At 44.5% G+C, this 70,793-nt stretch overlaps 3 protein-coding genes across 5 annotated transcripts; all 3 read right to left on the bottom strand.

Annotated features, from left to right (window-relative positions):
* Positions 1 to 11,595: 11,595 nt before the first annotated feature.
* Positions 11,596 to 23,221, bottom strand: C14H8orf33 (chromosome 14 C8orf33 homolog). Of its 3 annotated transcripts, none has more exons than XM_035130771.2 (9): positions 19,911 to 23,221; positions 18,934 to 18,994; positions 18,246 to 18,336; positions 17,441 to 17,578; positions 15,933 to 16,454; positions 15,488 to 15,624; positions 14,418 to 14,505; positions 13,151 to 13,297; positions 11,596 to 12,436 (listed from the first exon to the last, which is right to left on the bottom strand). In XM_035130771.2, the coding sequence occupies exons 2-9, from the start codon at positions 18,940 to 18,942 to the stop codon at positions 12,231 to 12,233; spliced, it is 1,338 nt and encodes a 445-aa protein (XP_034986662.1). In that variant the 5' UTR covers positions 18,943 to 18,994; positions 19,911 to 23,221; the 3' UTR covers positions 11,596 to 12,230. The 3 variants fall into 3 exon arrangements, with proteins under 3 accessions (XP_034986662.1, XP_034986664.1, XP_034986663.1); XM_035130773.2 differs by having other exon boundaries at positions 20,041 to 23,221; XM_035130772.2 differs by having other exon boundaries at positions 20,075 to 23,221.
* Positions 23,222 to 23,359: 138 nt separating this feature from the next.
* On the bottom strand, positions 23,360 to 37,545 carry AMDHD2 (amidohydrolase domain containing 2). The gene is made up of 12 exons (XM_035130775.2): positions 37,450 to 37,545; positions 35,311 to 35,417; positions 34,720 to 34,856; positions 33,646 to 33,785; positions 29,870 to 29,924; positions 28,929 to 29,141; positions 28,206 to 28,294; positions 27,621 to 27,765; positions 27,337 to 27,444; positions 26,496 to 26,564; positions 25,583 to 25,684; positions 23,360 to 24,372 (listed from the first exon to the last, which is right to left on the bottom strand). Exons 2-12 carry the CDS (start codon positions 35,394 to 35,396, stop codon positions 24,284 to 24,286), a joined length of 1,233 nt encoding a protein of 410 aa, XP_034986666.2. The 5' UTR covers positions 35,397 to 35,417; positions 37,450 to 37,545; the 3' UTR covers positions 23,360 to 24,283.
* Positions 37,546 to 45,362: 7,817 nt separating this feature from the next.
* ATP6V0C (ATPase H+ transporting V0 subunit c) lies at positions 45,363 to 64,548 on the bottom strand. Its single transcript, XM_035130777.2, has 3 exons — positions 64,115 to 64,548; positions 49,552 to 49,735; positions 45,363 to 46,249 (listed from the first exon to the last, which is right to left on the bottom strand). Exons 1-3 carry the CDS (start codon positions 64,197 to 64,199, stop codon positions 46,045 to 46,047), a joined length of 474 nt encoding a protein of 157 aa, XP_034986668.1. The 5' UTR covers positions 64,200 to 64,548; the 3' UTR covers positions 45,363 to 46,044.
* Between the last annotated feature and the right edge of the window lie 6,245 nt (positions 64,549 to 70,793).

Genomic DNA, 70,793 nt, shown 5'->3' with positions numbered 1-70,793 from the left:
GATTGGAAGGTTCGAATACGTGCGGTGGGGTGAGCTCCCGTTTCTCTTTCTCAGCTTCTGCCAACCTAGACATTTGAAAGCATACCAGTGCAAGTAGATCAATAGGTACCGCTGCAATGGGAAGGTAAACAGCATATCCATGCACTCTGACTTCCGTCATGGTGTTCTGTTGCACCAGAAGCAGTTTAGTCATGTTGGCCACATAACCCAGAAAGCTGTCTTTGGACAAACACCATCTCCCTCGGCCTGAAGCGAGATGAGCGCTGCACCCCATAGTCCAGAGATCATTTACCTTTACCTTACACCCAAATCCCTTTCCCACTAGGCTTTAAAGCCTGTCAAGGACACTGTTGACACAGAAATTAAGGTTTTATAAATGTATAAAAGTCCAATAACATCTGCATGGTGGCAATGTAGTGCAGATGTGGGGAACCTTTGACCCTCCAGACATTGTTTAACTACATCTCCCATCAGCCCCTGCCAGCATGTCCAACAGTGATGGATGATGGGATTTGTGGTTCAGCAACATCTGGAGGGCCAAAGGTTCTCCATAACTAGTGCAGAGACCTTCCACTGCTTCTGGCAGCCTTTCCCAGAGCCATCTGAGGATGTCTGGGACTGAACCTAGAACCTTCTGCATGGAAGACATGTTCTTTACCACTGAGATGTGGTGCTTCTGCAGTTTGACAACCGTTATGATGATTTGGGGACTGATCCTTTCTACCTATCCCTACCTCAGGTGCCATGTGCTGCTAGCTAGCAGGTTTAATTAACCAATCTTCAGTGATTATGCTTGTTACTTCACACATAGCAAGGCGCTAACATCTAGCGGCCAAAGAGGAAGAGAGACTTCCTGTTAGCTGTATTAAATAATCTCAGCATCTTATGAGGAAAGGCTACTTGCGGACATGTTGTAAGAGCAGGAAGTTAGTTCAAGATGAACAATCTGGACCGGAGTTATTTTAGCACACATAGCAACTCCAAGATAAAGGAAGAAAACTCCGGGAGCTAAATGGATGAGGAAGACACACTGATAGATAGTATGGTCTGGACCAGCTTGTACAAATCCCTCGAGCTCAGGCTTTGTGTAATTTATACTAGGATAGCTCAGATAAATAGGAACATAACTGGCCCCAAAGCAGCTTGTACAATAATTTGGAGTCAAGCTTACTGAGGAAGCTTTACATTTGGTTCAGGAAGGAAGTGCTGCTGGGGGGATTTCAAAGGGTTGCACAGGGAATAGCAGAGAACCTGTCTGGCCTCGTACAAAACTGCTGAATTGCAGGGCTTGTCACGCCACACGAGGATTTAAAAATAAAAAATGAAAACACCCAGCTACGCACAGAGAGAACATATTCATTGTCATGTAAATTTTTCAGCCCGAGCGCCATATTCCCTTCTGAGCAGGGGGGGGGGGGAGTGCTACTGGTAGGAGAAGCCAGAAGCAAAAATGGGTGGAGCAACAAATGTAAACTTTTACACACGCTTCCAGCCATCATCAGAGTTCAAGGATGCATTTCCAGCCAGGTGAAAACAACCAGGTGAGGGACAAGACCCGAGAAGAGAAAGTGTTTGGAGAATCCCAATGGACTTGCCCCTCACTGGAAACTACCTAGACATTTTCCAGTAACAGTTTGACGGTCACAGGGACACAGTAGGAACCTCTATGTCTAGGGAGTTTCCAGTGAACCATATTGTTGTGAGCACAGGTGAGACAGAGTTTAAGCTGCAGCTATAAGAACCACCTAGGGGGGGAAGAGGAATTTGTTCAACAAGGTCAGGGAACAGTGAGGGCCCTTAACAGCCTCAGGAGCAGCCTTTAGTGAAACACACAAGAGTAACCTAACTGTTAGGTCAAAGTTTCTGTTAGAGGAAGTGGGAAGAGCAAACAGACACCCTGTTTTCCCCCTTTCTTTGAAAGCCTCTTCCTTCTGGAGAAGGTGTGAGATTTGCTTCAAGCATCTACCAGCGCACAGTGGGAACTGAACCTGTTGGGAGAAGCAAGGAGAACATTCAGTCAGGAGTGAGAGGAATGGAGGACGCAAAGCTGCAGCTGGAGCAGAACGTAGCAGCTAAATTGCTGGTGGGGACAGATGGACAGCACCACACAACACCACTGTTGAAATACGTGTACCGGCTGCCCATATACTACTGGGACCCGTTCAAGATTCTTCTGTTGATATACAAAGCCCTGAAAAACTTGTGCCCAGGATACCTTAAAGCTGCTGAGTTTATTATCCAGGGGAGCATTATCCCCTGTGTTACACGGGGCCTCAACCCCAACTGGCTTCAACCAGGAGCCAGACATTTAGAAACAGTGGTCCTATAAGATGATAAGCAGGTCCTGCTGAATCAGGTCAATGGCCAAACTAGTCCAGACTCTCACAGTGGCCCACAAGCAAGACCTGAGCTATGGAACACTCTTCCAACAGAGACTCATCAGGCACCCTCGCTTTTGACTCCCAAGAGTCTCCTGGGGACTTTTATATGCTGGCAGACCTTTGCAGCTGTTTAATTTTTATTATTGATTAGCCGGTCACCTTAACAATCCTGCAATAAAAATAAATAACAATAAATTGTGTTTTATGTTGTAACGTGGTGCACTGCCTTGGTATGATATGATATGGAAATATAGAAACACTTTTACAAACACAAACTCTCTCTCTCTCTCTCTCTCTCTCTTTCTTAGAGGACATATTTCCTTAGAGGATCACTTGGATCACCTGAAAAGCAAGGCCCTGATTGGCCAGTTGTTAGAGGCAGTCCAATTAAGAACGCGACAGCTAGTGTCACCTCTAGGTGGGGGCTGCCTGAAGGCAGACTGAGCTCAGTGAGGCAGCGCTCTGTTCATCTTAATAAACCAGCCTCCACTAGCTAGGTCTGACTCCCTCATTACCTGCTTTTAAACAGGCATTTAATAGAGTGACGTCCCAGCAGATGCTTCATAATTAAGGCTTTTTGCTTCTGTGATTACAACAACTAGAAAAGGCTCCCTATCCTCCTATAAACCAGAATTGGGCATACAGAATGTACATGCTTGCCCAGTTGGGTCTCGATTAGCTCTGAATATATTCTGGCTTGGGGTGTCTAGGGTCTTCAGCAGGGGTCTTTCCCCTACCATGATAGATCCTTTAGCAGGTGACTGCACCTAAGACCTGCATGCCAGCCGTGTTCTTTACCAATCTGCAACATCTCCCTTGCCCCCCCGCAATGGTTGTAGTTATACACAAACCATAGTTTAGTGTGATGTGCACAAGCTGTAATGACAACTAGGTAGACTTAGCCTCCTGTATTCCCCCCTTCCTTCTTCCTGTGCCGCACCAGAGAAGGAATCGGGAAGCTTTTCCCATGTTGTCTGGACCTACAAACTGTGGTTGCACATTAAACCAACTTTAATCAATGTTTTCTAAAGTTAGCTTGTTTAAACTCACCACAATTCCCCATGTGGCAATCTGTGCTTACCAAAAACAGAAGTGAAACATTCTAAGCTTCCCCCAAAATACAGAAGTAGAAAGGGGACACACGTACCCCCAAGGACTTGATTTGGGCTTGTGTCAGCTGATTCATTCATAAATATATTTGTATACCACAATTTCATTTTTTAAAAAGAACCAAAGCAGTTTATAGCAATCTTTCATAAGCAATAAAAACCAATAAAACAGAAAACTAACTAAGAGTTGCAGAAGGTATTTAGCTTAATTGTCTGCATAAGCCTGGTGTCAAATAAAACCTTTCAGCAAATGTTTAAAGGTCAGTAAGGAAGACACCTGCTGAAGCTCAATGGGAAGAGCATTTATTAGGCTGCATCAGGAAAGAAAAAGAAAAAAAGATGGGGGTGGGTAGAAGAGGTAAAGTATATTTTTAAGTGGGGAGCTGGGTCCCCCATGTTGTTGTGTCCAAACCTGAGACACATCAGTGGCCTCAAAACTATCAGGCAATATGTAATCGCATTTCTAAAAAGTTGGTCTATGCAGCCTGGTGCAATAATAAGGGCAAGGGGAGGAATCAGATGCATTGTCAAAACTGCATATAAAATGTGTTTATTAAGATAATTTCACACTAAAATGATGGTGAATTTTCATGAATTAAACACAAATTACTGCAAAATGTGGAGAACTGAATTATGTGGGATAACAAGACTGACATGCAAATTTATACTTAATACACGAAGGGGTTAAGACCATAAAGTAAGCGGTCCTGCCAGGCTCAGCTCACCTTGGGAGGGACTAGATAATAAAGCCTTTGTTCCTCTCCCAGTCTACTCTATGAACTCAGCATGTGAAGAGGCAAAGCTGCCCCTATTGAGTTCCTATACCACTAATTTAGGAACTTTCACCATTTTGCAACTAAGCCAAGTTTTACTGCTTGTGCAACTTTTATGATTGATGAATGGAAAAGCCACTTAATAGTTTTTAAAGGCTTTTTGTGTGTGTAACAAAACAAACAGATAAACAGGGAAAGATACACCTATTGTCTCGACTTTCAATTCTTGGTCTTTTTCACAGTTTACATTTAGTGAGAGACACTTTTGTCATAGGCTTCTTGCAGTTGGGGGAAACAGAGAGGGGAAGAGAGAAAGGAGAAAGAGATTGGGGTATTGTTCTTTCGTTCTGTTGCCTACTGTTAGTGTAGGGGTTAGCGTCTGCATCACATGGGTAGGTCTTTTGCTTATGCATTTATTTTTATTGATAATGCAAGATATGGGGGGGGGTGTCCAAACTTTGTTGGTTGCATTCAGTTGATTGCAGTGTAAGCAACATAGCAAGTTGAGCAGAGGAGGACTTATAAAAGATGTGTGTATATGTGTGTTTTTATCCATGGAGTTTTCTTGGCAGGGATACTGGAGTGGCTTGCTGGTTCCTGCTTCAGGTGGATCACGTTTAGTCAAAACTCCCCACTATGACCTGTCCGTTTTAGGTGGCCCTGCACGGCATAGCTCATAGCTTCTCTGAGTTATTCAAGCCCCTTCACCACGACAAGGCAGTGATCCATGGATATGGAACAACTGGTTGGTTCAAAATTGGGAAAGGAGTAGGACAAGACTGTATACTGTCTCCCTGCTTATTTAAATTATATGCAGAATTCATCATGCGAAAGGCTGGATTGGGTGAATTCCCAATCCAGAACTAAGATTGCCAGAAGAAATATCAACAACTTAGATATGCTGATGACACAACCTTGATGGCACAAAGTGGGGAGGAATTAAAGAACCTTTTAATGAGGGTGAAAGAAGCTCAACATCAAAAACTAAGATCATGGCCACTGGTCCCATCACCTCCTGGCAAATAGAAGGCGAAGAAATAGAGGCAGCAAGAGATTTTACTTTCTTGGGCTCCATGATCACTGCAGATGGTGACAGCAGTCATGAAATTATAAGACGCCTGCTTCTTGGGAGAAAAGCAATGACAAACCTAGACAGCATCTTAAAAAGGAAAGACATCACCTTGCCGACAAAGGTCTGTATAGTTAAAGCTATGGTTTTCCAAGTAGTGATGTATGGAAGTGAGAGCTGGACCATGAAGAAAGCTGATCACTGAATAATTGTTGCTTTTGAATTATGGTGCTGGAGGAGACTCTTGAGAGTCCCATGGACTGCAAGAAGATCAAACCTATCCATTCTGAAGGAAATCAGCCCTGAGTGCTCACTGGAAGGACAGATCCTGAAGCTGAGACGCCAATACTTTGGCCACCTCATGAGAAGAGAAGAATCCTTGGAAAAGACCCTGATGTTGGGAAAGATTGAGGGTACAAGGAAAAGGGGACGACAGAGGACAAGATGGCTGGACAGTGTTCTCGAAGCTACCAACATGAGTTTGACCAAACTGCGGGAGGCAGTGGAAGACAGGAGAGCCTGGCGTGCTCTGGTCCATGGGGTACAAGCACGTCAAAATGCAAGTAGATAAATAGGAACCGCTACAGCGGGAAGGTAAACGGCGTTTCCATGTGCTGCTCTGGTTTGCCAGAAGCGGCTTTGTCATGCTGGCCACATGACCTGGAAGCTGTACGCCGGCTCCCTCGGCCAATAATGCGAGATGAGCGCGCAACCCCAGAGTCAGTCACGACTGGACCTAATGGTCAGGGGTCCCTTTACCTTTAGGCATCTTGCATTTTATATAGTGTTGCAACTCGCTTTGAGACATCGTGTGTGTAAAGTGCTGAATAAAACAAACATATAAATCTCAGCCAGCTGGTTTTGCCCTTTCCCAGCACATTCCATTCCATTCCGTTCCATTCTATTCCTCCAACCCCATCCCACCCCAATTTGCAGGGTTCTCTCCCCCCCCTAATATCTGGGCACTCAATGAACATTGAGTCAGTGATCACGGACTGGTTCTGGTTCAGGATTTCATCCCTCTTTTTTTTTTACTTCTGCAAATGTTCCTCTTGTGCAATGGGCTATGTAAGCAACGGCCCCCTCACAGCTGAAGCCTAGAAATTGAGGGGAAACATTGACTTCTGGTTCCTGTAATTCTTGGGCAAAGGATCCCATCTCTGCAAACATCCTTCCCCCCCCCCCCCTGCAAGAATGTATCATCTGACAGATGAGGTAGTCATTAGGAGTGGAAAACACTGTAAGACTTTACGGGAAAGAAAATAGGCACAAGTTTGCAAAACAAGATGCACAAATAGAAACATGGAACATGGCCAGGGGACTCCACCCAAATTAAGCAGAAAGAGCACAGATATCTGCTGGGGCATACTCAACAAGAAAGAAGGCATTTTGCTAAAATAATTGAGTTTCAACATTCTGATTCCTTGCTGTGCCTTTCCTTCAAATAAAAGAGAGAAGAAACCCTAAAAAGAACACTCTTGAAAACTCTAAATTAAACATACATTTATATTGGGCGCCAGTATGTCCAAAGTGAATTCTTAGGGGCTTAGGAATTATGGAAACAGCCCAGAAAGGATGACCAGAATTATTAGCCCCATATTGCAGATTGGGAGAGGTCCAGTAGTGACTGGGGTTGCGGAGCTCATCTCGCGTTGGCCGAGGGAGCTGGCGTACAGCTTCCAGGTCGTGTGGCCAGCATGACAAAGCCACTTCTGGTGAACCAGAGCAGCGCACGGAAACGCCGTTTACCTTCCTGCTGTAGCGGTACCTATTTATCTACTTGCACTCTGATGTGCTTTTGAACTGCTAGGTTGGCAGGAGCTGGGACCGAGCAAAGGAAGCTCACCCCGTCACAGGGATTCAAACCGCTGACCTTCTGATCGGCAAGCTCTAAGCTCTGTGGTTTAACCCACAGCGCCACATACTTGTGTGAGTTACATACTTGCATCCAAATAAAATCCATTTGGGATAAGTGTGAATTTCAAAGGATGGCTATGTTTCAGCATCTCCAGCTGGGAAATCCGTCTGCCTGAAAGAGCTGCTGCCAGTCAGTGTTAGCAATAATGAAGTAGATGGATCAATGGTCTAATTCAATACAAGATGGCTTGTACTGAATCAATCTAGCCCACCAAGTCACAATACGCTTTATCTCAAATGTAAACTAAATGCAGAGTAAGAGTAAGTGTAAATGTCAATGTGGCAGAGTGGTTAGTGCGCTAGACGGGGAGCTTGGAAGCCAGGGTTCACTCAGCCATGAAGCCTACTGGGTGACTTTAGGACAATCACCGTCTCTCAGCCCAACCTACCTCACAGGGCTGTTGTGAGGATAAAAAGTGTGCGTGTGTTAGTCAAGCCTAACATCATTTCTGGTGTAGTTAAACCAGATTTAAGAGGTAACTGATCTGTGCCAAGAGATCCTGTGATCACCCCCCCCCCACGCCCCAAGGGCCTACTGGTTGAATTCCTTGGTCCTGCTGAAACCGATACTAGGGGTATTGATTCCATACAGCCCAACTCTATGTACCCAGGGCACAGCCATTGCAGCCCAAAGGCTTCATACTCAACATAACTTCTGAGCCTTCGTACAGTACCTGAATTCTCCTCTGACTCAGTTGAGCCTAGGATTCTCTTAGCTCCTTTCCTGCTGGGTCTTTCTGATGGGCAGAAGTGTTGTGCTCATGAAGGGGTTTCCCTCCTCCATGCATCAGCATGGAACAAGATGCTGGTTAGTCGCTTCAGGGACGCTTCCATCTCCTCCTCAGAGCATTTCATGTGACTTCCAGAATGGCTAGAGTAGGATGAGGTTGAAGCAGAAGCTCTTGGCGGCTTCTTGTCTCTTTCCTGATTTCATCATCTGGCTTCTGCTTCATCAAAATAAGGACGAGGACAAGCAGAACCATACACAAATAGACGACCCAGACTTCATCCATCTCAGTTATCGGGTACCAGGAGCAGTAGATGCTTTAGATATTGCCATGGTAGACCTAAGCTAGTGCTGGGTATGGCAGATGTTTTATGTACCTCAAATGGTACCATTTTCAGGGTCCAGATGAACCAAAGCACTTATTTCAGCAAGAAGCACTACAACCCAGCCCGGAAATTAGTATTCTTGAACATTTAATTTAGAACTCTTAAAAAAACATTTCCTTCATGCTAAATGTCATTCGGGAGCAGTTGACAGCAGAAGCAAAGCTATTTTGAGCACAGGTGAAATATAACAATTACTTCGTTTCTGAACAGAGGCTTAGTTTCAGAATTAAAGATGCTTCGTATCATAAAACCAGTTTTCTCACAGTTCATTAATTTGCCAAAGTCACTTCTCTATATCTTCTTTCAAAACTCAGTCACTTTTGCTGCAGAAAAATGTTAGTGATTTTGAATACTGTCCTAGAAATTTACTGAACGTTTCGTTGTTGTTGGGAGTTTTGTAACGCAACAATTTTAAAATGAGCTCATGTTATGTGTTAGGGTTTTTTTTTGCCGCCTAAAGAACTAACATTACTCAGGTTATCTCCTAGTAATTAAACGATCACATCCAAAATGCCTGTGTTCTTTTTAGACTTTTAAATCAAGAGACAAAAACAGCCACTCAGTGTGCTTGCTCTAAAATGTCTTTTAAAATAAAATAAAATAAAATCTAAATATTAAAGAAAGAATTATTTGTAGATTCCCCTTCCCTCAGTTTGTAAATAGCACCAATAGTTATGGAACATAAAGGGGTGAATTTCTCTCTCTCAAGTAGGCAGTCTGGAAGAGTATTTGATGGTCCTGGGAGTTAGGAGTTAGTCCTCTTCTGAAGCTTTGCTCTGCATGGCTACTGAAGACAAGATTGCCCTTTCTAAACTCTCGTTGCATCCTTGCCTTCCTTTCGGATCCACCACCTAACTATCATAGACAAGGGACCAATCAACGGTCACCAGCTCCGCCCCCACCATTAACCAATCCCAGAATAGGGATCATGAATATAATTCCATTTCCTTACAGGGAAGTTGGACCAAAGGGCCAATAGTGGAACTGGTGAGCCAAAATGTGAATGGAGAAGGCTTGGGCTGACGCTCCTGTTTTCTTTATATCTTCCAGGCAAGGTCTGAGCGAAGCTGGAATTGCATGGCATCGTCCCTGCCAGAAGCTATTTTGTTACAGATGAAAATTCCAATGTTAAGAGGAACAGACAAAATTGGACTACCTAGGCACCTGTTGCCTATTCTGTCTTACACCCCTCAGCTTGCCAGCTGATCAATTCCAGCATTTTTAAATGGTTTGTTCTTAAGACAGTGTCTCCTTATGAATGGAGGGGCAAGTGGTGGCCTTGCCTGTCCCGGGTGGTGGTAGTAGGCATTGTTGGCAGAAGCAGACTTAGCCCATTCGTATCTGAATGCCTCCACCTAAAAGGAAATCTCCAGGATTTGATCGTAATACGGATCAAATCCCTCATAACAGCAGAACTCAGGGACATCAAATGAAGCTGAATGTTGGAAGACTAGGATAGACAAAAGAAATTACTTTTCCCACATAGTGCATAGTTTAAAGTTTAAACTATGTAATCTCCTTCCACAAGATGCTAGTCCTACCCAGTGTAGACCCACGGAAAATAACAGGCATGACTTAGATCCATTAATTTCAATAGGCCTACTCTGAGCCTATTAGATACAACCCATTTTAAATAAATAAAACTTGAATGCCTGAAATGAAAACAAATTACACAAGAATAATGAAGAAAAAAAGAAAGAGAAAAGAGAAGGGCAAGATCTGGAAATCCATTTATTTTGTCTCTGATTTAAGGCATCCATCTGTTCACTAGATCATTTGCTCCTGTTCTTGCCTAGGTGCAAAAGAGACTGGCTTTCTTTCTTTTTTACTTGACATATTCACACAAGTAGGCAATTTGCATTGCATAGGTGTGAGGAAGCCTCCCATGATCTCTAATGTTACAGTCAACAGCTGATGTCACCATGGGAAATGCCTGATCTCCCAACAAGGCAGCCATCTAGGCTTGACTGTACCCACAATGCTTGGCAAATTTCATCAGGCAATTTTTTTCGATATCAGCTATTCAGCATAGCTGCCAAGTTATCCCTTTTTTAAAGGGATTTTCCCTTATGCTGAATAGGCTTCCTCGCGAGAAAAGGGAAAACTTGGCAGCTATGGCTATTCAGTGCCAAGTGACCAATCTTAGCAGCTGCACAGGTTCAGGGTTTTTGCAGATATTCATTTGCGTATGTGTGAGAATTAACAATTGCCAGCAGTGATGCCTTTTCATATCAGGTGGATATGCAGGAATCAGCAGGTAATAATGATAATGCCGTGAAAATCTACTTTGTTGTGCTGATTTCTGAAGATTCGGCTGCTCTTGAAGCCAAAAGAACAAGGCAGGCTATTGTCTGTGGTCAGCTGGCAATCACATTCACTACAGCAGGGGTCAGCAAACTTTTTTAGCGGGGGGCCGGTCCACTGTCACTCAGACCTTGTGGGGGGCCGGACTATATTTTGAAAAAAAATATGAACGAATTCCTATGCCCCACAAATAACCCAGAGATGCATTTTAAATAAAAGGACACATTCTACTCATGTAAAAACATGCTGATTCCTGGACTGTCCGCGGGTCGGATTTAGAAGGCGTTGGGCCGCATTTGGTTTGGGGACCCTGCACTACAGTAACTAAGGAAACAGAAGCATTTTGCTATAAAATTAATATCTATCTCCCAAATGACATGCTATAAAAATAAATGTATTGTTAGTCACTATAAAATATATGATTTTAGCGATTAACTGCACCGTACCAGGATCCAGTGGAAACATATATGTGCTGTACAGAGCTTTGAACAGGGAAGTCACACCCACAGCATACATTTAAAGCACACAGCTTCCCCCAAAGAATCCTGGTAACTGTAGTTTATGAAGAATGCTGGAAAATGTGTCTCTGTGAGGGGTAAACTACAGTTCCCAGGATTCCTTGGGGAAAGCCATATGTTTCAAATGTGGTTTGAATACAGTCGTACCTCGGGTTACGAACACCTCGGTTTGCGAACAGTTTGGGTTACGAACTGCGCAAACCCGGAAGTGTTTTCGCCGCGCACGCGCAGAAGCAACACACACGGTCTGCGCATGCGCAAAGCGCAAAAAATCTTCGGATCGCGTTTGGTTTACGAACTATTCGGGTTACGAACTGCGATCCGGAACGGATCGCGTTCGTAACCCGAGGTATTACTGTAAATGGTGTGCATGTGACCTGTCTCACACAAAAACTCTAAATGTAAATAATGGAGGATTCAATTATTTTATTTCATAAAATTTATATACCACTTGATTGAAAAAATAACCCAAAAACGTCAAAGTGGTTTAATTACAAGGTGTAAAGTAATTCTGATGACATAGATGCACCTGCTGTATTTTTACAGTCCATCTTTGGCTAGGCATTCTTTTGCTTCCTGCTGATTACCTCTCTTCTCTACCAGCTATTTTACTAGATTTCCACCAAGATTTAAAAAGAAAAAGACACCCACTCTGTCTGCATGCACACCGTACATTTAAAGTAGATCCTAAGCACATGGCTTCCCCCAAAGAATCCTGGGAGATGTAGTTTGTTCAGAGCGCTGGAAATTGTACAACTCCCAGAATCCTTGGGTGCAAGCCATGTGCTGCGATGTTTATTAAGCTACCACTTATTTCATGGGGGCCTGCACAGATTACACCAGACCCCCCTTTCTCCTCCTCCCCTAAGGCACTTCCATTAGGCTTTCCAGGCTACTCAACAACATACCTGATTCCATTTTTTTGCAGCCTTTCTGCAAGTAAGTTTTTGGCTTGCTTGTTTCTTTGGTTTTTCAAAACGCAAACCTTGCCCAAGTTTCTAAGACCCAGGTGAAAGAAACCTGTTCAAAGTATTCAACAAACTTCCTTAGAAAAAATTGAAGCAGAATTCCTCTTGGGAAGATGTGAGTGCAAAAGAGCACGTCTCAGTAGAAGCTGTCTGCGTAGAAGACGGGATAAAGGACCCTGCAGGTCTCTGGTCCCTCCTGGCCATGACTGCGGACTTCCTGAAAACCCGGCTGCTCTTCCTGCAAGCATCTTCAGTCACTTCTGCAATACGAGCTGCTTTCGACGCTTGGAGATAGAAAAGATCACTGTTAAAAACTCTTAATTGCGTCACACACCTCAGTGAGTCTGTCCACTTTCTCATCCTGAACACTTTTGCTTGCACAGGCATCTTTTAAAAGGTGAGATCGAGCTGAAAGTAACTGATCGTGTTTGGGGAACCTGCTACCTTTTACATCTGGGACACAGCCCTCCAAATGCTCCTTCTCCCTAGAAAAAAGGGAACAGGAATAACACTGCTTTCCTCTGTTTAAGGCAGACAACTGACCACATTGGCTGTGGCTGGTGGGAGTTGCAGTCCAACAGCACCTGGAGAGCACCACATTGGCAATTTCTGGTGTAGACAATACTGAGAAAGGCCGACCAGCTTAAAGCAGCTTCTGATGTTCCCAAGCACCAGCTACAACTTTGTTGCAGTAAGAACAACTGAAACTTAGGCACACAACTCCTTTGGGCGGGACAGAATTTACAGCATCAGCATCTAGGCAAGGGTTCAACAATTATCTGCAATCTCTTGTCAATCCTTTACTCACTTATCTGGGCTTAAGTCCCACTGAATTCCAAGCAGACATGTAAAGACTGAAAGCTGGAGACTGCTCTGTGCAGTTGTATTCTGCCTACCAGCCCCAATATTAGCCCCAGTCAGAAACAGCCCCTAATATGCTATCGCTGTGGCTCAAAACTCTGTGTCCCCAAATTCTCAGCCATGCTTCGCTTCCTTACCTGCTTGCATGAGCTTCAGCTGCTTCTGTTTTTCCTCTGCAATTTTTTTCCTGTAATCGCCAAATAGGGCACGCATCAACTGGCGCTTCTTTGCCAGCACCGCCTTCTCGCTGCGCAGAGTCTTGATGGCCCTGAGTGCCTCATCCACTGAACCAAAGCAAATGACATTTTTTTATTACTACTTACTATTTCATGTGGTTTTCATAGTCGTCACAAGAGGGGGGCCTGCCACAAAATGTTACAGTGTGGACTGTGGGAGGGAGAGGGATCACACAATCAGCAGAGCATGAAACCCTTAATCTCAGGTTTATGGGCGAGATTTCTGCAGTGCAGGGAGCTGGACTACATGTTCTTTGTGGTCCCTTCCAGCTCTATGAATCTATGATGCTGAACTGTTCTAGTTCATGGTGCTGATGAGCCAGCCGCACCCTCCTCTAAGCTACAGTGGTACCTCGGTTTAAGAACAGCCCTGTTTACGAACTATTCAGTTTACAAACTCCGCAAAACCGGAAGTAGTGTCCTGGTTTGTGAACTTTACACCTTGGTTTAAGAACAGAAGCCGAATGGTGGAAGGGCACCGGTGGCAGGAGGCCTCATTAGGGAAAGCGCGCCTCGGTTTAAGAATGGTTTTGGTTTAAGAACGGACTTCCAGAATGGATTAAGTTCATAATCCGAGGTACCACTGTACTCCGTTCCATCTCCCACCCACCACCCACCCCTGGTTTTTCACCTCATCCATACACACAAACCCATCAACCAATTGGTCTTCTGAGCATGCTCAGTCTTTGTTGGGCTCTTTTTCTCTGCTAAAGATTTTTTTTATTTTTCTGTTCCCCTAAGACTGTTGGCACTTCCTTCATGTACATGGATGGTGTCATTTTTTACACATAAGAATCCACACACACATAATAAGATAAAAAGAGCCCTGCAGGATCAGATCAGTGGCCAATGTAGTCCAGTATCCTCTGCTCACAGTGACCCACAGTGACCCAAACCAGGGCTTCCCATGGGCAGACGCAGGCAATTAGTATATAGCATTATGAAATGTGCACAACACTCATCAGCAAAAGCTTTCAGAGCAGCCAAGAAATCACAAAACAGAATGAAAGCATTGAAGAAAAAAACCCCACACACAAACATTTGCAGATCAAAATAAATGAACATAGCAGAACAATGACTTCCTCCGTGGGGGGGAGGGATCCACATAGGAGAGATACTCTATTTACTCCGCCCCCCCCCCCCAGTCTTCCCCAGCAAGTGGACTCACTCTGCTTGGGAGTTGATTTCCGAGTCTTCAGGCCAAGCTCCAGCTGCTCAATGCACCAGTCCACCTCCCTCTTCATCTGTTCATCTGACTGTTGCAAGAAAAATGGGGGTGGGACACAGGAGAAAAGGGAGAGTCAATTAAGACTAGCTGGGCAAGTACCTCCTTTGCAACTGACTTCCCTCTAGGTTTCTGTCGGAGAGGCAATGGATTTCTCTTTCAAGGAGTACAAAAAAGGAGGAGTGGAGAGAGATTTGGTTTCCAGGCAGGACGTTTTAAAAGGCAAACACAATTTTTTTAAAAAAAAATAGAAATTAAAGTGACCTTAGAGATCATCAGCCCAACCCTTTGCTCAAAGCAGGAACTGTAGTGTGGGATGCAACTACAGCAACTCTGAAAGGTGGCTGCCCAGCCTCTGCTTAAATCCACCCAGCTAAGGAGGGCCCACCATCTCTTGAGGCAGCCTGTTCCACTGTCAAATGGCTCTTAACCATAGGATGTTTCTCCTATTTTTTCTCTCAACAATGGTGGCAACTTGACCTTCTATCCCCATTCAAACCGGTGTGCTGATAAATATGTTTCTAATCAGGGAGTTAAAGAAAGCTTACCCTTCTCAATTCTAAACAGGGTGACATTCTGCCCTTAAAATTTTGCTGCCACCAGGATAAAGCATGCAAATTCACCTACACATAAGTGCTTGCTTCCCCCTCTCCCTGAAAGGAAGAACGTTTATAAGAACGTTCTGAGTTTGTGTTTTCCCTCCACCCTCCCTATTCCTTCTCCTTTGTTTTAATGTCTTTCAGATAATACAGTTGAGGACAGGGACTCTCTTATTATTGCTATTAAAAGTCACTCTGGGGTGCTTTTTCCATTGAAGAGTAGAGGAATAATAATAATAATGATAATGATAATTTGTACCCTGCCCATCTGACTGGGTTACCCCTTAAGTAACAATACTTAAATAAAATAAATGACTACCATGCTGTCAACTGGAGCTACGGGTGGCAGAACTTTGGAAATATTTATACAAAAATTTAGCCGCATTCCTTCTGACGCACAAGGTGTTCACATACCTGACACATGTCAGTTTGGTCAAGTCTACCTTCTCCACAAGGTCTGGGATCTCCATTTACATTGCCACCATGTGCTCCTTTTAAAGGTGGCTGTTTCTTTTTCTTTTTCCTATTGGAAGATCCACTCAGCTTTGTTCCTAGGGGAAAAAATGAAAAATTCTTATTCGTTCACCTGTCTTTTAAATCAATTTAACTGTATGCATATGTCTTATTGGAAAGGCTCCCACAGGCAGAGAAAAAAGGGCCCTTTATTGCATGAGATTCTTACTGCAACAATGCAATAAATTCCATATTACCCTGAGCAATGGCAACAGAAGGCCTTATAAATGAAAGAACATTTGTTAAAATGAGCATCGCCTGGAACCAATTCTCTACTCACTGTAGGCGAGCAGGCATACATCTATTTCAGAAACTTGATTAAAACTTGCAGTTACAGTTTCCATACCTGCTTGGGCAGTCTCTGATTTAGAAACCTCTTGCACGGGGCCTTCATCTCTTCTACCTCCATTGCCCTTCACAGCTGATTTATTGGGTTTTGAAAAAGTCGCACTCTCTGGTGGCATGGTCTCTGTGGCATTTTGGGATGTGGAGTCTACCTCTGTGGCTGCTTCTACCACAGCTTCAGAGCCTGGATCTTCGGCAGCAGATGGAAGAGGGGGAACGTCTGGTATGACAAAGTTGAAAGCAAACTCGGGCTTCTCTGTTCCAATGTCCAGTGTCCCAGAGAGACGGCTACCAGTGGACTGCTCTCCGGAGTCAGCCACCTCATGTGCTTCTCTCGCAGTTCCACCAATTTCTTCTGAGGTTCCCTTGGAAATAACAAAGTCAAACTGAAAGCTGTTGTCTGACGGTGCAAACAATGATGTTGGTGCTGCAGAAGGGTGGTTGGCTTGCTTCCTGTACGCCACGCTGCTTGAACTGAGGGTATCTCCTGGCTGTATCTGCACAGTGTTCTCGGGCTTCACAGCTACAGGAGAAGGAACAGAAGGGTGAGTGTTTTCACTATGTCACTATGGCTTTTTCTAGGGAATTGGTCATTCGCCTGCACTTCTGGCCACATCTGACGAGAAGATGAGACACAACTAAAGGCTGGTCTGTATTTGCTGATGGAAACAACATGCAGCCTGAGGCTTTTGGCAACAGCAGCAACAAGCAGTTCCAGCCTTACAGGCAAGGGTGTGAGATTAAAATGTCTGAAATCTTGTCAAAACTACTCCAGGCCACAGCTCTCATTGGCCTTGCTTCATACCCTCCAGTGTTTTTGCGTGGCTGGGCTGCGCCCTTGAACTCTGATAAGCCTCTTGCTTGCTTGGGCATAGGATAGAGAGGGATTTCTGAGTGTGACATTAGTACTACTTAAAGGTAATTTATATTTGTTGTCCCACCTACTGACCCCACCCACCCACCACTGGCATGGGCCCCCAAAAGGTTGCCCAGAAGGAATTTCATTTCATTTCATCTTTAATTTGTGTATCACCTTTTCTATATTACTACGCACAAGGCAGTTTACAAACTGAAGAACTGAAGAACCTCTGGGTATAAAATTCAATATAATATATAAATTCAATAATACTGTAATAATAAAATAAATAAATAAGATCACACATCTTATAACAATCTGATCAAATACAAAAATATCACACTAAAAAATAACTTTAAAATAAACTTACATCAAATAAAGTAATATTCAATAATCCATTAGAATATAGTACACCATAAAATTTAATATCAGCAAATAATAATTAAACAGAAATTCGCCCTTATCAATTACAATAAATACTTTCTAAACTGTAATCGATAAAAATAACAGCTAGTCAGTGCATAAAATAACACAATACAAATTGAGAAGAATTTTAAAATTTAAAATTGTGGCCCCTCGGACCGATAAAGTTTCCCAACTCAGAGGAAGTAGCATTGCTGAGTGATGCTTGACAGCACAGCTTTCCACCTCACCTGCTTTTGCTGCCCTCTGCCTCTCCTCTGCCATCTTGAGCCGGTAGTCTCCAAAGACATGGTGCATCACCTGCCGCTTTTTCACAAGAGGAGATTTGCTCGAGCGAAGGACCCCAAGGATGCGCTGCGTCTCCTCTACTGCTCACAAGAAGTGGAAGAAAAGACAAACAACTCACAACGATAACTCTGCTTTTAACTTGATGCTCTTACAAAAGTATTTGACAGTCCACAAGTAATCTCAGTAGCCCCTACAAGTACTCTGCAAGGTAACTTCAGTAGTACTTCTCCCCTCTCTACACATGCTGTTTAACATGCACTCCCATTCCATTTTTTAAAAAAGAGAAGAAACATTGCACTACAAAGATGCTGGGTGATTATCAATATCTCTGAAGTTCAAGTCATGTGTGCTGTTGCCAATGTCGTCAAAATGGCACAAGGTATCTGAAGTCTGAATGGCTCAAGAGAGATGGTATAAGCAGGCTTGGGGAAACCCTAAGGTTTTCAGTACAGTACATAAAAACTAAACAAAAAAAATACAGAAAAAAATCCTAAGGGGTGGGGAACAAGCCAATGAGACGTAAGCATGTTCAGTGGGCATGGAATGGTGGCTGGCAGCGCAATGGAGTGGCTGGTGGGGGACCGTGACATAGTAATTTGATTTAATATTTGTATTCTGTTTTTCCAACAACAAAAGTTGAGCTCAAATGGAGCAGGTTAGCAGCCTAACAGCAGCACTCCACACCACAATGTTTTGTGGCTGATCTTACTGGTTTAGGGTTAAGCCAGTGACCTTGAGGCAACACACCTTGCTTTGGAGTTGGGTTGAGATGCAGGAGACCGGTCTCCAGTTGAGAGATGCACCATTCCAGTTCCTCCTGGTATGTTGGTTTGGGAGCCTGGATTAATGGAAAGATAACAGAGATGGCATAAGGGCTGCTACTTAAAAGGTGTTTTTGTGTGTGTGTGTGTGTGTCCGTGTGTGTCCCTCCCTCTCTTTCCACATACTGAGAAACACAGGTGTTTCTAATGCTATTTCTCTGTTAGTACCAGAATTGGATGGAACCCAGACAATTTTTCAGTGGGAAACTCTATAATATTTGGAGACTGTGCCTCCTCTCTTCCACCACAGTAAAGCACAACTCCAAGGGATTTGGGGGAATGTGGGATTTATTCCTTGTGCTTACTTATTCACACATACACAACCACTGTATTAAACCCGTTTGTTTTAAATTGCAATTTAGTGTGACTTGTGAACCAGATCTCTCTCCAGACATAGACATGTCCAAAGTCCAGAAATGTAATAAAAAATGTCATCTGAAACTGGAGGGCTGGTCTCTGTATTTTAATTGTTTTGGATGTGAAGATGCAGTTATAAAACACCTTGCAGCACTGTGACATGACTTGTACTTGCTAAAATTCCTCCTTTTTTAGCTTTTACAGGTATACAGGAGCAAAAGACCCAGGGAACAGAGAAAGGCCCACACGCTCCTTACCTCTTCCATTGGGATAGTTGGCAATGCAGGCTTGTGTACAAGTCCTTACATCATCATTCACCTAGAAGCACAAAATTACAGATCAACATTCCAGAACATTAGAAATTTACAGTTCAATCCCCCACCGAGTTCAGGGGGCTTACTCCTAGAAAGATATGTGTGTATGGTTGCAGCCCTCTGCTGAGGTAGGGACCTGCAGCTCAGTGGCAGGGCATCTGCTTTGCAAATAGAATGTCCTAGGTTCAATCCCAAGTGTCTCCAAGTAGGGCGGAGAAAGACTCTAATCTGAAATCCTGGAGAGCCACTGCCAAGCAGTGCAGGCAATATTAACCAAGATGGAATGATGGTCTGATTCAGTAGAAAGCAGCTTCCTGTGCTCCTATGACCACTGAATACAATGGGACTTACATGTGAGTAAACATGCTTTCCATGCAGATAACTCCAGGTTCAATCCACAGTATCTCCAGCTGCAAATAAGGAGCTGAGGCTGAGAAAAAGTGGCTTGCCTGAGGCTACCTACAATGACCCAGTAAGTAGCTTCCTATTTGTCCACCTAGCCCAGGTAGCAGGCTGTTGGAAAGACTGCTTAGAGACCCTAGACTCGAGCAGCTATAAGTCAGGGTAGACACTATGCTGGGCTAATTCACAAACATTCTGACTGGGCCTAAGTGAGAGTCCTTCCTAGGCAGGTGGCCTTAGGCAAGTCCCTATCTCTCAACCTCAGTCTTCAATCTGCAAAATGGGAACCATAAAAGCAGTTTCAGGGTTCTTAGTGAAGCACTGAGAACCCTACATTAATGCTAAATGTCGCTTTTTGGAGGGGTGTGCATGCACTGACATAACACTTAGAATAAAGGAAGAAGGTCCCCACAAGCACCGAGCTCACAGCCCTTTCACGCACAAACACACCCTTGCTTTATTCATTTCAGCAGCTTAATTAGGACGACACCCACCCACCGACCGCCAGAAAAACTTACTATTTGTTGTTGCTCTTGTTAAATGGTTAGCAAATTCCAGGTCACTCTATAGCAAGTAACCTAGAGTTCTACCAGTAGGTCTCCAATCTATTTTAAGATCATCTATTTTAAGATCATCTTTCTCGCTCACCAAATTCCCCCCTTCCTGTGCCAGCTTCACAGACCTGAGCAAACTGGATTCTCTTTCAAGTTGTTATGTGGATATTTCTGCAGCTCTTCACTCCTTAATTGGCTGCTCAAGCTCTGCCATGCAAATAAGCGAGGCGGACCATGTCCGGGGCCGAACCTCTTCCCCGTCACCTAACATTCTCTGCGTTCAGTTCCGCCGTGAAGTCATTCCGGCTATGCAACCGGTCTTGAAACTGAAGCGGTAGCTTTCGATTGCTGCAAATCTCTTGCTCAGGAATCGCCCACAAAGTATATCACACTTTAAGGAGGTGTTTTTAACTCCCACATTCGGGTTCATTATTCTTTTTCTTTCCTTTCCCCCCCCCCTCAGTGCTAAAAGCTTAATCTTCTACTCAATCATTTCTACTCAAGAATAATTCCGATTGAGTCCAATGGGGTTTCTTCCCAGGGTTGAAGTGGTATAGGATTGCAATCCTATCCTCCCTTTAAAAAATAAAATACTGTAATAAAAAAAAAGTTGTGGAAGAGGCGATGATAATAATCTCCCTGGGGACATTTATTAACCGCAAGCGCCCTCTGCTGGGGAAAAACAAAAGCGCAGTCACTGAACAAGCTACTGTATTTCGATCATCTTAATGATTGGTATCCTTTTATTCAACGCCGAACTGTTAACTGGTGTTAATAAAGAGGCCTCTCTCGTTCCGAAAACAGTCGGTTATGGCTATGACTAACAGCTGGACCTTTCTCATTACATAATAATTCTTTTGCCCTCTATGCCTTATCTAAAGATGCTTGTTTATGGTGCAACATTTTCCTACATTGTACACTCTTCTGTTTTGTTTTTCTTTTGCAGTTTTGTGTCTTTGACTTCTAATATTGATTTGTAAAATTCCAGAGAGAGAGAGAGAGAGAGAGAATATCCACTTACAAGCAGCGTTTTAAAAATACTGATCAAGGGACTGCATGATGGTTGCAACAGACCCATTAGCATTTCACAGAAAATGAAAACAAGAACACACTTACACATTTCTAACACTCCTGTTCTCACACCAAGGATCACAAGCTGAACCTCCCCTCCAAATATTTCACACACCACTAGAGGCTTTTCTGTTTTTCCTTTTTAAAAAAAGTACTTTCACACTTTCTGTAATTAAATAACTAAGAATCAATGTAACCACAGTTCAGTTAGGGGCAGAAAAATGGCAAGCAATTAGCATTTGTTCTTTTGCAGAGAGAGTTCTGTAGGGTTTCTTTAAAAAACACAAAAACACACACACCAAACTAGCTCTATCTTGGGACCTGGTAAATTGTCAGACTCAAGATGCATCCCCATTAAAATTGGTTTTATTATATTTGGATGTGTCGTATGTGTATTTATTTTTTTAGAACAAAAGTAGCAGAAGACACCAAATGGAACCTGGTGTGATGACATATTGGAAGCAGTGACCCAAAGCGTGGGAATAGGATATTTAGTACCTAAACTGAACTACCAGATGTGAGAGATCAATATAAAGGGAAACTACTCTTTAAAAATAAAAGAGAAACGTTTTCCTTTGGCAGGTAAAAGTCCAGTACAGATGACTAGATCACTATGAATGACTGTGCACAGAACCCTTTTAAACTGTAATGATGATTACATACTTCCTGGTTGAATCGCAGCTAATAGATGAGCAAAGGAGCTATGTGCAAACTGCATAGGAAGAAAAGGCTCATACATACCACAGCTTAATAAACCAAGATATAATTGTCCAGATTCACCCAGAGTCCCAGTCTATGAAAGCTGATACTCATCAGTACAAGTTTAACTTCACTATACAGTACTAATGATTTGTGAAGTTGGTGGGTCGACTGGCCCCTTTAATTGCATATGCATGTATATTCTTGGGTACCATCAGCATATAATAATCTGTAACCCCTGTAGAAGCTGGGTTGAACTTATTCTAAGTCTACTGAATATTTTTACATTGCTCCAGGCTCTTGCACCTTAGTTACTATTTCAGAGTTTAAGCTCTAACTGAATTGCCAAAGACTTAACTTTTTGCATTTCATTGGCATTTAATGTCGACATCTGTAGATTTTCCCCTTTATACTTGTGTATGCAGATATACCAGAAGTAGCTATCCTGGCATGTTGTGGCCAGTCTCTCAAACACAGTGTTACTGCTGCTTTTAAATGCTCTCACCCCAGACTTAAGAGATTTAGACTGCAATTCTATACACACCAACCTGGCAGTAAGCCCTACTGGACACAGGGAGCACTCACTTCTGAGCAGACACACATAGGATTGCACTGTTAACTTCCAGAGACCCCAAGGAGATGCCAAAAACATGGGAAACCCACATCCTCATTTGAGTTTGGAAGTGGGCTACCATTTGTTTATTTATTTAGAATTTAAAGATTTAGAAAACTATTTAGAAAATATGCATATGCCAGCATAACCGACCGCGGCCATTTGTTCTGTGTTTCGGCTGCTTACAGTGCCAAGTCTCTAGCAGGGGCTAGGCCTTTGATTCTTAACACCAACTTCCGACATTTCAAGGACAAGAGGTCAAACAAACAACAAATGAGCAACATGTAGCTGTGGTACCAGGGCTCTTGTGAATCCATAGCTCACAAATCTGGAATGTGGCACCTAGTTCAGAATTCAGGTTTTTGAGAATATCAGCCTTCTAACCTCTAAAAAAAAATTCACACCCCCACACAGACAATCCAGGCTTTTAGTACCTGTCAGGCCACTGCAGGAGGAGACAGCTGGGTACACTTGCCCCAGGCCTTGGATGGCTATGCCAGCAGGGGGCCCTGCCAGGCACTGTCTGCTTTTTCAGTTTATAATTTTAATCTACCAAGGTTCTGCCCTGGGCCACAGACAAGCTCTGCACAGGCCTGATCCCTGTGATTTGGACAGGTGTTCAGGAAACAGTCTCAGAAGCAGGAGGCAGAATACAAGGCCAAGCACAAAGTTTCCACATAGCTTCCTCTCTTCCCTCATTATTCCAGGAAACAGAATGTATTGTGCACAGGAAACTGGTATACATATGTGCAAGATTATGTCAGGCTTCAGAATAGGGCTGGATGGTGTTTATGCAGAATCTGACTTGCAGGGTTCTTTCCTTATTGGAACATTGCAGGTCCATATAAGAGCAGTGCAAAGCCAACTAGAAAGGGCAAGGGATGAGGTGGGTTCTTTTGTGAGGATGGCTTGATGGCTGGGGAGCTAGACACAGTGAGAGGGCAAATAACAGCAACCTAAGGAACACCTCAGACATGGGCGAAAGCACATGGTAGGGTCTCAACCTCCTAGAATTGGAATAACATGCATGAGATGTCTCAGCTGGCTTTAATCTGTGGCAAGGAAGATGACAGTAAAAGAAAAGGCACCATTCCAGCATTGCAAGGGGTAGGGGTGGGTTTATGGCTGAAGGCCACAACGGAGGCACCGTGGGAGGGAAATGGCCAGAGCTCCCCTGTGGCACCTAGTGCAGAATTCAGCATTTTTAAAATCTCAGGGGCAAGTGTCTAGTTTCTGTTGTTTCAGACGTGCTTGAAAAGTTATTCAGATAAAAACAGCTTCATAAGTTGATTTGCGCAATCTGTTCAGCCATGTGCAATGCTTTTCCCCAGGCCTTTGCATTCACACAAGAGAATGGGAGAAGCAAGCATCTGAAGGCAGCCGGACAAGACAACCACCTCCAAGTTTCTGGGGCCAGGTGAGGAAATAAACAGCTCCATCCACAGCTCCTTGGAAACACGTGACTTGTCATGCAGGATGCAATTTGTGAACAGGAGAAAGGACTGCCACAGCTGGAACTTGTTTGAATAAGACTTCTTTTTTCCCAGAGTCACAGGAAGCAGAGATGGCTGGTGTTAGCTGGGACTGGTGGGATGGTCAGAAGATGGAGCCAGAGCCATTGACGAGGGGAGCCACAGCCAATGAGAGGTGGAGCCAACTTATTTGAGATTTGTCCCCCATCCACCTGCTGAGGTGCACAAGGGCAAAACTTAAGACCAAAGCGGAAGAAGCTGCCAGCCAGGGCCACCCCTGGCTTGGTTTTAAGTAAGAAGACAGGCAGGTGAGAACTGGCTGACTGAGGGCCAACTGAGGATGGTGGGGCCCTAATGGACCAGCCTCCACTGCACAGGAACAAGAGAAACAGGGGCATTTGGGGAAAAAATGCTCCGTCTTGGATAGAATCCACTCTCTGCCACTGATCTGAAGTGCTGCTGTCATAGTCTCAGCTCTAGATTTAGATGGCAAAGCTGTCCTGCCTCCAGACCTGCTGGCCTGCAATGTAGGTTGCCCGAACATGGAGGTTGTCATCCAGCAACAAAAAATCTGTATGGAATATAAATTTATGTCACTCAACAGAGGAAGTGGGATACAGTGGGCCATTGGCAGCTGGCACCTGCTGGGGTTGATGGGGTCGAAGATAGGTGTGACAGTAGGTGGAACCAGAGCCAATGACAGGCTGAGCCACAGCTAGGGTTGCCAGACTCAGTAGAGGACAGGACTTCTGTGCCTTTAATTGCCCTGCTCTCTTTTGAGTCTGGTAACCTTAAAGAGAAAACAGCAGACCCTTTGCTTGGAAATTAAACAAAGGGTCTGCTGGTTTCTCTTTAAGGTTTCCAGACTCAAAAGAGAGCAGGGCAATTAAAGGCACAGAAGTCCTGTCCTCTATTGAGTCTGGCAACCCTAGCCACAGCCAATGACAGGTGGAGTCAACTCCCTCTAGTGTTATAACCTTTCCTCCTCCCTGCTGAGTTCTAGAAAGGCAACACTGAGACTAAGGTGGGGGAAACTGACAGGCAGTGCCACCCACCTGGAACAGATGTAAGTTAGAAGGCAGGAAGTTGGGTGGCAGTCTGAAAGTTGGTGAGGCAGTGCCCCATTTCCTCTAATGGACCAGCCACCAAGCACTCCAACAATGCTCAGGGCATATTTGGCACAATGCCTGTTGAAACAGGCACATGAAAAAGAAATGTCCAGTTGAGACTGATGTGAGGGCAGGGATGGGGAAACTGTCGCCCTTCCAATGCTGGTGGACAAAGGTCATGGGAGATGAGATTCCAGCAACATCTGCAGGGTCACAGGTTCTCCATCCCTGATACACGATAATCCCTAAAGGAGTAGAAAACAGGCAAAGGTGGCTTATATCAGGCCATATTATTGCCTACTGGCAGTAATTCTCCAGGGTTTCAGGGGAATGTCTTCCCCATTACATGCTACCTTCTCTGTCCTCAAACTAGAGATTGCTAGGGAATGAATCTGGGTGCTTCATGAAGAATGGGTTCTATTGCAGAGCTATGCTTCCTCCCCTTCCCAAAGTCATAGCTGCACGAAGCACAGCTTCAACTGTCCACTAGGATTCCAGTGAAACTGTCCTCCCTCCCTAGAACTTCACACCCTACTCCAGTTGTTGTGCTCTCCCTGATGAGGGGGAAAACAGACCCTCTCCTCAGTTTGAGGATTTCCCAGCAGAAGACACACACAGGAGGGGCTTAGGGGTGGGAGGTTTGGAACTCGCTCTCCCAATGACAGCCAATACCTGCATCAGTGTCATAATCCAAGGTGCCCTTTCTGTCCTCGATTTTCAAGAGCTGAGCAGGGTGTAGAGAAGCAGCTTCCAGTGCCGTCTCTACAGAGCAACCTGAAAAAGAGAGAAGAGCTATCACTATGATTTTATTTATTTGCTTAAGCAATTTACATATTGCTTAACTACAATAGTCTTTAAGCTGGTTAAAGACAAAGACAGAATACAGCAACAACAACAAAAAAATCAATTAAAACGGTGAAATCGAACTTCAATGAAAATACGTGCAGGAATAAAGAAGCCTTCAGTAGGTGCTAGAAGCTCAACAGGGAGGGAGCCTGTTTGACCTCAAGTGGAAGGGAGTTCCATAAAATTGGGCATGCAATACTAAATGCACTAAATGGACACAAGTTGTGATCCAAGCCACAAAGGACCACTAACAGTAACTCCCCTGAAGACCTCAGTGATCTGGTGGGGATATAAGCGATCCTGAGGTGTCCTGGAGCCTTGTAAATTGTTAACAGGACCTTGAGCCTGACCTGGAAGCCTACGAGCAGCCAAGGCAAACATTTTAGCACCAGCAATAGTCTGTCCCCATCAACAATCTAGCTGCAGCGTTTTCCTCTAGCTGGAGACTCCAGACCAAACTGAATGGTAACCCCACATAGAGCGCATTGCAATAACTGAGTCTTGAGGTTACCAATGCATGGATCACTGTGGCCAGAACATGTTTAAAAGCATAGGCCCCAATACCGAACCTTGGGGGACTCCACTTTCTACATTTCTCCATTCAAAGAACTGTCCATTCCTTCCTGCTCTTTACTTCCTGCTACTTAATCAATTCCTGATTCACAGGAGGACCATTTTGCCCAAGAACGTATGGACAGCCACGGGTTCCCCCTTCTCATCCTACACAGAACAGCCTTACCAGTGGCATCCTTGAAATGTCGAACACATGTGTCCATGGTTGCAACGCTGCCACTCAGCGTTTTAGTCCCTGTGAAGAGGGCAGGGGTGAGAGAACGAAAGAACAAAGTTAAATGGAAAGCTGCTCACACAAGCCAATATGCGAGTCCAGTTTCCTGACTCTTGAGTAGACTAGCAAAGAATTGAGCTGTTAGGATTGAGTCTGCAGCACTTCAACACAACTTCATTCATTCTTCTCTATAAGGTGCATTTTTCTTTTTCCCTTCTGGTCATTAACCTGAGCAACAGCTTTGGAAAATGCCTTAAGTTTAGCCAGTATAATTAAGAGTGCACCATCACTAGGTTGTAGGAAAGGACTAAGTGTGCAATGACTTATCCTGGTATCACACACACATGCTGAGAGATTCACTTTGCACTGGTCCATGGCTTGTGACAGTAGCAGTCAGGATCAAGCATGGAGCCCAGTATAGGCTGCACACAATGTAGCAAGACAGGAAGCTGCCTTTATTGTGAGCCAGACCGCTGGTCCATCTAGCTCAGTATTGTCTTCACTGACAGGCAGCTGTTCTTCAGGGTTTTGGACAGAGTTCTTTCCCAGCCTGGAGGTGCCAGAGATTGAACCTGGGACCTTCTGCATCCAAGGGAGATGCTCTGCCATTGAGCAATGGTTTTGCGCAGCCAACATCATAGTGATGCTGTGCAGGAAGGAGTTTGTTCCTGGTATCTGCAAGGTTTGGGCCTTCAAGAGCTTAATGGTTCAAAAGTCAGGCCACGCAATCCAACCCTGAACGAGAAAGTCGTCCAGGGTCCCGTCCTCCCTACCTGGATTCTTGGGCACTCACCTGCAATGTAGGAGTTCAGCCCATCCATCTCCACCACCTGTTGGCCCAAGGTGTGCCTGCCTGGGGCAAGCCCCATACCTGCGATGGCATCTGTCACCAGTACCAGACCTAAAGGGACACAATTGGCTCACGTTAACTCCAGTCTCGTCATAAAGATGAGCAAAGAACACAGGAACTGCCAAGCCACTGGTTCTTTTAGCTCAACAATAGGGTATCTCTGGCCATCCATATGCTGCTGGACTCATATCCACTACTCAGGGGGTTTCCTGCCCAACAGGACAAACCTTTAGGGTCAGCCCGGTGAGCGATCCGCAGGGCAGCAGGATTCGTGTGGATGCCGTCTGATATCATGCCATAGAACACTTTCTGACCTGGGGGGATCTTGTCGCTTGTGAGGAGCCCCACAATCCCAGGATCTCGATGGTGGAACTGCAGTTGACAAAACCAGGATGAGCATCAGAATGGTGCCCCATGGAGTGTTGTCAAACAAACTGCTAAAGAAAGGAGATTGGCAGGCAGAGGGAATCTGAGGGGGTCGCACCAATATTACAACATATTGGTGGGAACCCTTCATTCAAGGCTCTCCTCCAGGTCCTCTTCCACTCCTGACTCAAGTGCGGGGTTAGGGGTGGACCAGATACAGGGTCTTCTCAGTCATGGCACCAGTTAAAATTTGTTGACCTCCACCCCCACCCTGCATTCAGAAGCCATCATTCCCATATTTTTAGATGTAGCTTCACAACCAGAAAGGCCAAAAACTTGCTTTCCAGTAAAGTAAAAAATGTGCAGAGATTCTTAAGATACCTGCCAGACTGAGAGGGGGCTGGATCAAGGGGCCTGATGGACTGGAGGTAATCGATGCTACTCACAGGTAACATGGCATTGAAAAGGTGAGTGATGAAGGTGGCCCCATGCTGAACAGCCTCCTCGGCATGAGATAGGTTAGCGATGGAGTGACCTAGAATCAAGAAGAACCAGGTGTAAAATGTTGCTACCCAGCAAGTTTCCTTGGGCCTGTGAGTTCACCTGTTGTTAGAGGAACGCTTTTGAGCAATATTAGATTGGGGACTGGCACCCCAAGGCACAAATTCAACAAAGACCCATCCACCCCTAAGCCCACATTTCAGCACATATTCCCAGTATGTGCACTGGGTATATAATCCTTAAGGGAGACCTGGTAGGTCAGTGATAAGAGTCACTTGCTTTGCATAACAGAAGGTCCCATGTTCAATTCATGGCATCGCCAGGTAGGGCTGGGAATATCTCCTATCTGAGACCCTGGAGAGGCAGTGCCTGTCAAGTGTAATCAGCTAGAGGGACCAACGTCTGATTCAACAGAAGGCAACTTCCTATACTAATATTTAGTGGCCATTCCAGCTGTTGGAAATATAATGCGTTTCTCCATTTCTAAAATATGAACACTCTGGCTCCGCTTCCAGGAACCCCCACACCAAATGCATCCTTCGATCAATAATAGAATCCACAACATTATTTCAACTGTTCCAAAACATGTGTGGACCTAGGTTTGTTCCCTGCCTGCCAGATCCCAAACCTCAACCTTTAAGTTCTCGTGCAGAGGAGGCAATATTTACCTAGTGACACACAGATGCCACACTTGGTGAGCTCCTTGATCACTTCACTGCTCCTCTTCATCTCAGGTGCTAGGGTGACAATACGGACGCTGTCCAGGCTCCCATAGGTGTCTAGCAATTCCTGGAAGGCTCCCGTCTCAAAGGTGCGAAGGCAGTGCTCTGGGTGTGCCCCCCTCTTTTCCATGCTGATGAATGGACCCTCCAGATGAACCCCTGTCCCATTGCAGAAGAGATGGGTGAGCTCTAGAGCAGAGCGGGGAACCTGAAGCCCTGCAGATGTTGCTGGACAACAACTCCCATCTTCTCTGACCATTGGTCCAAGTGGGCTGAGGCTGATGGGAGCTGGAGCCCAACATCTAGAGGGCCACAGGCTCCCCATCCCTGTTATTGGATGAGGACATCAATGTCCTCTTCTGCAAGTCCCACCCTGCACCAAGGCAGACCTACAGAGCCAATCAACTCTGTGAGTCTTCGTCTTCTTCCTCTTCATCCCCCTCTCTCTAAGCTCCATCCAGCACCAACAAGAAACACAGTTCCAGGACACATTCCATCAAAGAAAAAGCACTGGAGGAGGAGGAGAGGCCAGTGAGGGGTGAGATCTGGGGGCAGAGGCCGTGGCCTGGGAAGGGTGTCCCAAGGGCCAGACAGAGAGGCCTATAAGTCACATTTGGCTTGTGGGACTGAAATTCCCCACCTCTTTAATGGTGGACTAGGCTTGGAGAGACCTGAGTTCAAATCTCTACTCAGCCATAAATCTCACGGGGTCTCTTTGGGCCACTCACTGTCTCTCAGCCAAACATACCTCACAGGTTTGCTGTGAGGGTAAAGTGACAGGGGAAGGAGCCGTGTATCCAGCCTTGAGCTCCTTGGAAGAAAGGTGAGATATAAAGGTAACGAATACGGCAGATGTTGTCCTGTGGGAGAGCAGGCGTAACACTCACCTAGGACACCAGCTCCATGAAGTCCTCCGTTTTTGACGCAGATCTGAGGCAGCACCTGGAGTCGTCAGAAACATCACAGCTAACCATTGGTGTAAATGTATGAACAGAAAGCCTTTGCCTGCTGACTTCACTTTGCATAATTAACTTGTTCAAACCATGATGCGAGGCCAGCTGGCAAGATTCCCACTTTGCAGATGGGATACAGTCAAGCCATCTCATTGAGTATGTGGCCAAGGTGACAACTGAACTCAGGACTAAAGTCATCCGACGTCACTACATTCAGTGCTGAATTGGCTAACGTGTGCGGCCTCATAGCTGCAATCGTTCACTTGCCCTGAACCCACATGAGTACAAACAATAAAAGAGCACCCCAACTATCTTGCCTTAAGAGTCAACTTTGGCTGTTTGGAGTGGGGGCTCAGACCAGCGACCCTTCCTCAGCGATGGGGCATCTGTGGCCCTCCAGATGTTGCTGGACTCAATAACTCACATTAGCCCCAGTCAACATGGCCAGTGAAATGGACTACCTTGGAAGGTGCTGGACTATTTCAATGGAGGTTTGGAAGCAGAGGTTGGACGGCTATCACCAAGGATTCTTTAACTGTGATTCCTGCATTGCAGGGGGTTTGACTAGATGACCATTGGGTTTCCTTCCAAATCTACAATTCGGTGAGCAACTGGAGGGCTGCGGGTTCCCTATCCCTCTTCTAGAGTTGCAGTGTGGAGTGCTCATGTTTAAGGTTTGAGCCAACTTGTCATGTCATGTCCTGTTCCAGGATACTCCATACCTTCCAGTCCACCCTTTCTGGTTTTCTGGTCTTGCAAATGTGGGTGAGGTGCAATTTTGGCTAAATAAAGAACTGTACTTGGGGAATGAGCTTGCTATTAGCATAGAGCAGCCTTCCCCAACCTGGTGCCCTCTACAACTCCCATCACCCTTGCTGGCTGGGGCAGATGGGATTTAGAGTTCCAAACACCTGAAGGGTACCAGGCTTAAGACAAGGAATATTGCAGGGAAGTTTAAAAACTGTTACTCGTTTTTGTGAAGAGGTTAAAAGGCATGTGTAACATTTACAGCAGAGGTAGGGAACCTGTGGTTCTCCAGATGTTGCTGGACTCCAACTCCCATCATCCATGACCACTGGCCATGCTGGCTGAGGCTGATGGGAGTTGGAGTTTCCTGGAAAGAGGGACTAAGAATTTCTGGAGAGGTTTAGCAGTAAGGCCCATTTCCCAGGAACTCTGGGAATTGTACCTTGGTGAGGGTGATGGCAGCCTCCTAACAACTCAGCACCCTTAACAAACTACAGTTCCCAGGATTCTTTGGGGGAAGACATGGCTCTTTAGAGTGGTATCAGAGTGCAGATGGGGCCCTAGACAGAGAGGCACTTCAGGATAAACCTCCTTCTGGGCCCAGTTCCCTGGTCGCCTTATGGACCCATGAAACCAACAAGGCCTCAGCCCCACGAGACAGAGAGATATCACAGTCTTAGAAAAATGGGCCTCAGCCCTGTTTCGTTACATAAACTGCTGATGAGGTATCCTTTCATTGACTTGGTGAAGACAATCAAAGTGGACATGGGTTCTGAACGTGATCCGTGCAGGAGGCACGTTCGCAACCCGCAGTGTTCGCAAGCTGCATGTGCGGGTCACGATTTGGCGCTTCTGTGCATGCGCAAAGTGCAATTTAGCGTTTCTGCACATGCGCGAGCGCCGAAACCTGGAAGTAACCCGTTCTGGTACTTCTGGGTTCAGCGCGGTGCGCAACCCGAAAATGCGCAACCTGAAGCGTCTGTAACCCAATGTATGACTGTATGTCTTTCACCCCCCCCCCATTGACACATGGAAGCTTGTGGAGAGACACTTCCATTTGACTGCCGTTCTTGCAATGTCTAAAACTATAACCATCACCCCTGTTTTTCTTTCTTTTCTCTACTCCCTGGTCCTGAATGGGGTAACTGTGCCCCTGAAGGACCAGGTGCGCAGTCTGGGAGTCATTTTGGACTCACAGCTGTCCATGGAGGCGCAGGCCAATTCTGGGTCCAGGGTAGCTGTTTATCAGTTCTATCTGGTACGCAGGCTGAGACCCTACCTGCTGGCGGACTATCTTGCCAGAGTGGTGCATGCTCTGGTTATCTCCCGCTTGGACTACTGCAATGTGCTCTGTGTGGGGCTACCTTTGAAAGTGACCTGGAAACTACAACTAATCCAGAATGCGGCAGCTAGACTGGTGACTGGGAGCGGCCGCCGAGACCACATAACACCGGTCTTGAAAGATCTACATTGGCTCCCAGTACGTTTCCGAGCACAGTTCAAAATGTTGGTGCTGACCTTTAAAGCCCTAAATGGCCTTGGTCCAGTATACCTGAAGGAGCGTCTCCACCCCCATTGTTCAGCCCAGACACTGAGGTCCAGGAGCCGAGGGCCTTCTGGCGGTTCCCTCGTTGTGAGAAGCCAAGTTGCAGGGAACCAGGCAGAGGGCCTTCTCGGTGGCGGCGCCCGCCCTGTGGAACGCCCTCCCATTTGATGTCAAAGAGAAAAACAGCTACCAGATTTTTGGAAGACATCTGAAGGCAGCCCTGTTTAGGGAGGCTTTTCATGTTTAATAGATTATTTTATTTCATTTTTCTGTTGGAAGCCGCCCAGAGTGGCTGGGGAAACCCAGCCAGATGGGCGGGGTATAAATAAATATTATTATTACAACTATTAAGTTCCGTATTTCCAGTGTGGGTATGCGTTGTTTGATAGGAAGCATAAAAATATATATATATATATATAGGTCCATGAAAACAGCACCATATCAACAGTCTAAAGGTTGGCAACTAGTAATCTCAGTTTAGAGTCCAACCATTTACTTCCTCGTTTGGGGAATGCTGCAGACAGACAAGGACACATGAGCTGAAGAGGTACTCCACCTTAGCCAGGAGGAGTTGTTGCTCAGTGACTGAACAAAAAGACCACATTCACACTGTACATTTAAAGCACTACAATACCACTTTAAACAGTTGCTACCATTTCAGGGGGTGGAACTGTCTGTCCCAGAGGCATGCAGGAGGACCTCCTCAGGTAGGTCTGGGAATGTCCCCTGCTAAAGCTCTGGAGACTTGCTGCCAGTTAATGTAGACAAGCAATGAGCTTGACAAATCAGTGGCATGACTCAGGAAAAGGCAGGTTCTCCTTTCTGTCAGTGTTTTGCTGGTAGAATTCAGTAGGGAAGAGGATGGGGACAAAAGTGGAATAAGTTGGCTCTGCCTGTCATTGGCTCTGGCGCCACCTACTGTTGGGCTCCCTGTCTTCTGCCCTACCAGTCTCATCGGGAACCAGCCACCTCGGTTACCAGGCGACAGGCAAGACTTCTCCCAAGATGCCAGAGAACTCTAATGCTACTGGGATTCATTTGACAAAACTGTGCCTGCTTTAAGGAGAAAGAACAGAAATGGACAAGAGTCTGGGGTGTGTGCATCTAGATGGAAATAGGCACACAAGGCAGCTCAACTATCAGAGGCTCATCCAGGCCTTCACAATTTGTGAAATAACATGAACAACACAGCTTTGTATTGTGGTATGTCAGACTCTTGTGGGCCTCACTCTGCTGCTCTGTTTTTAGAATCCCAGGCAAACAGCAAAGATGGGAGATTTATCACACTTCTGTAGGCTGCCACACATAGTTGGCTGTGTTCGACTCACAGGTTGTTCAAGGCGTGTAAAAGCTGCTTAGAGCAACATTAGATCTCATGAGTAAGGAAGGGTATTCATAGGGCCCTATTCTTCCTTACCTTGTGATATACAGATGATGGTGAGGACACCAGAGTCGGGCAAAAAGAGGTCACTCCGTGAGACAATATTTTCTGGGCAACCAGTGAGATTCCTGCTCCTACATCATCTGTGGCCAGAGAGAAATCCACTCCAAAGCCTCCTGTGTGAAGGAAAGAACAGATAAGTTGCCACTGGCTATGCTATGAAAACTAGGTTAGCCATCCCTAACCATGTGCCCTTTAGATGGGCGGGGCATGAATAAATAAATAAATGATGATGATGATGATGATGGTGATGTAGTTGATGCAGACTCCCATCTCCCTACCCTAGCTAGTTTGGCCAATGGTCAGGAAAGATGGAGTTGTAGCCCTTAACATCTGGAGGGCACCAGGTTGGAGATGGCTGATCTAGGGTGTCTCTGGAAGCAGAAGATGTACAGGAGTAACATAACACTGGTTGAGTGGAGGGATCCTGCTTTCCAGCTCCCTTGAACTGTACAAATGCCTCTTGCTTACCTGGATGTACAAATATAGACCTAGAAATCTCTGGCTTTTGTGTGGCTGAACTACTTGCCAACTGTACAAATGTAAGATTCAAATATGTTGTCTCACCTACCAATGTCATGTGGATCCTGACGGCTGAAAAAAGCTACCCACCCCTGATCTAAACATAGTATAAAATTGCTCAGTTGGTAGAGCATGACTCTTAATCTCAGGGTCATGGGTTCGAGCTCCATATGGGGCAAAAGATTCCTGCATTGCAGGGGGCTAGACTAGATGACTGCCGTGGTCCCTTCCAACTCTACAATTCTTTCATTCTATGATGACTGTGGGCTTCCTAAGGGATAATTGTTGCTCATATATATGTAAAAACTTAGAACCCACAAAATGATGAATAATTTTGTTTTCTTCCAACTTGCCTCTCTTATCTAACTCGTCTATGCTTTTTCTGCAAGTCACATTTTCACGGCAAAGCTTTTAAAAGATTCAAGCATGGACTACACAAGCAGAATCTACGAGGCAGCAATTTCTGCACTGCTTAAACCATCCTAATCCTCGGTGTTTTCATGTACTAGAATTATTCCAGTACCTTACCATTGATCTGCACATCAATGAAGCCAGGTGCCAGGATGCTTCCCTTGCAGTCCACCTGGACATCTGCAGGTTTCTTTTCATCAAAGAACAGCTTCTCTGGGTTTAGGATCTTTCCTTCTCTCACCCACAAGTCCTCTCTGAAAACAGAAGCAACCAGTAACCTAGAATTCAGCCAGACCTGGTAGAAAGCCATGCGTCTGCAAGTACATTTGATAAAAAGCAGCAGATTTCACTGGAACTTTGTCTACAAATGCTAGTTAGCTGAAGAAATTAGCATTGTCTTTACAAAGATATTTGATCAGGAACAAACACTGGTACATGTAAACATACAAGGCTGGTTGAGATGTAAGTATAAACCATAGTTTAGTGTTACAAAAAACAAGCCTAGCCTCCACTGAGGCTCACATGCACATCCTCCCACTCTGACATGGCCACAAAGAAGAGTTCAGAAGATTTTGATTCCATTTTTTATTAGCCTCAGTTTGCCATGTCACTGGATCCAGGACATACTGTGATTACTCTTAACTATGGCTACACACCTTAAGGCCATCGCAGACAACAAGAAGCAAAGCATCTCCCCCACAGACTCACCTTTGCAGCTCATGATTCTTCAAAATCCAGCAGTTAGTAAACTGGAAGACTGGAGCACCTGAGGTGGCTTTGTCAGGTGGCATCATTCAGGCATTCAGGGAATGTGCCTGGTAATGAGAACGGAAGCAAAATACAGAGAGAATTGGGGGGGGGGGAGTTCTGCAAGGAAGAAGCAGCCATTCCATCTGGTTGCCTGAATTGTTTCCTTCCCTGCCAATCACCATAAGAAATGTAACCTAAAAAACCAAAGACTGGGTTTGCTTCTCCCCCTTCCTCTCTCCATCTCCTTTTCCCCATGTTTTGTCATTATCCTTTAAATTGTAAACTTGAGGGCAAGGGGCCTATATTGGTGTTGTTGTTGTTGTTGTTGTTGTTGTTGTTGTTGTTGTTGTTATTTTATTGATCTAGAAGTGGGGCCAAAAAAGGGGCTTAAATTTTGAAAATGTAGGTGCAATGCCTGGTAAAGTCAGCAGTTAGATGGCCTGCTCCCTTGGACTTCTCTGTGGCAGAAACAGAACCATACAAAAGCTCCAACATTTTTATTTATATGATTGACAGAGTTCTGCTTTTCTTGCTGCAACATTTTGCATTCTATTTTTTAAAAAAGAACAGAATGGTTAAGGCACATCACAGAGGTCAGAGGCAACCCTCTTTAAAAACACAACTGTGCATGTGCAGAGTGCATTTCCTTCATTAATGGGCAACTAGAATCCACCACCATACATTAGGCCTGGCAGGGGTAGCCAATGTGATGCTGAATGCCTACATACTTTCGCGAATCAACAGTAATTGTCTTCCCTGCAGTAAGAATAATAGGGTAAGAACCATGGGCGTACCCAGGATCAAAACTAGGGGGGGGCAAGGGGAGGGGCCAAGGCACGGAAGGGGAGGGGCCACAAAGTGGGCGGGAACGGCGAACTCGCGCTCCGCCGGGCTGTGCCCCTCCCTAGAAGCAGGGCTGGTGGGCGGAGGCGGAGCCCAGCCCGGCGGAGCGCGAGTTCAGCGTTCCCGCCCGCCGCGCTGCGCTCTCTGGTTCCCCCCCGCGCTTGGCCTTGCCAGAGGGCGCGCCGGGGAGCTGGAGGGAGTGTGCGGCACGGCGCAGCGGGAATGGCGAACTCGCGCTCCGCCGGGCTGTGCTCCGCCTCTGCCCACCAGCCCTGCTTCTAGAGTAGGGCAGCTGCCCTAACTTGCCCCGTGGTGGGTACGCCCTTGGTAAGAACCACCCTCACTGCTGCCTCTGCTCATAAGAGAAGCCCTGCTGAATCAGGCCAGTGACCCATCTAGTCCAGCATCCTAGTCTCACAGTAGCCAACCACATGCCCATAAGCAGCTCACAAACAGGACCTTATGCACAACAGAAATCTCTCCTCCTGCAGTTTCCAGCAGCCTGGTGCTAAAAATATTTTAATCACCAAGATGTACAGCGTCTGCCAGTCTGTTTCTAGGCACAATTCAAAGTGCCAGTTTAAATCTTTGGTTGCACCTAATTTTATTTTTAAAAGCTAACTAAAAAGGAAAGGAAAAAAGTAGTACACAAATAAGTTCAGCTTCACTATTTTATATTATTTCTTAAACTCTCAAGCCTCTTTCTAAGTTTGTAAAAACACAAGATATATAGGAATATGTGATACGGTATACTTATATTACAATAATGTAAATAAATTATATAGATGTACATTCTCCTGAAAGTTATTGTTCTAAAACATAGAAAAAATAACAATTCTAGTTGTGCTCCATTCATTGCACTTTGTACTTTATACCGCCTGCGGAATATTCTAACATTTAAAGGAAGGTTGTAAATCATATCTAAATCGCTACAATGCAGGGCAATGAAATCTGGCATGTCAGCCTCCTCCGCCTTCGCTTCTATTTTCAAGACAGGTAGCAAATCGGCCCCCATGGAGAGGATCAGCCCAGCATCTCAGTTCGGAAACTGAGGGGCGTGATGTCATCTGTCACTCAATGCGGGGGGGGGGGGGCAAGTTGCCCAAGAAAGAGCAGTCCCGCCTATATTTGCATAAATTAGCATGCACCTTCTCATTGGCTAGCATTTCTGCTCCAGGAAAAGAAGAGGTGTTCCGAGTAGCTGCTGAACCCCCGTGGTTTCCCTCGGAAAGAAGCGCAGAGCATTGGCCTTACCGGCTCCCAACACATAAGCCGTCTCTCGGGTCGCCCAACTTCTGCCTTAACGGTCTCCTCCAACGCGGATCCCGCTCACGTGACAAGTCTTTCCTCGTCAGCTGATAGGAAAGACGGGGGGAATGGGCTCCCTACGGGCACGTGAGCGGCACAGACGAGCCGCCATGATGGGAAGGGAAAGGAAAGGAAGGAAAGGAAAGGAAGGGGTCAGTGCCGGCAGCAGCCCTTACCTCCATCTTGAGATGGTCAGAATAGCAGCTGATTAGGAATGGCTGAGCGTGCAATTCTATGGAGACGGGGAATTAGGTGGTAGATTTGTTTATTTGATTTAGATGTTTTATTTAAGAAATTTATTGTTTTATTTATTTTTATTTATTTAAACATTTTATCTTACTTTTATTTATTTGAACAAGTTGTTGTTGTTGTTGTTGTTGTTGTTGTAATTATTATTGTTATTGTTACTGTACCGCTTAACTACAATCTAATCCAAGGGGTGTACAAGAAATACAATATTTATTTATTTTAAATGTAAAAATCGGTTAAACTATGAAATCTGACTGCAGTTAAGATGCCTGCTGGGCAGACTGAGGTTGGTGGGACAGTGCCCCATTTGCCCTAATGGGCTAGCCTCCAGGACATTTGCTAGAACTGTTTGTTTTGCTTTCTAGCCGCCTATTCTTTCTTGTTCTCTTCGGCCCCTGAGGCAGCAAGAACATGCCAAACAGCAGCTAAGAAATGGGCATGACAGACAATAAGAGAAAATTCCTGCCCAACGGACTATTGGATTTTTGCCCGCTGACTTTCAACGTCGCAATTAGACAGGACTTTCTGCCCCCCCCCCTTTTGCATACTGCTGGCAGTTTCCTTTTTTTCTGAAGGGTGACAATGGTGCTGAAGTAAAGCCCAACCAGCGACCAGGATCCAGCCACATATCTGCTTGCTTATTGGACAAGAACGTCTTTAGAAAAAAAAAACACCAGTTCTTCTCTGCCCTGCCCCCTCACCATCATTGCTCTTGTAGAGATACTGCATGTTAGTACATAAGATCCATGATATGTGTGTATGAGAGAGAGATGGAAATGAGGCAGAGGTAAGGTAGTAAAAATGAAATGGCATTTATAAGTGCTCAAATACTTCACATATGTTGTTGTTGTTGTTGTTGTTGTTGATGTTGTTGTTGTTGTTGTTAATATAGTTATACCACAACTTTTAAGATATGAGTGAAGCTATACCACCAGTCAGTAGAGCATGAGACTCTTAATTTCAGGCTTGTGGGCTTGAGTCCCATGTTGGGCGAAAGATTCCTGCCTTGCAGGGGGTTGGACTAGAATGATCCTTGTGGTCCTTTCCAACGCTACAATTCTATGATTCCTCAGCCACACACCCTTCTCACCAGGTCAACACCCCACCCCGCTGGCCTTGCTTTGCCCCTCTCCTTGAATGTTTTTGCCTGGCTGGGATGTAGCCTGAATTCTGATAATGAATGCCTCTTGATTGCTTGGAAGGAGGTGAGAGAGGATGTGGGTGCATAAATTAGCATTTGTTGCTCCACCTACTTTTGCTCATGGCCCCACCCACTACTGGCATGTGGTCCTCAAGAGGCTGCAGAGAAAGGAATGTGGCCTTCAAGCTGAAGAAGATTCTTGAAGCCTGCAATACTAATAATTAATTCAGCAGCACAAAAATCGGGAGTTAAATGTGGATTTTGGAGAGGGTGCTAGCATGCACAGAATACATAACTTTAGTAACACCCTGCTCAAATCTTCAGGACCATGTGCCCATTTCAGTGTCAAGGATCTTCTGGCTGATACCATCAAACTAATTGCTCATCTATTGCAGATTTCAGGGCATTGTGGGGGGGGGATATATATATATATATACAACACGAATGTATGAAACAATGATGCTTGCAGGAAGACATACCGTAGTTGCAAAACTGTATCAATGTGATGGAAATCTGAGGTGGCTCTGAAAACCAGTCATCCGCCTATGTTGTTGGTAGCTGAGAGGTGTTTCTTATCCCCTGCCGAAAGGTTTCCTGACAACAGGTCTGGCATATTAATAAAGGCTTCTGAGATCTTAGTGGCAAGGCAGGAGGACATGAGCTAAGGGCTGAGTCACTCATGCTGGAAGGCACCGCAAAATAAGTAGACTCTTCCTCCTTGCCACCACTGTTCCTGCTAAGATGGCAGACGCTGAATAATGATCACACACCCTAAAGGCTCTTCAGCCAGATTTTGCTTTATGACCCAGTGCCTGGTTTTGCCTCACAGATCTGTAGAGTTGGAAGGGACTCCTAAGGGTCATGTAGCCCAAACCCCTGCAATGCAAAGACTTGGTAGAATAGAGCTTGTTCATATTTGCACAAAGTGCTCTTGAAATCTACTTTGACATTTCTCTTTTCACTTTATAAAGAATCCTGGGAATTGTAGTCCCTTAAGGGTGCAGTTAAGGCCTGAGACAGAAGTGGAGAAGCCCTCTCTCTGCCACCTCCTTTTAGTTCTCTTTCTGAAAGCCCATCTCCCCTCCTTGCCAACAGAATAAAAATGAGGCTGAGGGCCCCCCTCAAGCAGATGTCTGAGTTCTACCATGGTGTTTCACATCCACACCATACATTTAAAGCCTTTCGCCAAAGAATCCTGGGAACTGTAGTTTGTTAAGGGTGCTGGGACTCACAGCTCTGTCGTTGGTAAACTACAGTTCCCAGGGTTCCTTGGAGTGGGGTGTATGAATGTGCTTAAATGTATGGTGTGTACACAGCTATGATGCCAGGTAATGATGGTCATACGCCACCATTAGTGCTGATGCAGACTCTGTTCCTGTAAATCAGTGAGAAGGTGCTCCATTGGTAGTACTGTACCGAGGCATGACTATAGAGCACCACACAAGGAGGTATTGGCTCAATCTTCACAAGGTAGTGTTGTACATGCATAAAACACCTTCCAACTGGGTTGACCCATATTTGGTTGGAACACACGCTCCATGTGCACTGGGGACGAACGAGTCAATAGTCATTGTAGTTAAAATGAAACTGCCATGGACAGCAGCAGTTTACCTCTGAATGCTAGATGCCAGGGTGAAGCAATTGGGGATAGCCATCACCTGTATGGCTTGCTTGTGAGGCAGAAAATTAGATTAGGTGGACCGTGGGGCAGTCCGAGGGAAAGTCCAACTTTCCCTTCTGGTCACCCTTCTGAGGGCCACATGATAGTGGTGGGTGGGGCCAAATGCAAAAGTGAGCAGAGCAAAGGATGTAGATTTCCCCTTTGTACAGTAGGTTGAACGCTTGCAAACCCTTCTCCATCCAGACAAGCAGGAGATACTATCAGCACCCAGGGACACATTCCAGCCAGGCAAAAACACTCAGGGTGCAAAGCAAAGTCAATGAGAGGCATGGTGTGGCGTGGGAGGAGTGGGTGTTGCCAGAGTAGAGTTTCAAGGGCCAGATACAGAGACCCCAAGGGCCACATTTGGCACCCCAAAGTTTCAGTTTCCCCACCCATGAGATAAGACTTTGATCTGATCTGCCACGGCAATCCGCTGTTATGCCTGCCTTCCTCGGTCCTGGCCCAGCTAGGAGAGCAGAGGGAAAAGGGCTGACCAGGAGGCCATGTAAAACAATCCCTCGAGCTGAATTCAAGCTGCGAAGCACCAGTTGTATCACTTGGCAACAGGCACATGATCTATGGTACATGTAGGGGTTTGTTGGTGTGCGTTTTGAGCCTCTGTCCTTTTCTCAGGCCTCTCTGTAGATTAGATTGTTCTTGGAGCATCAGCTTCCAGGGGGAAAATTTAGGAGCCTGAGTTAGCTACTGTTTTGATCCACAGAAACCAGATCAGATGCAGAAAACAAAACACAGGATAGGACAGAGAGCAGAAGCAAAAGACTGTGTGTGGTGTCTGTTCAGAAAATGGATGGATTTTGCTAGTGCTTGGTTTGGTAGCATTGTGGTGGAGTGGTTAGTGTCGAACTAGGTCCTGGAAGAGCTAATCTTCACTTGGCCATGAAGCTCACCGAATGACCTTAGGCCAGTCGCTGCCTCTCAGCATAATCTACCTTGCAGGGTTGTTGCAGGGCTTAAATGAGGAGAGGGAGGGCCACATAAGCCACCTTGAGTTCATTGGAGGAAAAAATGAGATCCAAATACAATAAATAAAATAGAAATAAACAATAATGTTTATTGGGCAGGGGTTCCCAAACTGTGATGGTCCTTGAATTTCATTCAGGTGGTCCGTGGCATGTCGTCATTTAAGTTTTTAGTTGTGATTTTACTGTTTATTTTATTCCTTATTTTGTATTTCATTGAGTTCCATGGAATGCAAATTGTAATACAATAAAAGAGAACATAAGAAATAAAAGAAGCAATAAAATACATTTAAAAACTACTGTACACAGCATCTAACACAGCATACTCCAATTGTTACAAAAGACAGAAAAAGGAGTCTGCCAGCAACTTACAAATGATCCACAAGGAAAAAAGTTTGGTAACCATTGATCAGGAGGTTCAAAGGAATTAAGAGTACTGAATTTGAGTGATTTTTACACAAGGTCTCAAAAAAAACCCAGCAACTAAAAATAAAGTTTGCACTGTAGACTGTACAGTAAAAAAATCTCAAGTCTGGAGCCTGTCATCCACACAAAAACTTTGATCCAAGCCATGGATCCTCATGGTTTTTACACAAGAAGACCAGCCACAAATCACAGATCCCATTTGTGGACACAGTCAGGTGCTGGTGGTTTTGATGCTAAGATTATGAGGATCCAGAAGGATCTGGGGTGGGAAGCGTGACCTGGAGCAGTGTTTCTCAACCTTTTTTGGGCCACGGCACACTTGTTCCGTGAAAAAAATCACGAGGCACACCACCATTTAAAAAGTTTAAAAATTTAACTCTGTGCCGCCCTATATTATAATTATGACTGTAAGAAACACTTGCCAAATATTGCTTTCCGGCGGGTTAGTGTTGTTTATTGGCGGCTGCCAGGCACGTGACAATGCAAATCGCCCTTCTCGTCGCCGCACGTCGCGGCACACCAGCCAGCGTCTCGCGCCACACTAGTGTGCCACGGAACAGTGGTTGAGAAACGCTGACCTGGAGGATCGGAGAGAGAAGGGAACAAGTGTCAATGTTCCAAAAGCTTGGCGACCCCTTGTCTACACTGATGGGCAGCTGCTCCACAGGGGGTTTATATTGAGGTCTCTCCCACTACCTGAAGATGTCAAGAAACTGAATCTAGGATCATCTGCATGCAGAGAGCAATGCACTCTACTCCCCAATAAATCCAACCTTTATTTGAAAAGGAATCCAGTATTTTCAGATTTTTTTTGGCAGGCTCAATAAATAAAGCTTACAACCAGGTTGCTACACATGTAGGTCACAACAGCTATAGCAGAAAATACACTTTAGTGTTCCATTCAGAGAGAGTTGTTTGGGGAACCGCTGGCTCTCAAGATGTTGCTGTACTATGACTCCCAATAATGACTCCCTATAATTGGCACATTTAAAACACTATCATACTGCGTTAAACGGTCATGGCTTCCCCCCAAAGAATCCCCTGAGAGCTGTAGTTTGCTAAGGGTGCTGAGCGTTGTTAGGAGACCCCTGTTCCCCTCGCAGAGCTGCAATTGCCAGAATTTCTTTCAAAGTGGGATTATTAAACCACACTGGGAACTGTAGTTCTGTGGAGGGAATAGACAGCTTGGCATTCTTAAATTCCTTTAATCCCTACTACTCATAGATCCTTTTGTGGGAAACCATGGTGATATTGCTTTAAATTTATGGTGTGAACATGACCATAGACAATGCTGGCTGGGATTGATGGGCATTGGGAGTCCAGCAACATCTTAAGCCCCCCTACCCAGCTATTAGTACTACGAGATCCTCCTTTCAGAAAAATGAATTGACAGGACCTGTAATTATCTACACTTCTAATTAATTCTTCGCTAGGAACCTATGTCAGTACAGGCTTGCTTTTCCCTCCCCAGGGCTTTTCGGGGGGGGTAGCTAAAAGATGAAGCATAGTCAACAGAAAGAGAATTTACCTACGCAATCAGCATTTGACTTAAGGCCTCTTCCAGGGACCGAGGTGGCCTATTAATGGATATTATCCATCACTACTGCTGCTGCTTCTTCTCCCTCTCCCTTCTGTCAGCTTCTCCCTCCCCCTCTCTGTTCCTCTGCAGGGCTGACTCACTCTGCAGCGCAGAGCTTCAATGTAAAATCAGAACAAGGCGATCCGTTCCATTTCACAAGAGCTTATCTGCAGACCCAAACCATTTTTTCCTTAATTAGATGCTGCATTTCATGTCCCACCCCACCCCCCTGACACCCACCACCACTGCAAGGAGACCCATACAAGTATTGCCTTGGCAAGGTGGGGGGGCGATGCTCTCCAATCCAATCTGTGAAGCTCGTAAAGGGTCTGAGGAGGGCTGAATGAGTCACGAAGAAGTTCTCAATGGCCCAAATCACTAGAGACTGCCTGCTGATGTAATTGCAGGGATGCCTCAACCTACTTCATCCTTACTAGGATGCACAAACACGGCTTGGGGGCGGGGGGAGAACCAACCTTATTCTGGGCTCCTGTGTTTCACTTCTCTGTATTTCTGCACATGGTCCCTTCTGTGGTTTTTGTCTCCTCTGCACTCAATAAGACATCAGAATCTCAGAACATTTAGACTTGGGTAATGGTGCATAGGTGGATCGTTCACTTTAAAAAATACATAGGACCCCCCTCCCCACACACATATTTGTGAAGGGTGCATGCTTTGTACATTCCTTTGCAGGTTGTATTTTTCAATTACGCTGCTCATTTAAAGAGACTAGTGGTACATCATGCTCCTTTCACTTTGGTATCTCCACCCACCTGTAACTTAGGCCCCAAACATCTGAAAGTGTCTGCTTCCCTACAGACCTTCCTGAGGGTTAAGATCAGTAAAGGAGACCCTCTTTGTAGTTCCACACCACTCTCAGAGGTTTAGGTGACGGCAGCCCAGGAGAGAGAATTCTCTGGGGCAGCCCCTAAATTGTGGAATTCCTACCCATAGAGGTGCGCCTGGCTTTTTCACTATACAGCTTTTGGGGAATGCTGGAGATGCACCTTTTTACCCTCACCTTTGACATCCAAGATGTGTGTTTTTCAGAGCCCACCTGTCTTTAATTGTGAATTTTAAATTGTTGTAAACCACCTTGGGGCCTGCTGGCGAATGGATGCTTAACAGCAACAACAGGCACATCTGGGAAGGAAAAGCTGCCACATGTTTACTCTGAAGCATTCAATTCAGCTGAGCCAACTCCTAAATTTGCATGCACAGGATTGCAATCTCATCGTCTCTTTTGAAGAGGGGAAATGGAAATAACGATGGACTAAGGCAGAGGTTTTAAAACTGTGGTTGCCCACCTGGTGCCCAGAAATCTCCACATGGTTGCAACTGAACCCACAGCAGTAGTAAAATGTGCCTGGGAAACTTCAACCACTGGATCCAAGTCCAAAGTTTTTGGATATTTTGTAGTCAAAGACAGTCCTGAAACTCATATATGACAGTGAGGAATAGAGGGCAGGGCTCCATCTGATCAGGAAGCCTGTTTTTCCACAGTCCAATTGGGTGGAGTCCTGCTTATGCATGCCACAGACATGCCTTTGAGCAAGCTGCTGCCCATGTGCCAACTGCTGTGCAGAGAAGAGACCCATAGTACAAAGCGGATTGTGCCTAGCACCAAAAAAGCAAACAGGAACAAGTACAGCTATACTCCCCAAAAATATGCACAAGGAACTAGGGTGCCAATGGAAAATCAAGACTAGTTTATTGACGTCCAGGCGCTTTTTAAGGTGTCCTTGCATTTACACAGAGGGTTAGGCGGAGCCAGTGTTTCAAAAGCCTGCATTTCAGACAAACCACACAGAGACACACCTCTTTACAATGATGTAGTGGAGGAAATTTTATTATCTGGAAACGTATAACTGCGAAACCCAACACTGGGTGCACAACTTTGATGCCGGAGCATACAGATTTTTTTATTTTTATTTTTACTACTGGGAACACAGGAGTGCCTGACATTTTGCTGTTATTTGTATAAACACAAACAGTCTCACACTCCAATACCAGGACACGACAGCAATCTTTTGAGATTCAAATTACATCCAAGGATTTCTCTGCACTTACAATTAACCCCACAGTGTATTAATCTACCTATATATGAGATTAATATATATAAGCATGGGAAATTGAAAACTCTTGCTCCATATGTATGAACATGTCAAGTCTTATAAATAAAACATCCAGTGAAGAGAAAAAAGTTACCATTTCTAGTTCATATTTATACATAAAGTACTCTAATGGCAGAATGGATGGAAAATTGCACATGAGCTTCCCCCAAGCCTTGCCTAGAGGGCTTGAGGCAGCTCATCCTGTTTAATATTGAAGTACACACAAGACAGACGAGTCACTAACATACATTGCGCATTTACAAGAGATCAACTACCAAACTGATGACAACTGTACACATTGTGGAGAGACCATTTTCATTCTGGAGATTAGTTTGTTTTTTCAACTTTTTTCTTAAACACATCATACTCTGATTTTTTGATATATTTTTTTACTTTGTGGAAAGGATAAGGGCAACAATGAGGCCATAGAGACCCAAGACTTCAGCAAAGATCAAGATCAGGATCATGCCCACAAATAACCTAGGCTGTTGTGCCGTCCCCCGTACGCCTGCGTCACCCACAATGCCGATGGCGAAGCCAGCAGCCAGTCCACTGAGGCCTACGCTCAGACCAGCACCCAGCTGAAGGAAGCTCCTGCGGGTGAAGAACAAGGGAGACAAACGTTTAGCAGCGAAAACAAAACAAAACCAACCACATTGAGACAGCCCAGTACTGTTCTTATAGGAATGGCAGGACAAACGCATTCAGAAATTTCCGGGAAAGCCTTTTCGGCCCAATCAGCATTCCTAGACTATGCAAGCATTCTGCCTTGATAAGATTCTGCCCAAGTTATGGCTGCTGTGCAGTGATAAGCAGTTTTTCCTGCTATTCTAGCTCAGTTAAGAGCAGACGTTGGCAACGTGCGGCCCATGAAGACCATGTTACCGGCCCATGAGCCACCCACTTGGCGAGTCCCCTGCTTGCTGCGTTAAACCAGCACACTGCAGTGCAGGGACTCATTGAGCGATGCTGGAAATCACGTCTGCGCACGCGCAGATACCAGAAATCACTTCTGCACATGCCCAGATGCCGTAAATCGCTTCTGTGCAGGCACGATTTCCAGCATCTGGGCATGCACAGAAGCAATTTCTGGCACCGCAGACATTCGCAGACGCGATTTCTGGAGTTGTGCTGCACCGGTCCAGCCCACAGAAAATCTCCACAGGAGTGATTCGGCCCATGGCCGATAAGCCTTGCTGACCCCTGTTTAAGAGCTTTGTTAAGAAGTCAGCTTCAAGTAACCATGTCTAACAGGACTGGGAAGACCACCTTCATGCTTAGTATTAGTTAACAATTAAACTGTGGGGATATGAGATTTTAAATGGTTTTAATTGGCATCCTGTCTTATCAAACTAATTTCCACTCAGAGTAAACCTAACGAAAATGGGCATGATTTAATTAGGCGCATTAATTCCACTGCATCTACTCTTGAGTAGGAACTTGGCTGGATACAACCCTTTGTTTTTTTAATTGCAATGTTTTGCTGCTCTGTTGTTTGTTGTCCTGGATGCCTTTGGGGGGGAACAGCAAGATATAAATTTAATAAATAATATAAAAGGGGGATTTTGAGCTATTCACAGTTGCCAAACAGACCAATTTTAGTTGCAGGAAGTTCCCATTTCCTGCCCCTTTGAAAAGCAAAGGACAAGGTAGCCCACAATTAGCTATATAGTGGTACCTTGGTTTAAGAACAGTCCTGTTGACAAACAATTCGATTTATGAACTCCGCAAAACTGGAAGTAGTGTCCCAGTTTGCGAACTTTACCTTGGTCTAAGAACAGAATCTGAATGGTGGAAGGGCACTGGCGGTGGGAGGCCTTATTAGGGAAAGCACACCTCGGTTTAACAGCAGTTTCGGTTTAAGAACAGACTTCTGGAACGGATTAAGTTCATAAACCAAGGTACCACTGTATAGACTCTGGAGACTGCTCTGTGGCTACTTTTTCACTACAGCCATACCTCGGTATAAGTACGTCTCGGTTTGAGTACTTTCAGTTTAAGTACTCCGCGGACCCGTCTGGAATGGATTAATCCACTTTCCATTACTTTCAATGGGAAAGTTTGCTTCAGGTTAAGTACGCTTCAGGTTAAGGACGGATTTCCAGAACCAACTACACTCATACTTCGGGTTAAGTACACTTCAGTTTAAGTACTCCATGGACCCGTCTGGAACAGATTAATCCACTTTCCATTACTTTCAATGGGAAAATTTGCTTCCAGAACCAATTGTGTACCTAAACCAAGGTACCACTGTACTTTCAGGAGTTCCTAACAAAAGCAATCTTGTTGCAGTTCAATCTTGTTGCCACAAGCTTTGCTTTAAAGTCTGGATGTTATGCTAGAGAAACAAGTCCCTTGGAATAGCCTGCATCTGAGTCGGCAGATCTTCAACAGTGACAACCAAAAGCCCAAGAAAGAAAACCCTGGAGGAAAAGTAAATAGCCCAAAGTGGATAGATATGGCATAAGTAACAAAATTAGTGCAAATATTTGTGTTTGTTTCATTCATACAACTCTGCTTTGTTAGCAATAAAGTTCTCCATTCATAACGGTTCTTGGCAAGTTATTAACAACTTTCTTTGGATGGATTTTTAACTAGACATCCAGATAGCCATCAGCTACTACATGCAAGTTCTTACATGATCTCATCAGTTCCTATTAATATTAGTTCTATTGTTCTAGTAATGAGCCACAGTTAAAACAGAAACTATAGTAGCCAAAATGCACTCATAGTTGATTATTTCCTTACAGGGCAGATATGCCCAGTAGGAGTCACAGGCTTGTTACAACTTCTCATGAAAGTTTAACACAGATTGGGTTTCAGCTCATTCTAGGTACATAATGCAAGTATCCGTGCCTGTTTAAGTCTAGTGTAGCAGCAAGAGATTGGTTTACAGACATGTTTCAAATTAAGCATCACTGAATAATTCAGTGCTTCACTACTGCACCACATGTCAGAATTATTACATCTTAAAGTATTTTGCCTTATCCAGTTTGAAGACTTGGAGGGCCCCTCCAAGCTTTCAAACCGCACATAGCCCAGTTGGTTCAAGTGAGCAGTCAGTTCTGCAGATCAAGGGAGGGGGCCTCGTACTATTGTTTCAACAACAGCCTTAACATGCTGTATGAAAAGCTAAAATTGAAAGAGTTTGCAGTATTATTACATGAGGGCTTGATGTTCAGAAAAAATCCCCCCCCCCGCCCCAGCATGTGCTGAAAATAATACCTTTTATCCCGGTCATTACCAGAAGGCATTTGACAGTTGAATCCAGCTGGTTGAACACCTTTCTATCACAATGCTAGAACTTAAGTCTTAAAGCAGAGGGACTCTACTAAATAATGATGGGCCACTGTAAGCACAGAGCCCAGTGTTCCCTTGAGCTTGCAATTTCGACTGTACTTATACAAAGTTGTGCCAGACTCAATCTGAACAAGATGGATTGATTTTGAAGCTATGCTTCTCTATGTTGAGTATAACCTACAAGGACATACCTGGAAATAGCTGGGGCCTTTAGCAAATTGGACCCCACAGTTGCTGACGTCTCTCCTATTTAACCTACATCTGCTGTGTTATTAACTTGGTTTTTAAAAGCTATGAGTAGCACGTATTAATGCAAGTGCTGCCAAACATTACATGGCAACCATTTTCCAAATGGCGCTATCATTAGTCAAGCATGGCAACATAACCAATAAGGGTTATCATTTGCATATAGAACATTCTTGCTTTTTTGCACCTTAGATTTAAAGGAACTGAAAAGCGTATTCTCTTATGGATGTACTCCCACATGCTACACAGCCACTGAAAAACCTGCAGCTGACATGCCAACTGGCCATTTCAGTGATTTTTTAAAATTTCAGCATAGCTCACAATGCAGAGGACTCAAAAAGAAAACTTACTTGTACAGTGGCATTGCAGGTATGATGGAATTGGCAATAAGGACTGCCACTACCAAGCCGTAGATTGCTATAATACCCGCCATGACAACAGGAATGATTGACTTCATTATCAGCTCTGGTCGCATAACAGACATGGCTGCAATGCCTGTGCCGCTCTTTGCTGTGCCATAGGCAGCTCCCAACGCTGGAAGGAAGAAGAGAAAAGCCAGATGTGAGTCTTGCCAAGCTTACTGTACCCTTTTAATACAAAAGAACGAGGGACATTTTTGGCACAGAAATCAGCACTGTGTAAAATTATCTTGGACTTTGGTTAACATGCAAAATTATAATATGAATAAAATACAAAATCACACTATGGGTATGAATGTCATACATACATAGAACACAGTACTATTTTACAAATATTTGCAATTTACAAATTACAAGAATTTCTAAACTTCTGACCATGTAGTCCATCAGCTGCTTTTTAACAGTAATTATTGTGTGTCCTGAGCAGCAATGTAGCTTCACAAGTTACAAGTTAGGCTTGTGTACAATGTGCCAAGCAAGCCAGGTTTCAGAGAGACCACAATACTATATTATCCACACACTGTGACTAAGATATTTGTTTCTAATTTAGGGGCCACCGCCAGTAGATTCGAAGTAGAAATGGTAGACAAAGCATAGTGTCAAGAATTATTGTGCAAACAGCAACAAGACTATATAAGTTTTAGCTACCGCACAGGTAGCTGACTACAATCTAGGGCAGGCATCCCCAAACTGCGGCCCTCCAGATGTTTTGGCCTACAACTCCCATGATCCCTAGCAAAGAGGACCAGTGGTCAGGGATGATGGGAATTGTAGTCCAAAACATCTGGAGGGCTGAAGTTTGGGGATTCCTGACCAACATTCTTGATGCAGCACTGGAAGCAAAGAATAGCAGCATCTAATTGTTTTACAACATGGCCTCAGCTTTCGTGTCCCCCACCAACTTATGTAAATGCAGCCTGTTATTTTCAGGTGGCCGTCTGTAGCCATTTGACACACCTTTCTCCAGAAAATACAAAGCCCCCCCCCATTCAGCCCTAAGCCCTATTTTAAGGTAGAAAGTTGAACAGTATCCTAGATAAAAGGATGACAAGTTTCACTCGAGACATATGCTGGTGGCCAAAGCATTAAATGGCTTCAGGACTTTTTAGATAGACTGTCACTTTACAGTAGTGTTTTGCCCCTCTTCCTGAGCCCATGGATCCAGGATGCTCAATTACATTAATATGTGCCAAAATGGCTTCATCACTAGAGCTGGCTGATTTAGTCTTGCATCACCAATGGAGCCTCTGATCCATGTACCACAAATGCAACTAAATCTAGTACACCACTTTAAGCTGATCTAATGTAGCTTATCTGTGCTTCTGATGTACAGAAACTATCTACTTCAAAGGAAGATCATAAAGGATCTAAAATAAAGACAGTAACATGTTATGGCAGTTGTAGTTTTTGCACTGCCAGATTGCAGTAAGGCTACAGTATTCTTCCAGAGTCTCATCCCAGGAATGCAGAAATTTTAAAGTCCAGTCTTAATTGCAATGCTTTGCTTTTAAGTAGTTTTGACCTGCGTAAATATAATGGAGCAAAGTTCTCAAACCTGAAACCTGTAGTAAGGTTGCAAGATATCAGCTTGTTTATTGGCTGTAAATTAAGCCTTAATTAAGCCATCAGCATGTTTACATGACACTTTCCTGGGGTAGTGCAGCACTTGGCTCTTCCCTACCATAAACTCTCCTTTGGAAAAGTGGAGTTGGAAACAGTTAAGTGTCAGCGGTGTTTGTGCCAGCCTTATGTTACAGAGCGCCTGTTCAGACACTTTCATGTGCATAGAAAACCAGCTAGGGAATGTTTCAGTTCTCTTTTTACTCACTAAAAAAAAGGCATGGTGACCACCTGAACACAACTGCTTTTATAGGGTTTCCTCCAGGGTCCATTTTTACCACTTAATAGGTGGCCGAAATCCAAAACAATCATGTACTATTATGGGCTTGATACTAGGAATCTAAAATGTATTATTGGGATTCAGGTGGTAGCTTCAGCAGAAGTCTAATGGATGATTTCAAATTTTATCCAAGTGTCATCTATGCACCACCTTTGTTCACTTCTCAAATTGTGAATACTGTGACCACCTAATCACTATGAACACTTCCCATCTCACTGAAGGACAAACAAGCTTCTGGACATTAAATTGGAACAGCTAGTTTAAGTACCAGATGGTTGGTGAGCAAGTAAGTGATCTGTAATTGAGCATCAATAGAAGTGAAATGACATGAAGATCTTTATTGGGGCAGTGAAGCGATTCCCCTACCCCCAAGAAGTGTATTTTTGCGCAGATACTGCTTTTGGGGGGGGGGAGATTGCTGGTTACCTCTTACATAAGCAATACATCATGCATCTTTCAAAATAGTAATATTGTTTTAAATACAGTGGCACCTCCGGTTGCAACCGGATGACCGCTTCTGTGCATTTGCGCGGGACAGTTTAGTGCTTCTGCGCATGCAACAAAAGCCGGAAAAATACTTCCAGGTTTCCCACATTCACACCCTGAAGTTTACGTATCCAGAGGGATATGTAAATGGAGGTACGGCTGTATTTAACAAATTTTGGCAAGGATCCAGGGGGCTAATTTAGGCAAGCTTACGTATGCTTGATAATATTTATCCCCACCCCCACCCTTTGAACAGAATACTTTTTCCATTATCAAACTGACTTTTCAAACCTCTGTTTTACAAGCAGTTGGTAGGTACTGGAGATTGCTGCTTGGGAAATAAATCCCTTAATAGTGATAGCCATTTGCATCCTGGAATGCAAACAAACATTTAAACAGGTAGCATTTAACCCTCAATACCAGATGTTGGGGACACACAACAGGGGAGTGTTGGCTCTGTGATCTGCTTGTCATTTCCCAGAGTTATTTGATTAGCTATAGAGAGGACAAACCCTTGATTTGATCTAGCAAGGCTCATTTGACAGATATAAAAAATACTGAAACCATCCTTACCAGTGTCATCAAGCAATCAGTATGCATTCATTTAATTTGAAGTGATAAGCTTGCTTTAGGTTGGTCTACCCCAGGCACCCCGAAACTGTGGCCCTCCAGATGTTTTGGCCTACAACTCCCATGATCCCTAGCTAGCAGGACCAGTGGTCAGGGAAGATGGGAATTGTAGTCCAAAACATCTGGAGGGCCGAAGTTTGGGGGTGCCTGGTCTACCCTATGATAATGAGTTACAGCAACAGTTTGTTAGATTAGAATGTCTCTTGAATTCATTGCTATATAAGCATTTGACATATTTGATTTTGATTGATTATTTATATTTCTATGCCACTTTTCATTCAAATGAATCCCATGGTGGCTTACAAATAACATGATAGAACACAACAGAACATCAGAAATACAGAATAAATCATGTGGAATAATTAACATATCATCAGTGAAATGATTACAATCCATAACAGTTAACAAAACAAGAAAAGATCACCACAATTAAAGCAAAAGTCCTATTATATGATTAACAGATCAATACAGCATTTATAATCTATAAAACAATATTAACATTAACAAATAGCAGCCAAAAAAGAAATTACCGTGAGCACTGCTAAGTTCACATACACACTCTCCATACACCCATGACTCAAACTTTCACTCTGTTCTGCTCATTAAAATAAGTATACATATAATGCCCATGGCAGCAACTCCTTCCTGAAGGTTCCTCGGGCCCCCGGAGGTGTAGCAGCACAGTTGAAACCAACCACCCCAGATGGCAAAAAGTTCCCCTCTCTCTTCTCTCTGGATACAGCTCTTATGAAGACTCATAGGGCAAAGCAGGTAGAAAAAACCATTACCTGCTGGCCGACACAGTCTCTCGCCCCTCACTACTGTCATAGTTAGGATCATACTATTACAATCATATTAGGCTACAAACATCAGGTTCAGAAGATTTTTAAAAAAAATCCTATGGTGCATGTTGTTCAAAAGTTCTGCTATGTTCTTCCCTACTTCTGTTATATAGGGGATGAAGCAAGTCAGCCTTGTTGTTTCCCCCCTCAATTGCCCCAACCCATCATTTATTGTGATGTTAACTGGACTACAGTGTCCTAATCAAAAGTACAAAAAGGCTGCCCACAGCATGCATCAAATTAGCCATTACTCTAATAAATCCAGATTCTGCAGCTCATACCGGTAAGTAGCAATGGAAGCAGTGTTAGAAACTGGGATAAAAAAAAAACTAGGAGCCAAATGGCTTCTGGGACCTGGGTTGTGGGCACCAAAACAGAATGTCTAGTCGCCATTTGGTTGGGTCGTCATGAACTAATACGAAAAGCTCGTAAGTGACACATTGTTAATATCACATTTTAGCAGAAATTGTTAATATATGTTTAATTTGGTTTACAATAAAAATATTGATACATACCATACTTTTTTAAAACACTCTACTCTTTATTGTTAAATTCCTTAACGTATTGTCTATCTTTAATACTGTATATACTTCAAGGCTTCAAAGCACATACATTTGAGTAATCCTGAGTGTCAGCCATGCGCAAAAAATGGCACCCAGACTTTGAGGTGCTTGAAAATGAAGACATGTGCCTGGCGCCCTGCTAATTTCGAACCCTGAATGGAAGTACTTAATCCTCCTACATCCAGGTAAATGTCAGCCAAGAGTTTTGCAAAAGATAATGACTAGTCTTATGGACTCATTACCATCTTCTAAATCTGTACTTGCTGAACAGTTGTGCTAGAGAAGCTAGAAGTCATGATTAATAGCTCTATGGACACTGGAGTACTGTGTCCAGTTCTGGGCACCACAGTTCAAGGAGGATACTGACAAGCTGGAACATGTCCAGAAGAGAGCAACCAAAATGGTCAACGGCCTGGAAACAATGCCTTATGAGGAATGGCTTAGGGAGCTGGGTATGTTTAGCCTGAAGAAGAGAAGGTTAAGAGGTGATATGATAGCCATGTCGAAATATATTAAAGGATGCCATATAGAGGAGGGAGAAAGGTTGTTTTCTGCTGTTCCAGAGAAGCGGACACGGAGCAATGGATTCAAACTACAAGAAAGAAGATTCCACCTAAACATTAGGAAGAACTTCCTGACAGTAAGAGCTGTTTGGCAGTGGAATTTGCTGCCAAGGAGTGTGGTGGAGTCTCCTTCTTTGGAGGTCTTTAAGCTGAGGCTTGACAGGCATATGTCAGGAATGCTTTGATGGTGTTTCCTGCTTGGCAGGGGGTTGGACTGGATGGCCCTTGTGGTCTCTTCCAACTCTATGATCCTAGGTTTTTTAGTTTTTGATGTTGAGAAGTTTTTTGGTTTTTTTGTGGTGGTGGTGGTGGGGGCTGTAGTTGAGGTTGGCAAAAATTGCTCCATCCCTTACACAGAGGAGCCAAGTTCAGGGTCCAAGTTAACTTGTTCAGGAAAGGAACCTTGAAAAGGGTGGCTAAGGCCAAGGAAATTCCACTTTTCTGATATCCAATAATCCTGTTGGAAGATGCACTGCTATAAAAACAGAGAAATGCAGCTGGCAGAATTTAGCTAGGCACAGTAACAGCTGAACAACTCTGTCCTAAATAACTCTTTGCTTATCTGAAACTGAAGAAAAAATTGTGCAAGTAGACACAGTGAATCTTACACAGGTTGTAGAATCCACCTTTTCATGTCAGAGGCTTGCATTTTTATCATACAGTGCATACCATGATCATGAGAATTCAGAATGCTTGCCCAGTGTCTTTGCTGCAAGGAGTTGCTAAAGCTTTGTTGCTGAAGTATGTGAAGTTGTGGTTTTATGCTGGAGGCTTCCAAACAATACTTAATTTAGTTATTCTAGTAGCCACTGCTCTGAGAATTTATTTAATGACATGCTGTTAAGCCATGCACAGCTTTCATGCAGAAATATTGATTGTGGTGGAATATTGCATGGATGCCAGGAAGTTTGTGATCTATAGAAGGATTAAAGAATTAAGACACAGCCTTGTTAATTTAGTCACAAAATCAGGAGCTACTTTCAGAACCTCTAACTTGCTTGAGAAGGAAGATACTTTAGTCAAGTGTTTTCAGTTGCAGTCTCAGCTTAAAAGCCAAAGTCCCACTGCAACAGAATCTTCATTTTAATCAAGATTTATTAGCAGAATCTAGAAAGTGCTGACAAGATAAAGGCAAATGATCTACCAGTAGTCACTTCATTCTCCTTGATTCAACAGTAAGCCAGCCTTTGGTCAAGAGTCCACATGATAACAGATTTAGGAGATAGTATGTTCTTCGTGTTCAAGCAGAGCATATCCTTGCCACAATAGTTAGGAGGACTGCGCTAATACTGTGCAAATCTGAATGAGGGAAAACCTTCTTGCACCTTAGACTGAAAAACTGTCAAAAATCTTTCAGAGCTCTAAAATGAGAAATGGGCAGAAACAGCTTTAACTGGGACATATGGACAAGCCATGTGAAAATATTTACGGTAAGTGGCCTGCTCAGGTCTAAGGAAGGTTGGTAATATACAAATACAAGTCTTCATTAATTTTTACTGGAGTACAAAATCCAGTTACATTTTACTAGTTCAACCCTAGTACAGATTTCTAAATTAGAGGCCAAGCCACTTGCTATTTGGAAATGTATTTATATTATAGCAGCTTTCTAGCAAACCTAATATTTTTTTATTGCTCTAGTCTAGTTAGAAAAAAGCTTGCAATTATAGGAAGAAACCCTGCTTTCTAGCATGAATTCACATGCTGGAAGAAAATCCATCAAGGTAGCAAGCAGGTCTAAATTTCTGCACGTTAAAGAGAACACTTCCATACAAATGAAGACATAGCAACACTATAAAGGATGTAGGCATATCATACACTTCATAACATATATGCTCACCCTTCAACTTAACAGCATCTGTTGTGGGTTTTGCAGCTGGCATTTCCTAGCATTACAAAGTTGAGTTTTATTTGCCTGTACACTTAATTGCTGTTGGAAAAACCTCAGCAGGATTTTGTAGGATAAAGACATGCTAACATAGCAGTCAACCTCCTCCCTCCGCCCCACTTGCCCCACCACAGTCAACTGCTATTCTGCCTATAGGACTGAGAACCTGTTTCTAGAGACTTGACTTAGTAAGATGTGTCTCCATGGCCACAAATTTACTTACTTACAGATTTAAGGTAATTTTTTCTTAATTCTGCCAGAATGTGAAGTACTAGCACACCGTGACTTGTGCCCCACCCAACATGTAAAGCACTTTGCAACTTCCTCTTGCTAACAAATCTTGGTTGCTCAATTCTTCTTTCCATGATGTCTGACTCCTCAGTGGTTTCTTACAGCAACTTGCCATTCACAAACATTCAAAGAATGAGTTTTCCCATCCTTGGACTCTTCCTGTTTTCTCTCCCTGCCTCCAACTCCCAGTTGGGTGTTAAACAGTTCTTGCACATGGGAATTCAGATAAAAGCTTTAAAGATCTTGGCTCTATCAGTTCTTATTTAGGCAAAAATGTATTACTCAAATCTTCATTCAAATTGTGAGCAACAGTAAGCCAAGAGATCCCATTTTTGCTAGGCAAGTTTGGAGATCACTAACAGACAGAGAGGAGAGGAGAGGAGGCCTTCAATTAACTATAGTGTGAATGATGGACCTATGCCTGAAAGACCATATGGTGTTCTTTTTGGAGAGTGGGGGAGAGGGCTTCAAACATGTTTTGTGCAGTGCTTTAAAGCTAGAAGCTGAAATATCACTTAACTGGCTGGCTTTCTGGGGTTGCAGATCTGCTGTCAACAACAGTCAATACATCTCTAGCTTCTCTTAACACTCACTTCAAGTGGTATCTGAAGAAGTGTGCATGCACACGAAAGCTCATACCAAAATAAAAACTTAGTTGGTCTTTAAGGTGCTACTGAAGGAATTTTTTTATTTTACTTCAAGTGGTGGTAACAGACAGTTCCTTGTCTGTGGATCATGAAGATCCAAGTTAGTATTCGACAGATGTTTGCAAAGTTTGGGAGAAAATTGCAATGTGTTTCAAAAAGATTTTCCACCATCTTAACTGGCACAAAGATCCTCAATGGGAGGCAGGGCAAGCTATCACTTCCAAGCTTATATGAACATTTAATGTCGAGATCAGAAAAGCCAATGTGTTTTGGACTGGTTCAGCACACCTTACTTGGTATTCACACCAACAAACCCTACCGGTAATTGATTTTTTTAAAATAAAACGTTATGAGTAGGCCTCTTAGTTGCGTGGAAGCCTAGCGAAAGCTAACACCAGCACTCTGTAGGGCTTCCAGAGGCCAAAGCCAGACATCCATTCTCCTTCACACTTTCCACCCATTTTACAAGTTACAATCAGGATCTGCAAATATTCTACAGTTTACAATACTTAAAATTTTGAGGATCACAAGAACACCACCTCATCATCAATAGAAACTAGCTATTATGCAACTATGTCAGCCAGGGCTGAAAACAAAGCTTTTACTCATTTCTGTGGAAAGGAGACTTGTAGACCAACATAATATTGGATGATGGATTAATTGAAGAAACGTAGAATGAAACACTTGACAAAGTGACCGTCACATTAGGACAATGATCACAGCAATCTATGTTCATTTGTCTGTCTCAGCTTTGGAAAAAATGCAACTACATCTTACTGACATGCTCATCTACTGCAGAACTCTGTAAGTTTATTGAAGTGCAGCTTGACATGACCAGATTATAACATACTGTATGGTGTTAATGGTTGCTTATAGTTCCTAGCAGATTCCTCCTATGTCATCTTCAACCAGGCCTTTGGCTGCTTAATATTCTACATGTGTGGGGGTTTTGGGGTGTGTGTGTGTATTATTTTGTTGTTTGTTTTAACTATTTGTGTTTTTACCTTGTATGTTTACTCTGTGAACTGCCATGAGATCTTGCAATGAAGGGCAGTATATAAATCTATTAAGTAATAAAATAATAATAATAATTTAGATATGGCGTGCAGTCTCATGTGTTTGTTTCTGGTGTACTAGAATACTGTATGAGATATTAACAGTTTATGGCCAACCCGAACATCTGGCAATACCCAACTTTTGTAAGCTAGTCCTTGCTAACTGTAATGCTATTTTAAAGCTTTGTAACAATCTGCTTTTGGTAACAGCACTCTGTGAAGTTTAGTCAATCTTGTTGGTCAGGAAATTACAAAAGAAGAATCCATTTTAACAGCTGCTGCCTTTTTAAAGCAGCCCAGAAAGCTCTTGTCACACATATAAGTTTTGCTTTCATTATACTTCTCCACCATTCTGGGATCCACCCAGCTAAAGAGCAATTTAGAGATTTAAAAAAATAAAAGCTGTGCAGCTAGCCATATTGGGAGCAGAAATGTGCTCCCCAGCCAGGCAATTCCAGGTTTCACCTTTCTAAACTGGATGCACATTACTGTACAAGGAAGATTCTATCAAGTAGGAAGTTAACATGGAAATTATTGTCACCCATTTCCTTCTGCCATAGAGTCTAACTATGTTACATGGAAATATTAGATAATCACATCATTCAGAGGCATCTGATAATCCAATGAAGCAGGGAAAACCCACAAGCCTTGTGATTAGAGATCAGTCACCAAATAAGTACTGTATCACAAAATATGGTTGTATGCTTGAAGGTCATGATGGCACTGGAAGCAGAAAGGTAGCACCATCACAAGGTTAGCCAGCAATGACCAGAATGAGTTTTATAAGCTGTTTACTATCATCAGAAATTAGTGTGTACAGGACCAAGATATGGGTGTTTATACAACATGGTTTCTGCCTCAAGCTGGGTAGCACAAAACAAGGCCTGAACTTAGTAGTAGTAGACTGGTCTTGCACAGCTCATGAGGAACTAAGACATAGTGTCTTATTTAAGGTGTGCCAGGGCAGTGTTCAATGACAAACCAACAGGTACTAAGCCATTCATCTTAAGACACTTCATATCCAAGTCTCTGGAATGGAAGCCTTTGACAAGTTAGCTTCTTGCTTCTCTGAAGATTAGCATTCAGTGCCATTTGCAGTTCACCAATAGACTGCTAGTTAAGTTGTCTGGGTATTTAACAGAACATCCACCAAGAACTATGCATGGTTGTCCAACATACTGTAGTTTTAATCATGAATATCTTTCCAAAAATTGATTCAATCTGCAAGTTCTATCAAACCACTTTTCAATATATGAACACACCCATCTATCTGGCAGAGGTTTTCTCAACAGTGCTCTTAACACAGCAGGACAAAAACGTCCAGGTGTTTAGCCAACTACCAGATCCGATCTAGAACAAGTCTGTCAAAGCAACTGTTCACACCTTATTGCTATTTTGTTGAGAGGTCTAGCCCAATGCAGGGAACAATACTCAATAGCAATCTCAACTTGGGGTGCTACTGACAATATGAACTTGCAATGCAAGTTTTCAATTTGCTGCTTTAAGAGACTACAGTTGGGACACTATTTTGAAATATCATGCATTCAGACTACTAAACTAGCCATCTGCCAACCCCTTTCACTATATAAATGCTTCTTACATTTAGCTATCACAAGGAACATCTGCATGTCAGATGAGGAATCTACCTCAAGGGATTCTGGGGCAGCTCGGTCTGTTGGGCCCATTCAAAAGATAGCTTTATACAGGAACAGCAAACTGCTGAGAGGAAAACAGTATACAAGCCATCTTTCCCAAGACAACTTTGGTTGTTACTGGCCTTCTCAGTCACTGATCCTGGCAACACAATTTGGAAACCCCACCACAACCAGTTTCCACTGGAACAGAACCCATCCAGTTCCCCACGCTCTTCCAGAATAGATTAGAGGCAGTTGTATGTAGCTGTATTCTGCAGGGAAATGTTACTTGGCTAGAATGTGCCCTTGAACTCTGATCATGCATCTTGCATGTCTGGATAAATGACAGGGGAAAGCAGAGGCGTCAATTCCTAGAGGCCAAGATCCCTCCCCATAAAATATTTGAGGAAGCCCCCCACCCCCAGTTGATGGACACTGCCACTGTGATAGAATATGAGGGGCTGGGCTTACCTCCCCTCCCCAATATTTTTATTCAACTTGTCACCCCTGGGGTGTGTGTGTGTGTGTGTGTGTAGAAATTAGCCTATTGCACAAAGTCACGAAGTAAGTCATATTAAGTTCAGCAATCTTCTTGTGTACAGTGGGAACTTATTAAACCACAGAGCCTAGGGCTTGCTGATCAGAAGGTTGGCGGTTCGAATCCCCGCAATGGGGTGAGCTCCTGTTTATCAGTCCCAGCTCCTGCCCACCTAGCAGTTCGAAAGCACGTCAAAGTGCAAGTAGATTAATAGGTACCGCTCCGGTGGGGAAGGTAAACAGCATTTTCGTACGCTGCTCTGGTTCGCCCAGAAGTGGCTTAGTCATGCTGGCCACATGACCTGGAAGCTGTCTGCGGACAAACACCAGCTCCCTCTGCCTTTAGAATGAGATGAGCACCGCAACCCCGGAGTTGTCGGCGACTGGACCGAATGGTCAGGGGTACCTTTACCTTTCCTTTTGCCCATATGCTCATTTCATTTGATTTCAGTAAAATAATTCCTGAAGACAAAATCAGTGGCTAAGCTTGGTCAGAAAATACTAGTGTGCTAGGTAAGAAACAGCAATTGTCTTAACGAGAGCCATGATAGTATAGTGGTTAGAATGACTAACTAGTTCTGGTTCAAGTCTCCACTCAACCATAAAGCTTCAACCTTGGGCTAGTCACTATGTCAGTGTAACCTACCTCTCTGGGTTGTAAAAAGGGGAAAGAATAAAGAACAGCCTAGAGTTCCTTGGAGGAAGAGCTATGCATCTTTTTTTTAAACAACAACAATGCTGCAGTGGATACTCTAGAACAGGCTTCCTCAAACTCGGTCCTCCAGATGTTTTTGGCCTACAACTCCCATGATCCCTAGCTAGCAGGACCAGTGGTCAGGGATGATGGGAATTGTAGTCTCAAAACATCTGGAGGACCGAGGTTGAGGAAGCCTGCTCTAGAACTATTTAGGTGTGCAATAGCTCAGTGGAGCTTTATATGGAAGGAGATTCTCCTGGAGGCTAACTAGATGGATGATTATTTTCAAGTTATGCTCAACTTTAATGGAACTTACTTCCAATTGCTACCTAAACAGCACAAGGAATTATAGTTGGCTAGATAGAGCCATGCTGGTAGTTTGATGCAATTTGTACATGGGCGTCAAGATTAACGCCCCCCTTAAGCTTAAAAGTAGCAGCAATAGTTTAGCAAGATGCATATTTTACATGGCTACAGATAACAGCAGCAGCAATGCTTGTTAGATTATCCTTGCATATTTACGGAAAGCTGCAAAGTTTAGTGTGTCTGCATTTTTCAATTAGTAACAATACGTTGAAATTCCTCTTCCAAAAACATTTACATTTGTAGGTGCTTTATATAGTGGAATTAAAGGCAATCTGACATAGCTCATTTTGTTTAGTGGTCAATCAAGCAATTAAAGACTTCTGTGGACTTTTGGACAAGTGCTATGGACAGGTTTTGAGAGAAAGAAGTGAAAGGGAAGGAGCTGCAACTGAGAGCCTAGAGCAGTTTTGTTGGCACAGCTGGCTAGCACTCTTATTAATCAAGAAGCTATTAATTCAGGACTCTGATTATTTAACCACCACTTCCCATCCAATACAGATTCTTTCAGTATGACCATGCTCAAAATTTAGGTAGCCCTTGCAGAGTGTTATTTGCATTTCACAAGCCCTCTCCGCTTAAACAGAATGGTGTGTCAGTTTAATAAAATGACTTTCAGTTGATAAGCCAACATACAGATTCAAGAATGACACCTCCAGGAAAGTCTTGTGTAGAGATAGGAAAAGACCTGGTTGGAGCTAACACAACTACTCAGTTCCAGAGCAACCCCAATGCCTTAATACGACTTCAGAGGGCAGGCCAAGCTGCATGCTACATCTCAGCAAGGATAAGCCAGATTTTGCAACCAGCAGACAGCAAGTTAATCCAAGCGCTGCACATCCATCTGACTGCCTTGTGGGAGTGCTTGCTTGGTACAAGATGGAAGATGTTTCAGCCTCACTAGCCTGGATGAACTGACTGCATGGAATCAAGACTGCATGGAATCACCTAGGTTTAGGTTAATTCATCACTCCGGATGGCATGTAGTGAAGCAGAGGAGGCTGCAACCCCCCCCTCCCTGCAGTCACATGGCCAGCCAGGGGCTCCTCTAGCAGCTGATACTCTTCCCCTATGACGTCACCCTCATTGCCCCTTTGCATCTCTGCTTTCCGAAACAGCAGTAGTCTCCTTTTCTCTTTCTTTGCCTCTGCTCCCCTTCCTGCCAATACCCCATGAGCCAGCTGGTAGGAGTAGGGCGACAGAAGGCAGAGAGAACTGAAAACCTTCAAAAAGGGAAAGAATTAAGAAGAAAAAGGTAGACACTGAAGCAACGGAAGTGAGAGGCAGAGCACGTCCAGCTGGGCTGGGATTTCGCCCCCGCATTGCCCTCTCTCCCCTATCACTTGGGCAGGGACATTCCTGCAACCATAGAATGGCAAGACAAGGAGGGGCAGACTGCCTAAGCCAAGCCCTGGAACTGGGGCAGGCTGGAGCAAGGAAGGACACCTGCCGTCTCTTGTATTGAAGACCAGGATACAATATAGAGCTGGCAGATTAAACATCTAAACTAAATACATGTTGCCCCTCCCAGGTTGTAAGCAAAGGGAACCCCAGTTAATTTTAAATGAAAGCTTTAAAAAAGAAACGAAAAATCCAATAATCAGCAGCATGCCTGCAGGCACTCTTCATACCCAAGCAGAGAAAGGACTCAAGGAACCACATCCCTCATTGCCCCCTCCCAATAATTCCTTCCTTTCCCCAACCACCCCACAAGCTTTCTGCAGGGGGGTTGCCAACCCTGGGAAGCAGGGGGAGGGGAGACACTAGATCATTCCCTCTCCAAGTAGGGCAGGGAAAAGGGGAAACACCTTGGCAGGGGGAAAGAGATAACGCCAGACTTGCTGCCTCCCCGTGCCCACGCCTTTCTTGCCTCTCCCAAGTCCAAAAGCAGGATAAGGAAGACGGTTTCGTGGAGAATTGCACAACACGAGCAGGAAGGTGCTGGGAGAAATGGGATGGAAGCCCCCCATTCCCCCTAAGGCATAGGAGGGGGTGGGGAAGAAATGAGACACGCATATATATATATAAACAGGCAGCCAGCAGACGTCCTCATGGAGACACGAAAGAGCCTCGGGGTTTGGCCAAGGCAAAGCTCCCCCCCCTTTCAATACTGTATAATGATCCCACTTGTCCCCCTCCCCGCTTGCGGCAGGATCTCCTCCCAGGATGTGCAAAAGAGGTGAGTGGGTGGGTTGGAACCAAGTCACCCAACTGCTGCAGAGCCACCCTGGCTGAGTGGAGCGCCTTCCCCCCGCCGCGATCAGGATGACACCCAGCCCAGTTACGCAAGGCCACACAGTAGCAGCAGCAGCAGCCTCCTCACATGACGTCCTTCCTCAACAAAACCCCCACCGCCAAGCCCCACCCGTGTGTCCTCGTCGGAAATGCCCCATAGCCTCACCGCTGAAGATCATGGCAGCCGAGGCACCCATGACGGCGAAGAAGCAGGAATATTCGGGAGGAGCGGTGGTGGCTGTGGACGACATGGCTGCTGAGATGCACCGAGCCGGCGGGGGGAGGGAGAGTTTTAAAAAATAAGAAGCAGCAGCAAAAGGGGGATGGAGGAGGGAGGCTACGTCGGTGCCAAGCTGAGCCGGGCGAAGGGCTGGCGGCTCCTTAAGTCCTCTAGCGCCACTGCTTAGTCCTCTAGCGCCAAGCGGTATTCAAACGTCCTGACAGGCGGCGGAGGCTGCTGCAAATACGGTGGGCCTCGTTGGTTAGCGTCGGCAGCGGTGCTCTACCGGCTCCGTCCCTCCTCCTCGTCCTGCAGCTGCTTGCTCCGCCACTGCGCTCGCGGCTCGCTCTAAATACCCAGCCACCGCAGGACAAAATGGCGGCTGCCCGAGGGTCACGTGGGCCCGAGATGGGCACCTCCTCCTCCTCCTCCCCCCCTGCTCTTGGAATGTGCCAAGGGAGAGAGGGAGGGGGAAAGGGGAGGGTTTTTCATAGGGTACCACCTCCTGCTCCTCCTTCGCGGTCATTTCGCTGATCTGTGATCATGAGGACGGTTTTTATTTTGCTTTTTAGGGTTCGTGAAAGGGAATGTCAGACAGGGTCTTGGGGTGTCTCTTTCCCCCGACCCCCCCCCCGCCGAAGAAAATGGCTAGGATGGTTCCGTCCCCTCAGGATTTCTCGGCTCACTCTCTTCGTGGAGGGGCGGGGTTCATTTGTTCCCCCTCCCGTCAGGTGAGCGTGATTCAGCGCTGATTAACATAAAGGGCGGGGGCAGCGCGACAAGCCCAGCCCTCTTTTCTCGCTAGGCTATTGATGGGCCTACCTGCCTGATAGAGGTAGCTTCCTCGATCCTCAAATAATAATAACCTGGTTGTGGGTTTTCCTCACCAGAAATGATACCACAATCTTCCAATGGGTGCAAATTTTGCCTTTTTACAGAAATTTCTGCACTTCTCTGTCCTCCGGATGCATCAGTCTTCAAGGACTCATTCCAACCAGGCAAAACCCATCCAGAGTATAAATCAAGGCTGGTGAGGGGGGTGGCCTGGGGAGAGTTCAGGGCGGGGGCCAGAGAGGGAAGACTTAAGGGCCACATTTGGCACCTGGGCCTGAGGTGATAGGGCCTTAGGAACCTGCCTTGTTCCAATCAGGCTATTGGTCCATCTATCTTCGTATTCACTGCCAACAGCTCTCCAGGATTTCAGGCAGGGCTGAGGGGTTTGCCCATTTTATATGGAATTGTCTGGTTTTTAACCTGGGATCTTCTGCAGGCAAAGCAGATGCTGTACCACTGAGCTACAGCCTTTCCACCTGCTTCATCAAATACAGTACACAGAATGAACAGAGAAGCTCTTCAAAATAAGCAATAATTTCAAATAAAACATTGTGGTATACTACACTGCAAACATTCCCTCCCATCCTCCGCTCTTCCAATACTCTGCAAGTATTACACTGTAAGGAATATGTTCTGTAATGCTGCAATCCTTTATGGAGGATTAAGTCCTCATAAAATCAGTGGGACTTACCTTTGAATAGACATGCATTGGATTGCACTTAAAGGTATCTGTGTCCTGCTTTACAGAGGTTGTTGTTTAGTCGTTTAGTCATGTCCGACTCATCGTGACCCCATGGACCAGAGCACGCCAGGCACTCTTGTCTTCCACTACTGCCTCCCGCAGTTTGGTCAGACTCCTGTTCGTAGCTTCGAGAACACTGTCCAACCATCTCATTCTCTGTCGTCCCCTTCTCCTTTTGCCCTCCATCTTTCCCAACATCAGGGTCTTTTCCAGGGAGTCTTCTCTTCTCATGAGGTGGCCAAAGTATTGGAGCCTCAGCTTCAGGATCTGTCCTTCCAGTGAGCACTCAGGGCTGATTTCATTCAGAATGGATAGGTTTGATCTTCTTGCAATCCATGGGATTCTCAAGAGTCTCCTCTAGCACCATAATTCAACAATCCTCTATTTAGAGGGCTGTCCAGTCCATGTCTGGTATAAAGATAAAATGGTCATAAGAAGAGAGAGAGGGAGCCTTAAAGTTGTCCTTCAGCAGTGAGCATCTGGGTGGCAGACTGTGTGGGCACACAGATCACTTAGTCACTCTCTTCTTCAGAATGGTTAGTGAGAAGTATACCTATTTAAGTTACAGTAACTTCAAAATCTGCTTATGTACATGTAAATTATGCAAATGTTAAGTAAATGTGCCCCCTTTTTGGTGCTGCATTGCCTATTTTGGTGATGAGTTGGAAACCCTAATGAACCACTTTACGCTGCAGTCATAAACATGCTTACTAGAGAATTGGATTCATCAAACTTAGTGACACTGGAAAAGGTGGTAGCATCTCAACTCCAGACAGTCATGAATGATACTTCTTTACTTGGATCCATTTCTGTCCAGTTTCTGACCTGGTTATGAGGCTAAAACTGTCTTGGTCATCCGGTGAATGACCTGTGCAGAGGCAGCCTTTTCAGTGGTGGCTCTTCCAGGGCTTTTTTACAGCTGGAACTCACTGGAACTGAGTTCCAGCACCTCTTTGTAGCGTAACAGTTGCTCAACAACTTAGGGTTGTCCGTTAAAAAATAAGGGGGCGGGAGTTCCTGCACCTCTCTTTCTAGAAAAAAAAGCACTGGACTCTTTACCTATGATCATCCTCACTGGAAATCTTTGTCAAGTTCCATCTCTGGATGCTTTTCGACATGAGCTAAGGTTCTGCCTCTTCTGCTGAGCCTTTCTTGGTGGTGGTGGTTGTTAAAATGTTGGCCTCCCTATATTTTAAAAAAATGTTTAAGCCTCCCTAGTTTGATCTCTCATGCTGTTCTGATGTTTATCTGGTGTCAAGTTTTAATTTGTATATTCTGTTTTGATAGTCTTTTTTTCTGTTGCCGGAATCCGTTTTGTGAGGACGTGGTTCTAAAAGGTGGAATACAAATGTTTAATATAAATAACAACACTGAGCGAAACTCAGGAATGATTTACAAAGGGATTACGTTATTGTGACGTGCTTGACTTCTGTGTAAGGCACCTTTTAATGTGTGAAGTCCATAATGCACAGCCATGTCCGCATAACCTCTTAACAGTACTTATTTATACATGCGTTCTAGTTTCACCTTGTTGATATCTGCAGCAGGTGAGCCTCTTTCGTGTCCCAGCTGTACCTGGTTAAATAGTGCTGCACCTTTTCCCTTACAATGTGTACCTGTTGCTAGTGTAGACTGAAGTACCTCATATGCTTTATGTACTGTTTTTCTAGGGAGCTGCAGGATGTCATTATTCTGAAAGTGCATGCTAAATTACTCCTTCAAGTATGAGTTCCATATAGATTGCAATACTGTAGTTATTGACCACATTATTCATTAAATTATCTAAAAACTTGCCCTGAGCCCACAGGATAGAAGGTTTTTTTCAATTCAATCAGTACAAAAAGCACCCATATTTTTAGAGCTTAGATTAATGGATCAGTCTGTCTGCATCAAGGGTGGAGATTTTGTGGCCCTCCAGATCTTGCTGGACTACAACTCCCAACATCCCTATTGTTCATGTTCACTGCGGCTGATGGGAGCTGGAGTTCAACAGCAGTTGGAGGCTCACAGGTTCCCCATCCCTGTTCTAGATACATCTGTCACTCTAGAACCTGAAAACAGGTTTTTGGAGTGAATGTTGTGTGACAAGAACACACACACATGTATTTGTGTGTGTGTATTTGTATTTCCTATATATTAATAGCAAACTTCTAGCAGAAGCCCCACTACACTGACAGAGGGCCAGTTATGCTGCCTCCTTGGCAAGATACAAGCAGGCAGAGAACACAATAAGCCTAAACAACACTTTAGTACTCACTAAGATGCTGAACCTGTGGCTGGGCTGTACCGCTTCATATTGTTGGTAAGGGCTTAGGCGCTTCTATGTATTTATAAACAGGGTTTTGTTTTGTTTTTTTTAAAGCAAAAAGCCCAACATCCCTCCTCTGCAGTGTTCTTTCCGTACAAGGAAAGCCCCTCCTGGCACTTTCTATCAGTTGCAGAAGTGGCGAGTGCAAAAACACCATGGTTGCAAAATGAATGTTAATGGACATTGTTGCTTAATATCTTTCGCAATGACCCCCAGTTCATGCTGCGACTTCAGTTTGCTCACATGGGGAGGCCTGATACCCTGGTGCGCAGATTTATTCTGGCTGCAAGACAGAAGCAGTCTGCAAACTAGGGGCTGTGGTACTTCATTATTATCGTATTGCTTGATCATATGCTGGCATTGAGCCGTTTTGCAGAGGCAGGACAATCCTGCCAATAGAGCCAGGGATCTTTCTTTGCACTGGAGCAGAATACTTCCTCGGACAGCTGTTGGAAGTCCCAGCATTCCAGGATAACCTCCTCTGCTGACCTGCTATGATACTCCTTCCCTCAAAGAATTCTAGGAGAGGCTTCCTGAACCTTGGCCCTCCAGATGTTTTTGGCCTACAACTCCCATGATCCCTTGCTAGCAGGACCAGTGGTCAGGGATGCTGGGAATTGTAGTCTCAAAACATATGGAGGGCTGAGGTTGAGGAAGCCTGTTCTAGCAGCTGCATTTTATTAAGGGTGCTGTGAGTTATTAGGAGACCCCTATTACTCTCACAGAACCACAAATTTCAGAGTTCTCTTTGAAGAAGGATTAGTTGTTTAACGACACTGGGGATTATAGCTTTGTGAGGGGAGTAGGAATCGCTTAACAATTCTCAGCACTTTTAACAAACTATGGTTCCCAAGATTCTTTGCAGGAAACCATGGCTTTTAAAGCAGTATCAACGTGTCTTAAATGCATAGTATAGATGTGGCCTTAGCTGGCCAGTTCCAGTGGGAACTAGCCACTGTTGGGGGTCAGGCAATGAAAAATAGAGCTGTGTGCCATGTGGCCTGCTCCGTGTCCTCTCAGCAAGCTTCCTGTGCCATTGCCAGTGTTCAAATAAGATTCAACTGCCAATCCCAATGGCTTCTATCTGTGGCGTGGAAAGGTGGACACCAGCTTGGTCTTCCTCTGGCAGCAAAAATAACTTGATCTGGCTCTTATGGGGGTCATGTGAGAAGTAAGTACTGTATAATTTAGTTAATGTATTTTGCATAAAGCCCTTCTTCTTTTTCTAAAACCAAGTAAGTAAATAAATCCGAGGACAGTTAACATAACAGTGCAAAACCAAAATATAACAATATAGTAAAACCCAAAGTCAATAAAACAGTCGAGCAAAGTGGAAATTCCTCTCAACAAATAGTTTTATTAAGTTTCCATTTACATGTGTTCAACTGTTCACACTTTATGCAATCTGTACTTTTCTGTATAAAACTATGGTTTGTTTGTTTTTACTGAAAAGCTATGTTTAAAATCGGGGGTCGTCTTATACATGGGTAGTGCCTAGGGGGGACATCTGATTGGTTGATGCAGTGAGCCGGAGATGGTATGCAGTGTGTTATTGGTGTCTGCAGTAGGCAATAGGCTGCTTCTGCTGGTGAGGGGACAGACGTTAGGAGACTCTTGCGACACGCTTGAGTGTTAGAGTTGGCCCGACGGGTGAGTGATTTTCGGCAATCCCCCCCTTAAAAATGCTCAACAACTCTGGGCAATCTCCCCCATTATCTGAATGTTAGTCCCCCAAAATAGGGGGCATCTTATACATGGGGGGTGTTATAAACGGAAAAGTACAGTACTTAAAATGCTTCTACACAAAAGTGGAAAAATTCTATCAAAACAAATTGTTCTAAAATATGAAACCATTCCCAGGTGATCATTCTGAAAAAAGCTAGACGTATCTGAAGAAGTGTGTATGCACACGAAAACTCATACCAAAATAAAAACTTAGTTGGTCTTTAAGGTGCTGCTGGAAGGAATTTTTTTATTTTGTTTTGACTACGTCAGACCAACACGGCTACCTACCTGTAACTAGACATTAGTTCACTATAAGGACTTCCTCTAGCTGCTGTTTTCCAGACCAGTCCTAGCTGCAAGAGCAGACTTGGGTCTTTCAAATTTCAGCAGCTCTCTGTGCGAGGCCAAAATTCAATGTACCCCCCTGCCTTTGGTTCTGCTCAATTTACTATGTCATAGTTACAATGTCTACAGCACCCCCTAGGCTCAGTGCCCAGTGCGGTGAAACTGGTAAAAGGTAAAGGGACCTCTGACCATTAGGTCCAGTCATGACCGACTCTGGGGTTGCGGCGCTCATCTCGTGTTATTGGCCGAGGGAGCCAGCTTACAGCTTCCAGGTCATGTGGCCAGCATGACTAAGCCGCTTCTGGTGAACCAGAGCAGCTCACGGAAATGCTGTTTACCTTCCTGCTGTAGTGGTACCTATTTATCTACTTGCACTTTGACGTGCTTTCGAACTGCTAGGTTGGCAGGAGCTGGGACCGAGCAACGGGAGCTCACCCCATTGCGGGGATTCGAACCGCCGACTTTCTGATTGGCAAGCCCTAGGCTCTGTGGTTTAACCCACAGCACCTCTCACAGAACTACAATATATATTAATGCAAATAAAATATATAATAAATCAAAATAAAATAGCATCAGAACACAGCAACAACTACAGCTCCTGTAAAAAGGATTTGAGTATCACCAGGCGCAGTGCACTGGAGATGGCAGAATTCTTCCATTCTACCTTGGTT

The sequence above is a fragment of the Zootoca vivipara genome, chromosome 14, assembly GCF_963506605.1.
Source record: "Zootoca vivipara chromosome 14, rZooViv1.1, whole genome shotgun sequence".
Lineage (NCBI taxonomy): Eukaryota > Metazoa > Chordata > Lepidosauria > Squamata > Lacertidae > Zootoca > Zootoca vivipara.
The sequence above is the reverse complement of the archived record's forward strand: the minus strand, read 5'-3'. Positions and strand labels throughout refer to the sequence as shown.

What these genes read in the sequence shown, in the direction of transcription:
- C14H8orf33 (XM_035130771.2), bottom strand. An exon ending in CAACCCAACTCCAAAGCAAG is followed by an intron (nt 17,579 to 18,245) that starts GTGTGTTGCCTC and finishes TCTTGTGAGCAG; the next exon opens with TAGAGGAGACGCAGCGCATC. An exon ending in GCTGAAGCTCATGCAAGCAG is followed by an intron (nt 12,437 to 13,150) that starts GTAAGGAAGCGA and finishes TCTATCTCCAAG; the next exon opens with CGTCGAAAGCAGCTCGTATT.
- AMDHD2 (XM_035130775.2), bottom strand. Translation starts at nt 35,396, where the DNA reads ATGATGCCACCTGACAAAGCCACCTCAGGTGCTCCAGTCTTCCAGTTT. An exon ending in CATTGATGTGCAGATCAATG is followed by an intron (nt 33,786 to 34,719) that starts GTAAGGTACTGG and finishes TCCTTCACACAG; the next exon opens with GAGGCTTTGGAGTGGATTTC. An exon ending in TCACCGGGCTGACCCTAAAG is followed by an intron (nt 27,445 to 27,620) that starts GTTTGTCCTGTT and finishes GTGTCCCTTTAG; the next exon opens with GTCTGGTACTGGTGACAGAT.
- ATP6V0C (XM_035130777.2), bottom strand. Translation starts at nt 64,199, where the DNA reads ATGTCGTCCACAGCCACCACCGCTCCTCCCGAATATTCCTGCTTCTTC. An exon ending in GGCTGCCATGATCTTCAGCG is followed by an intron (nt 49,736 to 64,114) that starts GTGAGGCTATGG and finishes TCTTCCTTCCAG; the next exon opens with CGTTGGGAGCTGCCTATGGC. An exon ending in CCTGCAATGCCACTGTACAA is followed by an intron (nt 46,250 to 49,551) that starts GTAAGTTTTCTT and finishes CTTCACCCGCAG; the next exon opens with GAGCTTCCTTCAGCTGGGTG.